A 70,540-nucleotide genomic window follows, 5' to 3' on the forward strand; every position below is an offset into this window, starting at 1 on the left:
AGTGAATGTTACTATAGCATTGACTGGCATGCCCCGTATACCCTTGAGCACACTGTTAAATGACTCGGCCATGTTGCTAGTCTGAAACTCGAACCGCCAGCCACCTTCGTCGTAGGCCCTTGTCCATTTGTGTGGTTCCCTCAGCAATCCAGCAATCCAGTTCTTACCTTCAGCATTTGTTGCATCTTGTAGTTCCTTCAACTTATCCTCGAAAAACGAAACCTCCAACTGACGACATACCTCCTCAAAAAGGGGGAAGTTAGCCTTGCTATGATCCTTTCGAAGAAGATTTTCTGCTAGATGTCGAGTGCACCATCTGTGGTGCATGGGTGCGTAGCCAGTAATCTGCTCTTGCACTGCATTAAGAATACCTTGGTGTCTGTCAGATATGACACCAACCTCGCGCCCAGGGCCTACGACATGGATGCGTACAAGCCGCAAGAACCAAGACCAACTATCTCTGTTCTCCCTCTCCACCAAAGCAAATGCCAAAGGAACCAGTGAGTTGTCTGCGTCGCATGATATGGCAACCAACAATGTGCCCTTATACTTCCCAAGAAGAAAAGTACCATCAATAGAGAGCACGGGACGACAATGCCTGAAAGCCTCTACGCACTGCGAGAAACACCAGAAAGCACGATAAAATATCTCTTTGTCGTTCCTCCATTCATTAGGTTTGGGGATGTACTCGTAATGCATGCCTGGGTTTTTTGCTTTCATTGCATTGAACAATGCTGGTAACTTCTCGTAACCCTCCTCCCAATCCCCGTATATCATCTTCCATGCTCGCTGCTTTGCCCTCCATGCTTTCCCATATTTGATCCTGTAACCAAACAGCTCCGAAGTCATGGTCATAATTGACTTCACCTTCAAGTTTGGCTGACCCTTCAATATCCCCAATATCCTTTTCGCAATCAGGGTAGATGTCAACTGACGATGCTTAGAGCTCAGCTCTGTCTGGGCACAAGTGTGTGGACCTACAATTTTGGTGATCTTAAACTTTCCGGTGTCCTTCTGCCTTCGGGCACATACCCTCCAATTACATTCTGGCACCTCGCACACAACAGTGTAACGACGCTGTGCATACGAATGTCTCACCTTGAACGGCCTCTTCCGGTTCACAGAATATTCCTGTAGCCATCGTCTCAGTGTAGGCAGATCCTTGAAAAGTAAGCCAACCTTAATCTCAATGTTGTCGGCGTTATCCGGAGCCTCTAGCAGTTCATCGTCACGTCCTTCAGCATACGCACGGGTGGAATGACTTAAACTGCTAAATTCATGTACTGCAGGGTCTCGCTCCGGACACAAACGTCTTATGAGTTCAATTTCTTGCTCGGTCATTTCTTGAACCGGACGGTCATCATCAGAATCTACGGCCCGTGCAGCCTCATATGGCTCCTCCTCATCCTCAATCTGAACATCAACACTATTGGATGCCCTGCATATGTTGTCCATATTATATGACACAGGCACATCAATCTGAACATCAGCATTATTGATATGTGGAGATCCTGCATCGGGTCGGAGCAAGAAAAACCACATTAAAAAGTCTAATCAAACGAAATAATGATGGATACGAACAATGTGTCGAAGACACTTACTAGGATGATCGTCAACTGGATCCTGGGTCAATGGGATCTCTTGGGGGGGTACCACCGCATTAGAAGCCCCACAAAACGCCGGGAATAGGACGAGAAATCCCATACTCGTGCGGACCCGATTGAGCATCGGGCACAACAACGACTTCTTCATGAAGCTCTACCAAAGGAGCTTCAATACGAGATGCATTTGGCATTTGTGGAGACAACCCGACTGGACCTCCGCAATGACTAACAGGTAACTTTTGAACAACCACATCCAAACATGGTGGAACCATCGTCTTCACAATTCTTAAATATATCACCCAATCATCTTCTGAGGTAATGGAGATCAACCGTCGGACAACTGTTCCATATGTAATATGGGACAACAAACCCTGAATTGATATTCTAGGGTCGTTTATGTCGCAACTAATCTCCTCACAAGCTCGAGCCAAAAGCTGGTCAAAAGTTGGTCTTTCAACGAACAACATGGTCACGATCTTCATACCATCAAAAGTAACACTCCCATAAGCATCTATCTCCACCCTTCCTCCATGGTATAGTGTTACTAGGCTGTCCATCTATTTCAAAAATGGATTACTAACTCAATAATGGCTACATACTTAAGCCTACTAACTTACTAAGTAATAAATATATATTAACTAAAAACTATACAATAAATATTAAATAAACACATCAAACGAAATTACATAATCTATAAATAATGTACGAAAACTATGTATACCTGAGAACGCGTACGACTCCAGCTAACGGTGGAGAAGGTCAAGTCGGACGAACACCTACGTACAAAAAAACTTATTGTCAGTAAAAAATTTGGCAGCACCTCCCCTGTAAAGTGATGTTTATAGAACCTGCGAATAAACGACAACACGATGGTTGCCAACACAGAAAACATGTAATACCAATGCGCTAAACAAAATGGTAACTATATAATCACTAAGAATTTACTAAACACTAACAATATGCTAACAATTTACTAAACACGAACAAGAGCTAACAATTTACTAAACAATTTACAAGTAAATGGCTAGCTAGTATACTAAATACTAAACTAAATAAATACTAACTAAATGCTAAACACTAATGTAACCACTAACCCTAAACACTAAACCCTAAAATGCTAAAAGCTAAATAATAACTAACCACTAACGAACAACTAAACACTAAATAACTAGGTAATACCAACTAAATACAAAAATATTAAGTAATAATTATAAAAAATTATTACCTTGTGAGCTGGAAGGCCGGAGGGAGAGCGGCAGGCGGAGGAGAGCAGGCGGCGGCCGGAGTCGAGCGAGCTCGGCGGCGAGCTCGGCGGGAGAGGCGGGCGCCGGGCGAGCGGCGAGCTCGGCGGCGAGCTCGGCGGGCTGCGGGCGGGCGGCGCGCTCGCCGGGCGCGCTCGGCGGGCTGCGGGCGGGCGGCGAGCTCGGCGGCGGCGAGCTGGCGGCGAGCTCGGCGGCGGCGGCGGTATGAGCGACGGCGGGCGTAGGAAAATGAAGACGCGAGCGAAACAGAGAAGAAACGAAGAGGAAAGGCGTTTCGGTTAAGTTTCCTAGCTCGGCGCCAAGATCTGTGGCGCCGAGCTAGGTGTGCCACGCGGGCTGCCACGTCACGAAGCTCGGCGCCATAGGCTGTGGCGCCGAGCTGTGTTAGCTCGGCGCCACGGCCTATGGCGCCGAGCAAAGGGTCCAAAACTGCATTTAAAATTTTTTTAGGTCTAAACGTAAATTTACTTCGGTTTAGGGGCTAAAATACAAAAAATTCGGACGAAGATGGCGGTCCCACGCTAGGGATGACAATGAGAAATTCTTTGTCGAGGAATAGCTCTTCGTCCCTGTCCCGTGATGAAAAAAAAATTCACGAAAATTCCCACAAACACTTGTGGGGGATCTCGTCCCCATTTAAATTATGGAAAAAACATTATTAGATGTAAGAAATTATGATGTATACATTAAAATAAAATATTTGTAGTAAGTAATCTTGTGAAAATGTCATTATTTATTTTTATAATTAACTATTACATAGAAATATCGTCACGTACTCACGTGCAAGTTGAACAGGTCCCGTGGGGAATGGAGAATGCTTCCCCATCTCCATCTTCGTTTACTCGTTGGGCAAATTTTTTCTTCATTTACACCCCGTTGGGAAGAAACTTTTCCATCATCATCGCTTAGGGTTAGTTTTGAAACCACACTTTTGTCAAGGGATTTTTATTTTTTTCAAAAAAAATTAGTTTATTTTTCCTTAAAAATATTTTTTTTAAAAAAAATAGTTTCCAGACTAGCACTTAATAGAAAGAAATTATGGGAGAAGTCGGAGATCGGAGCCCCCATCTCTATCCCACGCCGATTGCGATCGATTCGGGGCAAGCGGGACGCATGTATCAGCACGAATGGAGTGCTAGAACTGTAGGAGTGCGACACGTAAGATGTCGCTTTTATAGTGAGCCGCCTGGTCAGCATGTGAATTTAGTTAGAGGCGATAACTGTTGTTGATGTACGAGTCCCGCATCCGTCCTCTTCTCCTCCGCCTAAACTCCTGCCAAGTCCCACAGGAATTCAATGAGCTTACAAGGCTGGCCAAACGCCGGCAGCAGCGCATTCATGGACCCGAAACCGAAAGCTAAGAGGAGGTATATCCACATGCCTAGGGATTTTCTCTCCATGCGCTCTGGTCGCGGAGTCAGGCCCGCTCGGGCCACTGTACAAAGTGCTGGTCCTGACATTAGAGGTCCGAGAAAAGACTTATAATGGAGACTTTTTATAATAATGATTATGATGCACATATATATTGTTAATAAATATTTATGTATATTTGAAAATGTTGTTCAGAGTAAATACAGAGTAACTAAAATATAGTCTAACATCTCGTAAAAAAATGCGGCCTATATATGTGTCTATATGACTCAAAAGAAGGTTACTTCAAACAACGATTAAATGGATGTAATGCGTTGTCAGATCAATCTATCAGGTCATGTTAGTTTCGTTTTCACCGTGTAGGGCAAAATGAAAGCGTCGTCGTACCTAATATCGTGTGTTGGCTACCAAGAGGAGAGAGCACGACTGCCTGACTGTCTGCGACTGAGAGCCTAGGCAGCTGAGACTACGAAGTACTACTACTAGAATATAGAAATCAAGATTGATAGGCTACGTCTATTTCTTCTTGCTTGTTGTTGTTGTGTTGTTGACTTATAATTATATCTTTAAAAGTTCTGTAGAGCCCGCACGCATACATATACAATATATGTTATATGTATATATATATACATACTGTTATTTAGTACCTAGAGTGAGGTCCCATTAACATGGAGCCCTGGTCAGGGGCACTGCTCGACCCCCGCCAAGGCTCGTTGATTGTACACTCATGGCCCCAAAAGAGGAGGTGCCCGTGATTGAAGGTGTGTTTAGTTTGGTTGGAAGCCAACGGGATAGAGCGGCACTGAAAGGGAAATGTGCCCTTGGGCCATTTCTAAGTATTTTGGTGATTGAGTGTCAACACAAGTGCTTAAATGTGAATCAATGCCCATGGATGAACAAAGTGCAAATCTAGAGCAAAGGTATGTTTCTAAGTCTTAGTACATTGGTTTTGTGTACTAATATACTTGTCTAAGTATTAGAAACAGGAAGAAGAAGAGAAGAAGAAAGTTGGCTGTGTACAGCCAACAGACTGTTTCGGTCTGGAGCACCGGACTGTCCGGTGGTGCACCGGACAGTGTCCGGTGTGCCAGGCTGCCTCGGCCGAAGAGGCCGCTCTCGGGAATTTGCTGACGGCGTACGGCTAAAATTCACCGGACTGTCCGGTGTGCACCGGACTGTCCGGTGAGCCAACGGTCGGCCGGGCCAACGGTCGGCCGCGCGATCTGCGCGGGACACGTGGCCGAGCCAACGGTCGGAAGGGGGCACCGGACTGTCCGGTGTGCACCGGACATGTCCGGTGTGCACCGGACATGTCCGGTGCGCCAACGGCTCCCAGATCTGCAACGGTCGGCTTCGCCATTTAAGGAAAGGAATCGGGCACCGGACACTGTCCGGTGTGCACCGGACTGTCCGGTGCGCCCGACGACAGAAGGCAAAGATGGCCTTCCAGATTTATTCTCAACGGCTCCTAGCTGCCTTGGGGCTATAAAAGGGACCCCTAGGCGCATGGAGGAGCACACCAAGCAACTCTTGAGCATTCTTGATCATCCACACTCAGTCTTTGCGCATCCGTTTGTTATTCTAAGTGATTCGAGCTCCGTTCTTGTGAGAAACTGTGAGATAGTCTTTGAGCTCGAATCTTGGCTGTGTGTGTGCGCATTTCGCTGTGGATTTGTGTGTGTTGCTTCCCTCCCTTACTCCGTGTTTCTTTGTGAATCTTAAGTGTAAGGGCGAGAGACTCCAATTTGTGGAGATTCCTCGCGAGTGGGATAAAGATAAGCAAGGCAAAACACCGTGGTATTCAAGTGGGTCTTTGGACCGCTTGAGAGGGGTTGATTGCAACCCTCGTCCGTTGGGACGCCACAACGTGGAGTAGGCAAGTTTTGTACTTGGCCGAACCACGGGATAAATCACCGTGTCTTCTCTGTGTTGAATTCTCTGTGATTGTCGTATTGTGCAAGATCTCCTCTTTAGCCACTTAGCAATTATTGTGCTAACCCTTAACAAGTTTTTGTGGCTATAAGTTAAGTTTTTACAGGATCACCTATTCACCCCCCCCTCTAGGTGCTCTCAATTGGTATCAGAGCCGTTCTCTTCACAAAGGGACTTACCGCCCGAAGAGATGGATCCTAAGGGGAAGGGAATCGTGATCAACGACAAAGAGAAGGAATCCTTCGTCAACGAGCCGAAGGACGACAAGCCTACCGACTCCGGCTCGGGGCATAGACGGAAGGAAGGGAAGAAGAAGAAGACAAGGCGCATCAAGGAGATCATCTACTACGACGATAGTGATGAGTCTACTTCTTCCCAAAAGGATGATGACAACGACTACAAAAAGACGGTCAATTCGAACTTTTCATTTGATTATTCTCGTATTCAACATAGTTCGAATTCGCATTTGCTTTCCATTCCTCTTGGCAAACCTCCACACTTCGATGGGGAGGACTACGGATTTTGGAGTCACAAAATGCGTAGTCACTTATTCTCTCTCCATCCAAGCATATGGGAGATTGTGGAGAATGGAATGAAATTTGATAGCTCGGATAGCCCTATGCTTATAAATGAACAAATTCATAGAAATGCACAAGCTACTACTGTTCTCTTAGCATCTTTGTGCAGGGAAGAGTACAATAAGGTGAGCGGCTTGGACAATGCCAAGCAGATATGGGACACCCTCAAGATCTCTCACGAGGGGAACAACATCACCATGCTCACCAAGATGGAGTTGGTGGAGGGCGAGCTTGGACGATTCGCCATGATAAGGGGAGAGGAGCCAACTCAAACTTACAACCGGCTCAAGACCCTTATCAACAAAATAAGGAGCTACGGAAGCACGCGTTGGACGGATCACGACGTCGTCCGCCTAATGCTCAGGTCCTTTACCGTTCTTGATCCTCATCTCGTGAACAATATTCGTGAGAATCCTAGGTACACGATGATGACACCCGAGGAAGTACTTGGAAAATTCGTGAGCGGGCGGATGATGATCAAGGAGGCAAGATACGTCGACGACGCGTTGAACGGTCCACTCCACGAGCCTCAACCCATTGCTCTAAAGGCAACGAGGATCAAGGAGTCGCTACCTAGCAAGGTGGCGCAAGTTGAGGCGGCCGGGCTCAATGATGAAGAGATGGCTCTCATCATCAAGAGATTCAAGACGACGCTAAAGGGTCGCAAGGGGCAGCCAAGCAAGACCAAGACAAAGGGGAAGCGCTCATGCTTCAAATGTGGTAAGGTTGGTCATTTTATTGCTAACTGTCCCGAAAATGATAGTGACCAGGAGCAAGGGAAAAATGGGAAGAGAGAGAACAAGAAGGTTTACAAGAAGGCCAAAGGCGAAGCACACCTTGGAAAGGAGTGGGATTCGGATTGCTCTTCGTCCGACTCCGACGACGAAGGACTCGCCGCCACTGCCTTCAACAAATCGGCTCTCTTCCCCAACGAGCATCACACTTGCCTCATGGCAAGGGAAAAGAAGGTAATCACTCGTAATGCTAATACTTATGATTCTTCTAGTGATGATGAATCTAGTGAGGATGAAATTGATTACTCTAGTTTATTCAAGGGATTGGATAGAACTAAGATAGCTAAGATTAATGAGTTGATTGATGCCTTAAATGAAAAGGATAGAATCTTAGAGAAACAAGAAGACCTTTTATATGAAGAACATGATAAATTTGTTAGTGCACAAAATTCACTTGCTCTAGAAGTTAAAAGAAATGGAATACTTTCTTGTGAACTTTCTACTTGTAATGAAACCATTTCTTCTTTAAAAGGTGAAATTAATGTTTTAACTGCTAAACTAGAAGTAGCAAGTAACTCTTGTGTTGAACATATTACAATTTGCACTAGGTGTAAGGATTTTGATGTTAATGCTTGTAGTGAACACTTAGTTTCAATTTCAAAACTAAATGATGAAGTGGCTAGTCTTAATGCTCAACTTAAGACTAGCAAGAGTGAAGTTGATAAAATAAAATTTGCAAGGGATGCCTACACGGTTGGTAGACACCCCTCAATTAAGGATGGTCTTGGCTTCAAGAGAGAGGCCAAGAACTTAACAAGCCATAAGGCTCCCATCTTCGTCAAGGAGAAAGGGAAGGCCCCTATGGCTAGTAGTGCTAAAAGGAACCATGCTTTCTTGTACCATGATAGGAGACATGCTAGAAATGCTTATAATGATTCTGATTCACATGTTTATGATTCTCATGCCATGTTTGCTTCTAGTTCTTCCTATAAGCATGATAGAGATATGTGTAGGAGAAATGTTGTGCATATGCCTAGGAGAAATTTTGCTCATGTTCCTAGAAAAGTTGTGAACAAACCTTCTACCATTTATTATGCTTGCAATGCTCCCTTTGCTATTTGTAGAAAGGGTAAGAAGGTAATTGCTAGGAAATTAGGGGCAAAATGCAAGGGTGACAAAACTTGCATTTGGGTCCCTAAGGAAATTTGCACTAACCTTGTAGGACCCAACAAGAGTTGGGTACCTAAGTCCCAAGCCTAAATTTGCCTTGCAGGTTTATGCATCCGGGGGTTCAAGCTGGATTATCGACAGCGGATGCACAAACCATATGACGGGGGAGAAGAAGATGTTCACCTCCTACGTCAAGAATAAGGATTCCCAAGATTCAATTATATTCGGCGATGGGAATCAAGGCAAGGTAAAAGGGTTAGGTAAAATTGCAATTTCTAATGAGCATTCTATCTCTAATGTATTTTTAGTAGAGAGTCTTGGATATAATTTGCTATCTGTTAGTCAATTATGTCATATGGGGTATAACTGTCTATTTACAAATGTAGATGTGTCTGTCTTTAGAAGAAGTGATGGTTCACTAGCTTTTAAGGGTGTATTAGACGACAAACTTTATTTAGTTGATTTTGCAAAAGAAGAGGCCGGTCTAGATGCATGCTTAATAGCTAAGACTAGCATGGGCTGGCTGTGGCATCGCCGCTTAGCACATGTGGGGATGAAGAACCTTCACAAGCTTCTAAAGGGAGAACACGTGATAGGTTTGACTAACGTACATTTCGAAAAAGATAGACCTTGTGCAGCTTGTCAAGCAGGTAAACAAGTGGGAGGAGCGCATCACAGCAAGAATGTGATGACCACTTCAAGACCCCTGGAGCTGCTGCATATGGACCTCTTCGGACCCGTCGCCTATCTGAGCATAGGAGGGAGTAAGTATGGTTTAGTTATTGTTGATGACTTTTTCCGCTTCACTTGGGTGTTCTTTTTGCAGGATAAGTCTGAAACCCAAGGGACCCTCAAGCGCTTCCTCAGGAGAGCTCAAAATGAGTTTGAGCTCAAGGTGAAGAAGATAAGGAGCGACAATGGGTCCGAGTTCAAGAACCTTCAAGTGAAGGAGTTCCTTGAGGAGGAAGGGATCAAGCACGAGTTCTCCGCTCCCTACACACCACAGCAAAATGGTGTAGTAGAGAGGAATAACAGGACGCTAATCGATATGACGAGGACGATGCTTGGAGAATTCAAGACCCCCGAGTGTTTCTGGTCGGAAGCCGTGAACACGGCTTGCCACGCCATCAACAGGGTCTACCTACATCGCCTCCTCAAGAAGACTTCGTATGAGCTACTAACCGGTAACAAACCCAATGTATCTTACTTTCGTGTATTTGGGAGCAAGTGCTACATTCTAGTGAAGAAGGGTAGAAATTCTAAGTTTGCTCCCAAAGCTGTAGAAGGGTTTTTGTTAGGTTATGACTCAAATACAAAGGCGTATAGAGTCTTCAACAAATCATCGGGTTTGGTTGAAGTCTCTAGCGACGTTGTATTTGATGAGACTAATGGCTCTCCAAGAGAGCAAGTTGTTGATTGTGATGATGTAGATGAAGAAGATGTTCCGACGGCCGCTATACGAACCATGGCGATTGGAGAAGTACGGCCACAGGAACAAGATGAACGAGATCAACCTTCTTCCTCAACTATGGTGCATCCCCCAACCGAAGATGACAAACAGGTACCTCAAGTGGAGGCGCTTGATCAAGGGGGAGCACAAGATGATCAAGTGATGGAGGAAGAAGCGCAACCGGCACCTCCAACCCAAGTTCGAGCGATGATTCAAAGGGATCATCCCGTCGACCAAATTCTGGGTGATATTACCAAGGGAGTAACTACTCGATCTCGATTAGTTAATTTTTGTGAGCATTACTCCTTTGTCTCTTCTATTGAGCCTTTCAGGGCAGAGGAGGCCTTGCTAGATCCGGATTGGGTATTGGCCATGCAGGAGGAGCTCAACAACTTCAAGCGCAATGAAGTTTGGACACTGGTGCCTCGTCCGAAGCAAAATGTTGTGGGAACCAAGTGGGTGTTCCGCAACAAACAGGACGAGCACGGGGTGGTGACGAGGAACAAGGCTCGACTTGTGGCAAAAGGTTATGCCCAAGTCGCAGGTTTGGACTTTGAGGAGACTTTCGCTCCTGTGGCCAGGCTAGAGTCCATTCGTATCTTGCTAGCATATGCCGCTCACCATTCTTTCAGGTTGTACCAAATGGATGTGAAGAGTGCTTTCCTCAACGGGCCAATCAAGGAGGAGGTGTACGTGGAGCAACCCCCTGGCTTCGAGGATGAACGGTACCCCGACCACGTGTGTAAGCTCTCTAAGGCGCTCTATGGACTTAAGCAAGCCCCAAGAGCATGGTATGAATGCCTTAGAGACTTTTTAATTGCTAATGCTTTCAAGGTTGGGAAAGCCGATCCAACTCTTTTTACTAAGACATGTGATGGTGATTTGTTTGTGTGCCAAATTTATGTCGATGACATAATATTTGGTTCTACTAACCAAAAGTCTTGTGAAGAGTTTAGCAGGGTGATGACGCAGAAATTCGAGATGTCGATGATGGGCGAGTTGAACTACTTCCTTGGGTTCCAAGTGAAGCAACTCAAGGACGGCACCTTCATCTCCCAAACAAAGTACACGCAAGATCTGCTAAAGCGGTTTGGGATGAAGGACGCCAAGCCCGCAAAGACTCCGATGGGGACCGACGGACACATCGACCTCAACAAAGGAGGTAAGTCCGTTGATCAAAAAGCATACCGGTCAATGATAGGTTCTTTGCTTTACTTATGTGCTAGTAGACCGGATATTATGCTTAGCGTATGCATGTGTGCTAGATTTCAATCCGATCCTAAGGAGTGTCACTTAGTGGCGGTAAAGCGAATTCTTAGATATTTGGTCGCTACGCCTTGCTTCGGGCTCTGGTATCCAAAGGGGTCTACCTTTGACTTAGTTGGATACTAAGACTCCGACTATGCTGGATGTAAGGTCGATAGGAAGAGTACATCGGGGACGTGCCAATTCTTAGGAAGGTCCCTGGTGTCATGGAACTCTAAGAAACAAACCTCCGTTGCCCTATCCACCGCTGAGGCCGAGTACGTTGCCGCAGGTCAGTGTTGCGCGCAACTACTTTGGATGAGGCAAACCCTCCGGGACTTTGGCTACAATCTGAGCAAAGTCCCACTCCTATGTGACAATGAGAGTGCTATCCGCATGGCGGAGAATCCTGTTGAGCACAGCCGCACAAAGCACATAGACATCCGGCATCACTTTTTGAGAGACCACCAGCAAAAGGGAGATATCGAAGTGTTTCATGTTAGCACCGAGAACCAGCTAGCCGATATCTTCACTAAGCCTCTAGATGAAAAGACCTTTTGCAGGTTGCGTAGTGAGCTAAATGTCTTAGATTCGTGGAACCTGGATTGAATTGTAGCATACATGTACTTATGCTTTTGATCATGTTCCTTTTTGCATTTTATTGCTTATTATGGTGCTCAAGTTGTACAAACACTCCCTGGACCTCACAAGTCCGTTGCAAAGTGATGCACATGTTTAGGGGGAGATGTGTTACAACTTGACCCTTTGAGACTAACCATGTGCTTGAGTTTGATGATTTAGTCTCGAAGGAGGATTGAAAGGGAAAAGGTGGACTTGGACCATGAAAGACTTCCACTGCACTCCGATGAGAGGGTAACTTATTCCAAGTTCATCTCATGAAATCTTATTGCCATTTGCTCTTAATTGAAGACTTTGGTGAGGCAATGGGGTTAAAAAGAGCCAAGATTGATCCCGTTTTGGTGCTTGATGCCAAAGGGGGAGAAAATAAAGGCCAACGCGATAAATGGATCAGCTACCACTTGAGAGATTTTGAAAATAGTAGAATAGAGTTTTGTTTTGTCAAATGCTTTTATTGTCTCTCTTGTCAAAAGTTGGCTTCTTGTGGGGAGAAGTGTTGATTATGGGAAATAGGGGGAGTTTTTGAAATCTTTGATCAATCTCTTTTGGAATGACTCTCTTTATGCCTCAACATGTGTTTGACTTAGAGATAGAGATTTGAGTTCGATTTGCAAAAACAAACCAAGTGGTGGCAAAGGATGATCCATATATGCCAAAATTGAATCAAAATCAATTTGAGTTTTATTTGAAGTGATTTTGCACTTGTTCTAGTTGCTTTATATTGTGTTGGCATAAATCACCAAAAAGGGGGAGATTGAAAGGGAAATGTGCCCTTGGGCCATTTCTAAGTATTTTGGTGATTGAGTGTCAACACAAGTGCTTAAATGTGAATCAATGCCCATGGATGAACAAAGTGCAAATCTAGAGCAAAGGTATGTTTCTAAGTCTTAGTACATTGGTTTTGTGTACTAATATACTTGTCTAAGTATTAGAAACAGGAAGAAGAAGAGAAGAAGAAAGTTGGCTGTGTACAGCCAACAGGCTGTTTCGGTCTGGAGCACCGGACTGTCCGGTGGTGCACCGGACAGTGTCCGGTGTGCCAGGCTGCCTCGGCCGAAGAGGTCGCTCTCGGGAATTTGCTGACGGCGTACGGCTAAAATTCACCGGACTGTCCGGTGTGCACCGGACTGTCCGGTGAGCCAACGGTCGGCCGGGCCAACGGTCGGCCGCGCGATCTGCGCGGGACACGTGGCCGAGCCAACGGTCGGAAGGGGGCACCGGACTGTCCGGTGTGCACCGGACATGTCCGGTGCGCCAACGGCTCCCAGATCTGCAACGGTCGGCTTCGCCATTTAAGGAAAGGAATCGGGCACCGGACACTGTCCGGTGTGCACCGGACTGTCCGGTGCGCCCGACGACAGAAGGCAAAGATGGCCTTCCAGATTTATTCTCAACGGCTCCTAGCTGCCTTGGGGCTATAAAAGGGACCCCTAGGCGCATGGAGGAGCACACCAAGCAACTCTTGAGCATTCTTGATCATCCACACTCAGTCTTTGCGCATCCGTTTGTTATTCTAAGTGATTCGAGCTCCGTTCTTGTGAGAAACTGTGAGATAGTCTTTGAGCTCGAATCTTGGCTGTGTGTGTGCGCATTTCGCTGTGGATTTGTGTGTGTTGCTTCCCTCCCTTACTCCGTGTTTCTTTGTGAATCTTAAGTGTAAGGGCGAGAGACTCCAATTTGTGGAGATTCCTCGCGAGTGGGATAAAGATAAGCAAGGCAAAACACCGTGGTATTCAAGTGGGTCTTTGGACCGCTTGAGAGGGGTTGATTGCAACCCTCGTCCGTTGGGACGCCACAACGTGGAGTAGGCAAGTTTTGTACTTGGCCGAACCACGGGATAAATCACCGTGTCTTCTCTGTGTTGAATTCTCTGTGATTGTCGTATTGTGCAAGATCTCCTCTTTAGCCACTTAGCAATTATTGTGCTAACCCTTAACAAGTTTTTGTGGCTATAAGTTAAGTTTTTACAGGATCACCTATTCACCCCCCCTCTAGGTGCTCTCAGGCACCATACCAGTTTATAAAAATTAAGCCATTTCATTTTGTATTTGGTAAGCAGAATGGAGCTGTTTCATCATTTTTTATTTGGTTGAAGAGTATAATAGAGTGAAACCGCTCCGTTCATTGTTTGGTTGGAGAGCCATATGACTGTGGAGTGGAGGAGAGGGAGAAGAACGCTTACGTCCATGAGAGCGCTCGTATCCGTTCGTTTTGTTGAAACAAGAGTATCCCAAATATTTATCATATATAGACTCTAGAAACCACTCTGCTCTTCTTCTCTATTGAAACCAAACATCAAGAAAATAAAAATAGAGCCGCCACATTTCTCTCCGCTCTTCAACGAACACACCATTAGAAAGTGTGTAGAACGAGTCCGCTCGGGTCATTCTCGTGATCTCGTTTTCCATACATGTGAGCCCGCGAAACCCCGGGTCAACCGGCGCATGAAAAACGTTACCCACCCTTGACGTGATGACAAACGTAGCACGGGTAGCCTCCTGCCCGTCGTAGTCCTCCTCACTCCGGACGCCGGTAAAAATACTTTCGGTCGGCAAAACTTCAACGTGCGTGCCGCAGCCAGCGAACAAAGCTGTCAAACATTGGTTGGCAGGAAGCATGCATGCATGCTGCTGACTTCGCTTACCACGTGTGAATGACTCGGCTCGGGCTAGTACGGGGTAGGCCTGGCTTCTTCATCGGTTTCGTGAAATTTAAATGAAACAAGGTAAAAGAAAAAAAGAAAAAAAGACAGAGGCAGCGTCGAGCGAGCCGGCCAAGCCCTTTGTGTCAATGTGTGCTCGGACTCGGAAACCAATGAGTAAATTTGGGCAAAGCACGTGATTGGAATGCTAAACAGCGGAGCGCGCGGTTTCTGCAGAGTACAGCAGTGAACTAGGGAGTGGTTGGTGGCTTCCGTCAATACATCAGCCACTCGGACTCGGACTCGGACCTCTGCAGCGTTCCGCGTCCAGCTGCAAGACTGCCACGGAGCCGGAACGGCAAGTCGATGCGCAGCGTTAGACTATCTCCGACATGTGTTTGGAATGCAGGAAATTTCGAGTAATCGTACATGAATTTTATAAGAAAAAAAACGCAGGGAACGAGAGAAAAAAAATACCCCGTTAAAAAAGGAGCTCTAAACTTCACTCCATAGGATGGATCGACTCTACCAGGACATGCAAGAGGAGATGCATAATTCGTTTTTATCTCGTGTGTGCCACTGTAGAAACGCAAAAAGCTTTCAATGGGCGATGACTAACACACGATGCCTTCTGTGTGCCCGGGCCGTCAAGACCTAAAAATATGTATCCTCTCTCCTTAGAGTAAGTTTAATAATAGAGATTATTATTGTCACTAACTCTTTACCATATTATCTATAGCCAACAATAAACACACTCATATAATAAAACTGACTTTAAAGTTGGCTCTTAGATGAATCTCATGTCTCTTTCTCTTTCATCCTTTTATCTTAAAGCACGTGTATCACCTAACTCTTGCATAAGATTCAACTCCCTCTACTTTTTTATATCTCTCTCTTCCACATAAGCAAAAATGTCATATAAGCATGCTTATAGCCCATTATTGTAATTGCTCTTAATGCATCGTGCACGGTCGATCATCGATCGTGTCGATGCCTTTTTGCCTACAAGCATGCCTAGATACATCTCCCGGTTGGATACACCATCTTTTTGCATTGCCACATATCAATGTAGCAACACACATTCGGGTCCTTTGCCTCACCGCGTTGAGATCAGTCTAAACAATGTAGTCTATAGTATACAAATAGTTAAATATGAAATAGCAGGTGAGATAAGTAAGGCTTCTGGATATAGACTTATGCTTTCAACTGTTCTGCTACATCCTGTCACCGTTCGTAAGTGTCTACAAATTTGTAGAGCCTACTGACTTCAAATTTATCAAGAATAATTTTATTTTTATGAAGGGAGTCAAATATTCTAGATCTACAAAATAAAAGATGAACCTAAAGACTAGATTTAATGTTTTAGTGAAACTCCTAAAAAAGATACTCCACCATTTGAAGCTGCGTGAAGTTGCTAAAAATTAGCCACACACTACTATTTCTTACGTAACTTACCGATTCATTCTTTTCTTCTTCCCGGTCACCACATCTGCCCTAGCCATGGCCACCTGTCATGCCCCACCCTCGAACGTCCATGCCTCTTGTTGGCACTGATCTAGACGTTAATCACTGGAACAAATCACATATCGGTGCTTTCCGTAGATACGTGAACGGTCCGCGACACAGGACTGGACGGTCCGCAACCTAGGCGCAGGCGCGGATCCTCCTCTACACGCTTTCGAACCATCCGCGACCTGAGACCGGACTGTCGCGATGGCACATATGGTCTTCTTCTCCACGAAGAACCCTAAAACTCGCCCCGAGAAAGATCTCGTCGAGGGGGTCAGGTCCAAGACGTTGCTCCGGGTCGGCAGGCAGTCCGGTGCGGCTCAGATCGGCGTAGAGTTGAAGAGAAATTGTCGTGAAATACTAAACTAGATCTAAACCTAAGGCTAGATTACTCCTACTACTAGGAATTGAAAGAACGATCCAAATAAGGTAAAATCGATAATTACATTTGATTAGATCAATTGTGGGGGTTCAATTGGTCGTACCCATTCATCCTTATAAAGGGTGGAGGTCTTGATCCGTTACGAGTCAGTTCTTGAGTAATTCCGAAGGTTTTGCTAACTAATCCCGCTAGAAATCTGGAACCCTAACTGATTCTACACATGTGTGATCGTCCGCTCATCACCGCGGACTATCCGACTCTAAGGGCGAACTGTCCACAGGGCACTTTTGCTGTTGAACACCTCTCTTCTTCTATCTTCCTCATCCTCACTCGAGGTCTCGAGTTGGCCATGGTCACGTCTGGATGATCCCTAGAGACGCCATGGAAGAAGCCGTTTTTTGGAGGGAGAAAGAGACATATGGTGATAAATACGACCTATTAGACTATCTTTAGCAAACTTACTATCTTACTTTTTATTTCAAACTTCACCCTATCTTATATAACTATATGCACGATCTGCTGAGCAGTGGCGGACCTAGGATTTTTATATAGGGTGTGCCGCAACAAAATTTCCATGTAGAATTCTATTTAATGTACATATAATTTCATAGTAAATTTGGTAAACAATTTGATATATAGATATAAAGTTTGACACTCAACAAATAAGCATGAAAATTGCATACATTAAGCATAAAAATTGCATACATTAAGCATAAAAATTGCAATAATACTACTTATCTGGCATGCGCTTCCTCAACGCCATAAAAGTTTCAATTATATCTTCTTCATTCACTTCGAAGAAAATATCCCTCTCGATGTATGTAACAAGACAATCATCCAAAAGACTATCACACATCTTGTTTCTCAATTTAGTCTTCACCAAACTCATTGCAGAAAATGCCCTTTCAACACTTGCTGTCGCCACCGGCAAAAGCAATACCAATTTGAGAAGCAAATAAACCATATCAAACACCTTATGTCTCTTTGTTTCAACAAGCTTAACCGAGAGGTCCACAAGATTAGTTATGTCTTTGAATCTATCATCTTCTCTTATGCCATCAATATAATTGTCAAGTTGCAAGTCAAGTTTTAACAAGTTAGTGCTTGACATGTCATTAGGATAAAAATCAGCTAGCTTTCGTACCTTGTGTGCATCAAAAGAAGCAAAAGAGTTGGAAGGATCCAAGGCTGACATACAAGAAAGCAGCTCCATATTAGCCTCACTAAACCGACTATCAAGCTCTAGGCTAATTTGATCAATGACCCCAATATATACTTCTCTTCTGAAGTGGTCATCATTAGTTTGGTTATGAACAAATCGTGATGATCTTCCATAAGGCTTATAATTTCCATCCATAGCAGGAACTTGGATATCATGTTTGTTGCAAAATGAAGTGATTCTTTGAAGGAATTGATCCCAACCATCAAGCCTTAATTGTTGCATTCTTCTCTTTGCCACATTAACAAGTGAAATTGCATTGATAATATCTTGTTCCCTTCTTTGCAAACACACTGATAAATCATTTGTATATCCAAGAATAACAAACATTAAGTGTGCATCAAAAACAAAGTCAAATGACTCAAATGCTCCAAGCATAGAATGTATTCTTGTCCAATCACTTCTAATTGTAGTATCCTCTCCAAGAATCATGAGAACATCTCGGATTACAGGATACATAGTAATTATGTTGCATATAGTTTTGTAATAAGAGCCCCATCGAGTCTCACCAGGCCTAGGCAACCCCATCTCTTGATTCAATCCTCTCCCAGTTCCAAGGTCACCACATTCAAGTGATTTCATGAGATTCTCAAGTCTAGCATCTCGAAGCATACCATGACGCTTACAAGAAACTCCAACAATATTCAATAAGAGAGTTACTTGATCAAAAAACCACACACAATCATTATTTCCCTTGGCAACAACAACAAGAACTAGTTGGAGCTGATGTGCAAAACAATGGATATAATAAGCAGAAGGTGACTCTTGCATGATCAATGTTTTCAATCCTTTAATATCACCTCTCATGTTGCTAGCCCCATCATAACCTTGTCCACGAATTTGTGTCAAAGTCAAGCCATGACTAACAAGTAAAGCTTCAATTGCATCCTTAAGTGATAAAGAGCTAGTATCATCTACATGAACAACTCCAATAAAGTGCTCACATGGCCTTCCCAATGCATCAACATAACGCAAGCAAAGAGCTAGTTGTTCTTTGTGTGATATGTCACTAGACTCATCTGCTAAAATTGCAAATGGCTCTTCCCCAAGCTCTTCAATTATTTTCTTTCTAGTTTCTATAGCGCAACACTGAATAATCTGCTTTTGTATCTTTGGGCTAGTCAAAGTGCAATTACCTGGAGCGTTGTTAAGAACATACTTGTTGACCTCTTCACTATTTACAGCAAGAAATTTCAAGATTTCAATAAAGTTTCCTCTGTTGCTAGACTCTTCACCTTCATCATGTCCACGAAATGACAATCCTTGATGCAAAAGAAACTTCAAACATCGAGGTGAATATGTCAACCTTATCTTATAAAGATTGCGATCATCATCACTCCACTTCTCAATTTTGTTATCAATTGCTGCATTAGGATTTATAAAGCCAAGATATTTCTCTTCGGCTATCTTATGTGACATAGAACCCACATGTTTTAGAAGTGCTTCAGACCCTTTATTCCAATTATTCCAACCATCTGAAGTAAATGCAGAAGTACCTTTGCCCTTATTTGCTTTACTTTTGAATAAGTAGCACATAAAGCAAAATGCAGCATCTTTCTTGACACTATATTCAATCCAAGGAAAATTTTGAAACCACACAAAATTAAAATGGCGATCTCTATCTCCAATTTTCCTATTTGGGAATTCATGTGCATATGGTTGAAATGGACCTCTAAGAATATATGCTCTTCGAATTGCATCATGATCATTAGCATGGTAACTTGCAATAGGTTGTCTTTCACCTGGATCATGTGGAAGACGACTGACATCATAAAGTGTTGGCGGTGGCGGTGCAGATGGCATTGGATTCACAATTTCTTCATTTATTCTTTCTTTCTCTTGTTCTTGAGGTGTCGACGCTTGAGTAACATCCGGAGATAATGAAGAAGCAATAAACTTCTGTTTTTTTGCAGCATGATTACGAAAAAGAGAGGCAATATCTCCTTGCTTCTTCATATTTTATCACTACAAAAATAATGGCAGTGAATCAACAATCAATAAAACAAAAATTAACAGCAACAGAGCGCAACCAATCGCAGCCAATCACAGGAGGAGCAGAGCAGGCGTCCAAAAAACAGTGTTAGTTTCTTTAATCTCTAAAGATCTAAACGTGAAACTACTAGAAAAAGGCTAAATTGAAAATTCTGGACGTCATGTCCCTATCATACAGAACACAACCAATCCAAAAGCAGAGCAGGCAACCACTCACCAGCAGCAATCGAAGAGCAGAGCAGGCACCCGCTCGGCCGCTCGCCACAGCACTACAGCCGCGCGCTCGTCAGGAACAGGAAGCCAGGTGCTCGTCAGGAACAGAAAGCCAGGCCACCTGCAGACAGCCGTCCAACCGCGCAACGCGCGCTCGCCAGCCAGGTTGAGGTCGCCAGTCGCCAGTCGCCAGGAACAGCCGCACTCGTGATTCTGGGAACTGGAAGCTGAAGGATCGGGAAGTTGAAACGGCCTTCAGCGCTCGGCAGATGAACGGGTGGGGTCTCCGATGGGCCTGGCTTAGGGTGTGCCAGGGCCCACCCGGACCCCCCTGTGGGTCCGCCCCTGCTGCTGAGTATATCCTAACAAGAACAAAACAGTTTACTTCAACTTAAATATTCATGTAAGGATCTAGAGGTACGATCTAGAGGTACTGTGTACTCTAAATAGTTTTTATAGTGAATCCTAGAGCATCTTCAACAAAAAGCCCTATGTTTAAGTCATAAAAATTAAAACATGACCTGAGTAGGGACACCAAAATAATTGTAGCTCTAACAGTTAAGTCCAATATCATGTTATTAAAAAATAGGCCATGCTATTTAAAAAATAAAGCTAGAAAGTGTACAAAATGGGATCAAGTTCTAGCATATGTGGTCTTATATTTATGACTCGAGAGTCTGAGTTCTATAATTGTTAATATTAATAAATTTTGATGAGTCTATTTGACGTTAGTCCTATATTTTAAAATACAATCTTGTTCAGGACTCATGTTAAAGATGCTCGTAGACTACAATTGTTCTACGACAAATTCCAACTAAATTCACTCTTAGTTTGTCTCCAGCAGTTATTTTATGTCGTCTTCTGTTTTATCCTTTATTTTAAACTTCGATGTGTATGCAGACGCAAATCTCTATTGTACTCGATTACTGAGGATAGCAAAGTGCGCTATCTCCACGGCATGAGCAGTCAAATTAAAAAGGCTTGAATGCATGTAGTCTTGTTGGGCTAGGTCATACTCGGCACCAAAATCCGACCGAGCACGGAAACGGGCCAAGCCAGGCCTAATCCCAAAGTCGACAGGAGCGATCAGGCCTCGACTCTAAAACTAGTTCAGGCCTTTGAATCGCGTCAAATCTTGTCGGGCGCGACTGAGTTCTCGATATGCTCTAACGTACTGGACACTTGTACATTTGACTCGACAGGTGAGAGGAGAGGGCCTGTTTGGTTCAGCTTTTTTCTGACCAGCTTTTCCGAGAATCTAGCTGTGGGGAAAATCTGGCTGTGTTGAGAATCTGAGTATCATTAAGATTACGTTTGAAGGAAGATAAAGTTGTCCATAGGGCTCAGGATCTATAAAGTGACGGATAACTACTATTACGATGACTCAACCGATTATATATTTATGTTGATTTTGAATGGTTTTTACCCAAACGAATTTTATAGAAGCTGACTGAAAAGCTGAGTGTTTGGCCGTTTGCAGCAACTTTTGGTGGCCAGAAGCTACGAAAAGCCGAAACAAACGGGGACATAGCAGCGCAAATGCTCAAGTCCCAACAAAGAAAACACGGTACACTGCGCCATTTGATCTCCAGCTAGCACAAAGAAAAGTATGCATTCAGTCTTGAATGAAGCAAGGGCGCACAACACATTGTTACATACATAAAAAAAAAGAGACCTTTTTGTTTACACAATTCCCATTTGATCTAGTCTAGACAAAAAAAAAAGGTACCGAATTCACCTGCCGCCTGCTGCACATCATTTGTCAGCGTCTACTAGAGGTCAGCACGGGCCCGCCGAGAGATCCTCGCGAGAGGTGCGACGCACGCATCGTCCGGCGGTCGTCGTGGTATATATGTAGTAGGTGTGGCTGATCGGCAGGCGCAGTCAGAGTAAGGGAGGGAGAATACACCCACATCTCTCTGTAGGAGCGGAGTAGGCATCAGTCACTTGAGCTCTTGCTTGCAGAGAGGGCAAGAGGAGATGATCCTGAGCCACCTGTCCACGCACTTGAGGTGGAACACGTGCGTGCACGGCAGCTGCCGAACCTCCTCCTTCTCCCCGTACTGCGCAAGGCAGATGCAGCACTCCTACAGTTGCAGTTTCAGACATGGGTTTTACAAGACTGCTATGCTAGCTGCGTGATTTCAAGCAGTTCAGATCACAGTTTCAACATGACAGCGATCATGGTATCAAAAAAAGCACAGTTTGGACTTGTTATATTTAGTGTACCATCCAAAAAAAGGTAGCACGTTCTAGTTTCGTACTCGCACGTTTCCACTTTCGCGCTACCCCTATTCCGGCCTGCGGTACTTGAGTCCACCAATCATTTGTTCTTTGCCGAATTTCTTCCTGGCCTCCCTTTTTTCTAACTGTTTTTTTAATATTTTCTGCTAATATAATTGATGCGGTAGTTTAATAGTTGCTGTGATCATTAATTTGTGCGTGCAGCGTGTCTGTGCATAACTGCATACGCAACAGAAACGGATTCAAGTTACTCGCCTGGTCATCGCGCTCCCGGTCCCTTGCCACGTCGGGCTCCTTGAACCGCCACCGCGGCAGCGCGGCGAGCTGCTCGTCGGAGGCGCCGCGGCCGACGGAGGCCGAGTTCATGTTGTAGCCGAGCGCGTAGCCGACCGCGGGCACGAAGCAGCAGAGCAGGAGGAAGAGGAGGAACGGGAGCGAGTAGACGACGGCGTTCCAGGCCAGCAGGCTGACGCAGAGCGCGTACAGCCTCGGCGCGCGCTGGAACGACCCCAGCCGCGCGTCGAACACCCACACGTTGCCCATCACGAACCACATCGCGAAGAAGAGCTCCAGGAACGCCCGCGCCTTGTTCATCAGATACGACCTGTTCCTGCATGATCGATCATCCACCCGACAAATTAAGGAGGCTGTCCGTTCCGCCTTCCGGTATCGATCTAGTTTCACCGTCGACGCAAGCAGCGACTCAAACTGTACTCGTACCCCGGAGCGTCATTGGCGCCGTGCATCTCGAGGTCGCCCCGGCCGCCGCCGGCGGAGGAGGAGGAGGAGGAATGGCGGTGCCGCCAGTATAGGAGGGGTAGGCTGAGCACGTTGCCGACGTTGTAGGCCGCGACCCACAGCCGGAGCGGCCACGCGGGTCGCTCCGCGGCGGATGTTGCGACGACGGCGGTGGTCAGGACCACCTGCGCGACGATCACGCCGAGCTCGAGCGCGAGCCAGCCGGGCGAGTTGAACGGGTTGGAGCCCAGGTCAGACCTCGGGCCGTTCTGGTACTGGTACACCCGGCGCAGGAAGACGAACCACCGCGCCCTCGACATCCGCGCCACCGCGCGCATCGTGAGCGCGGACATCCGGCCGCCGGGCTCCGGAACCGCGGCTGGAGACGACGAAGAGGAGGAGGAGGAGGAAGGCGGCCGCATCGCTGAGACGCAATGCCGGACGTGGGGGGAGGGCGGTGCGGCGCGGCGCGGCGAGGCGCATTGGCATGGCGCGATTGTTTTCTTCGGGAAGGATAAATGGTGGGGAGGGACCGAGAGCGCGGCGCGGGTTGGGTTCGAGATGGTGACCAATAATCTAACGGCTTTGCTTTGGCGCCAAGAGTAGAGTGGGGGGAGAGGTGCGTGAAGCTGGAGGATACAAACGGTTGGCCTAACCGTCTCCTTCTCGCCACCATGCTTCCTTCCTCCTGGCTCCTTGCGCTCAGGCTTCAGGCTTGGCTTGTGTTTGGTTTTGTTTAGGCGGGAAGCAACAAGGGCGGCGGCCCTGGTCATGTCCAGCAGATGGCATGCATGGCTTTCTTTTCTTACACATTCAGATTACCAATGTTTAGTTGGTGATCGTTTTTCTCTTCAACTTTCAGATTACCAATCATATTACTGGATGGACGAGACAGATTTATTTATTCAGGCACTTGAAAACTGAAGTGCCATATTGGGTCCTCAGTTGGTAAAGTCCCATGCATCCTATTGTTCAATGGAGCTGACGAAGCACATATCGCACACCCACCACGAGAAATGATCCCTGGAGCTTTCAGTGAGGAACCAGAGCGCTTGTTTATAGGTTGCACGTCTCTGTAGATATAGGTACGCAACTAGCACACGGGCTCATTCTGGTCTGTCCTTTTGGTTGGGAGTTGGGACACGACGCTAGTTAATCTAGTTTGAATTGATGAATCGTCAGGTTTCACGAGAATCTGGTCAAAGTATTTGCGCACCAAAGTGTTTCTGTAGTACGTGTACGTGTACGAACATAAGTTTGGTATATCGCAGGTTTGTATTTGCACTCCTGCCTGCCTGACCCGTGTGCTTGTGCAGGTATTCCTTTTGGTGCTCTGCGGCTGCGTTTTTCGTCGTGCTGCACGGGCCAGGGCCATTCCAAGTATACAACAGTTCACCTGCTAGTCTTTTACGCTAAGGCAAAGAGGTCTGTATATGTTTTGGTAACAAACGACCGGGTCAACAGCTGCGGGACCCACAACTGCGTTGGGTCAGAGCCCAACTAATCCACCGAGGTAGTGTTTGGATGGATGGATGAGGAAAGATAAAGAGAGATGAGGTGGGATCATTCTAACTTAACACATGTTTGGTTTGGAGACCCAGAGTCAGAATCAAGGAATATTTTTAAAAAATAGTGGATAAGATTATCCCTCAAAAAATAAAGAACAGGGTCAAACTAGGGTTAGTCTAGAACGAAGCACCCCACCCGTGAGTCGTGATCCAGCAGTCCAGCCCATGCAAATGTTGGGCGTTTGATTTCCTACTGTATACGACGATAGGGTCCGAACAGCTTGGCTTGCACACGATCGGCCGGGCTCGGCCCAGCAACGACCACCCCTGGCACTGGCAGCGGTGCCAAATGGGCCATTGGGCCGGTGGTTCTAACTTTCTTCACTGCTCCAGGTTTTTCTTGGTCTTGATCTTCCAAAAAAACAAAAAAAAATTGCATTTTCGTAGCGACATGTCGGCAAGTTGCTGGCCGACAGTCAGATGTCCATTTCTAGGCCGGTGAGAAAAAAAGATAGAAGAAAACGGCTGGAATCTTTTGCATGCTCATTGGCGCGTCTCCCCTCGCTGCACAGTACAGTACACCTGTGAGATGTGGAAACACGAAAACCTTCTTACCTGATGCCCTGACAGGAAGACGGACAACACAGCCGCAAATCTCCCCCGCTTTGAAATGGCGAGCCAAACAGCCAATATGCATGGTCCCGGAGACGTTGACCGTTCCGTGAGGCAGCAGCCTTGAAGAAGGCAAAAAAAAAAAAAAAAAAACGGAATCCTAGTCACGTTAGACAGTGGAACATACCATACAGCTGAAGCTTGGAAGGGGAGTAGATAGCGCGTGAGAATATTTCTACGTACCTGGCTTCGGAAGCTGGGGCTACATATGTAGATCTGACATGCAAACGACATTTTTATTTTTAGTGTAATTAATCTTACCGACGGGCCGGTCTCCGCGTACTGTACCACGTACGTTTAGTTTAACGCAAATTAAAGGAAAAAAGGAGCGTTTGCTAAAAGGTAAGAGCCCAGCTATCACCGCGCTCGCTGTAAGCAAAACCAAGCTGGCCAGCTAGTGCCGCGAAACGTTTGTAGAAAGGGAAAAAAAAGCACGTCGAATCTTTCAACGCTGATTGGGTACGGTGATGGAGAGACGGCACGACGAGACCGGCGACGGTAACACGAGCGGGGTCCATGAAATCAATCTATGCGATAGCCACGGCATGCATGCATGTCAGCATGTGTATATATGTGAACGCATGCATGCTGTGGGATATATTACTTCCGTGTTCGATCGGGTACAGTCAGCTAGCCCCGCCGCGTCACGGTCGACGAAATTGCGCCTAACGTAACGTACGTGACATCCAAAAAAGTCAATGATATATATGGATCCTCGATCGTGTGGACCCCCCTGAGGCTGAGCACGCACGATCTGTAATCCGATGCGATTATTATCGGAGGATTAATTAATCCCCGGCCCCGCTAGCTTTTCTTTGATGCAGATCCCATCTGACGCCGATCCATCGAAGCGCGACGAGCACAATCGTCGTATGGATGTCGTCCTTCCATGTCACAGGTCGCTTAATCAGTTTCGCGCGAATTTGGCAAACCCACCCCCGCGCGGTACGGCTTTGGAGGCTCGTGCCGACACTCCCCGTTCCCCGAGGTCATGCAGCAGGGGCTGCGGCCCGACGACGCTCGTTCTATGTATGTAGAGACCTCCCTAGCTGCTGCCTGCGTACGTAGTACAACGACATCGTCGTGAGACCTCTCCACGCCACCTGGTGACCTGGGTTCACCACTACACAGGCGGTTCCAGGAACCGCTTGTGGTGCACCGCCTGTGATGTAAAACAACATCACAGGCGGTCAATCAAAAACCGCTTGTGAAAAACACAGATTATAGGCGGTCCAGTTCAACGGAACCGCCTGTGATAGACACACATCACATGCGGTCCAGTTCAAAGGAACCGACTGCATACACTATAAATCACATACGGTTTTCATTATACAGATTCATATATACAGAATTTTCAAACAGGTATAATACACAGAATTTTCAAACAGGTATAAACAGATTCATATATACAGATTATACACAGATTCACACAGATTGCATAATACACAGATTGTACACAGATTCATCCACATACACAGATTTACACATATTACAAGTTCCATAACAGGTATAATACACAGATTACAAGTTCCATAACAGGGATAATACACAGATTCATCCACATATCAAGTTCCATCGTCATACACAGAATTATACAACTAAACATCTCAAAGTTCCATAGACAACTAAACATCTAAAGTTCCTAACTAAAGACCTAAACACTGTGTGATATTGTGTACAAACTTAGTTCTGGGAATTTTTGCAAATTTCCATTTACATTGTAGAATAGCCCTTGTTGATGAAGAACTTCACGGCGCATAAAGTAAAGCAAGTCTCTTACAACCTTAGCAACGCCGACGGAAACCATATCTCTTTCTAACCATTCAGCATTGATCTTGGATTTAGGAACCTGCAATCAAAGCAAAAAGCAATCGGTGCTAAGAGTAATGTGATGAGCAACAATATAACATAAAAATTGCAACATAGACAATGATAGCGAACTTACATCCTCACGATTGACCATGTAATGGAAGGTGACACGACACCATTCGCATACATAATAACCGCACAAGACAGTACCCGGAGGTTGTTTGTCACCATATGGAAATAATGATATTGACAAATTAGGCTTGTCCTCTGGATGTTCGCCGCCAAGATCTTTCCAATAAAAACGGTATGCACTGCATATAAGAATAGCATTATGAGATTAAGAATACATTTGTTAAGTTGTAATAAGTACAAGTGTGCAATAATAATCATACTTCTCTAAAATCTTCAAGAAGTCATTATACGTAGTCTTTTCCATTCTCAGTGAGTCGAAGACCACGACTTTACCATCCTTTGGCCAGATCATGATACAAATGTAGTGGTCACTATATAGACATAGACGAAAACACATGTTAATATCACGATTGCCATAATTTATAGTTCAAAATTAAACCATGTCGATAACTTACTTAAAGTGGTGCGGAGCTATTATTAAGTCCTTGCCATGTTGTACATGATTATACATGGCTCGTCCAATGTATGCCGCCATTACCTTCATTTTCTTTCTCTGATTCTGTTTGACAGCTTTCTCAAATTCAGCATCGTTCAAGTCTTTATATTCTTCTCCATGCCTCCGAGCAACTACTTTGTAGCGAGCTTGGGATATCATCAACGGGTCAAGAAACCCTGTCTTAAGTTGTTTCTTCTTATCATCCATGTATTGCATCCTACGTGTAATAGTGTTAATCGTTAGACTCTCGTTTATGTGTGCGTGTACAAAACTAACAAATATGAAAGTTTAGAGGTACTTACAAGCAAAAGAGGGTTAAGTAGTTGGTTTCCATCCTTTGTCGGTGGTACAACGACCAGAGATCGTCAAAGAATAAATGCCGCACAGGATCTATATGATCATTGCTCCAAAATGCATCTTCTGGCACAACAAATGTGAATTCCTCGAGTTTGTATTTGTTGCTAGCCACCATGTACCACTCATGCATTCTAATCTCCGGAGTCGACAACTTAGAAAGTTGCACCGTCGTTAAGAACAGCCTCCCATTCACAAATTTAGGAGGAACATCCTCCTTCTTGTATACCGAGATATTGGTTTTAAGACGTAATGATTCTCGAGTATGAATCATTCCATCTTCTTCCCATACTTCGAAATTGTCTATTTGGGTCGACCGTGTGCCTACTCCATGAGATGTTGATTCCGCTTTTGATTGATTTGTCATAACTCTCTGCAAATTATGCAGGTAGCGTGCCACTGATTCTGACGGTTTCTTGACATCGTCAGTGGCGATTCGCTTATGAATTTTCTTTGAAATAGTTGGCCCTTCAACATTGGTGCCAACCTTTTGGTTCCTTTTTGATGTTGACGTCGACATTCTGAGGAACAATTTTGTCTACGCCCCCCTCGTCGAGTTCCTTCGCAAGAGGCGATATGATTGTTTCAACGATTTTTTTGGAGGTCGGTGTCATATTTTCCTGCACCATGGGGTGTGGAATGATCGAACTATCTTTTTGTTGCATTGGTGTTGAATTCGGCTCATCACCCAACTTGATGTCGCGTCGATGCCGAAGGACCAACTCGTTCATTGCCTCCTGCAAAGTTATGATCCCCTCAACTGGAAAATCTATCTCCCAATCTTCACAACCACCGTCTGTGATTTCTAGAACTTGGACCACAACATAGTGTGGCGGGACAGGATTATCCTTGTAGTTAACAAGTCCTGGTTTTACCAAACCAGTAGCAGCTTGCTTTGTTTTTGTCCCAGATCGATTGATTGGAATATGAAGAAAGCAAGGCTTGTCCTCAACAATATCGTCTACAGGGTACTTGGTCAAGTCTTGCACAGATCCAACGCTGCTAGGGACTATAGGTGGACTCATGTGGCTTGGCTTGAGTTCAAATGATATGCATTCTGTTTTCTTCATTTTGTTCATCACGTCATTAATAGTCTTTTGTACCCTTTCATCAATAGTCTCTTCAAGGGTCCTTTTCGACTTCTCGTGTTTCCTATATGACGACGCATACTCTGGAAACGCCTCTCTCCAGGAAATCTTAGAAGAGATTCCCCGAGCCCATCCAGTGTGTTCAAGATTGCCTAGTGCTGCAGTTAGTATGTCATTCTCCCTCCGAGGCTTAAATTCTCCTTTTTTTCTCTTATCTGCATATTCTTGAATTTTTGTCGAAACTTCGCCTACCAATTCTAGATGCAAAAGTTTGCCGTCCTCACTCAAACCTGCCCGACCTAAGATCCAACGAATAGCTCTCTCATCGATATCTTTTAATATTGGGTCCAAAGTGCCGTTAGTTATAGCTTCCTCGATTATCCTATTCCACTGCACAACTTTATGGTGATATCCGCTTGACCCCAGGCGATGGGAGTGTTTGTTCATCTTCGCTCTCTGAGAATTAGTTTCGCCCAGTTCTTTGGCCTTCAGTTCGGTCTTCTGATGAACAAATTCCTCCCACTGAGCTTGAGTGTTTTTCCCCATTTTCTTGGGCGGAGGAACCTTATTCTTCTTAACAAATTCCCTATTCATCTCGGCCTTCCACCCACGAAACATCTTGGCCATAGCAGAGAGCATCGACTTCCTTACTGCATCCTCTGTGTCTTTTGGGAACTTGAATGACTCAGACAACTTAGCCCATAGCTTGTTGCGGGTGTCTTCATCTAAATCCTTCCATTTTTGAAGTGTGATTGGCACTATATCTCTAACAGTAGACCCGCAGGAATTTCAAAACTTTGTAACCACGTCAAGTGGTTCTTCAGGAAACCCCTCTGCATTTAGTTTTGTTACGTACATAACTGCACCTTCTTTCATCTGATTTGGACCTCGTCGCCCTCGTTTCCGCTTATGTGAAACGGATGATTCAGGCATCGGAGCATCCTTCGTGTTTCGTGTAGAAGATGCATCCTCTTTCTTCTCTTCATTTGAAATCTATATAGTGAAAAAATTAATGGCCTTTCATATATGAACATTATTTTAGAATATAGTCGGCATATTTCTATTTACCTCTTCATCGTTGGGAATATAGTCGGCATCAAGCTCATCTGATGTTTTTTCTTCCTTGGAGGTATAGGAGTACAAGGATTGTCGTCACTAGAACTATCCTCCCCGCTCCCTTCACCGGAGCTGCTCGTTGTCTGCCATTCAAGTTTGGTCGCGTCTTCATCAACTTTGTTAGACGCACCGGTGCAGACCACATCCATACTAGGCTGCTCGTTGTCTGCCATTCAAGCTGGTTCCATCGATAAAGGGATATACTGTTAGTGTGATATATCACTTCTTCTGTAGTGTATCCCTCCATGATTGAACCCTCTGGGTGAGCGCGATTTCGCACATAACCTTTTAATACTCCCAGGTATCGCTCCAACTGAAACATATGATGTAAATATAGTGGCCCTAATATTTTTATCTGATCCACGAGATGTATGATTAGGTGTACTTGCATATCAAAAAATGATGCAGGAAAACACATTTCAAGCTTGCACATAGTCTCGATGATGTATGCCTTTAGATAGTCCAAGTCTTCTAAAGCTATTACTTTTTGTGAAACCGCATTGAAAAAGTAACACAAGCGTGTGATGACAACTTTGACATGCTCTGTTTCGAGGGCTCTTACCGCAATTGGGAGGAACACCGTCATCATCACATGGCAGTCATGAGAGTTGTAGCCAAATAGAGACAAGTCCTTCATCCTGACTAGTCTGCTGATATTGGATGAGAAACCTGTGGGCACTTTGACCCCATGCAAACATTTGCAAATCTTTGTTCTCTCCTCAACTGACAAGTTGTAGCTAGCTGGGGGGAGGTAAGGCTTCCCTTTGCCACTATCCACTGGATGAAGTTCCGGTCTGATTTGAAGATCTACTAGATCATTGCGTGATTTGAGTCCGTCTTTTGTCTTACTCGGCATGCCCAGCAAGGTTCCAATGATGTTGTCAAAAACATTTTTTGTTACATGCATCAAATCAATGCTGTGGCAAATTTCCATATCCTTCCAGTAGGGGAGGTACTTGAAAAAAATTGATTGCTTCTTGAAAGTTGTGTAAGTTGAAGGGTCAGTTCTCTTTCTCTTTTCTCCTTTGTTTTTTCCCTTTCCGAATACAACATGAATGTTCTTTACAATTTCAAAAACAAGTTTCCCACTATAAGGCTTTGGTGCACCTTCACTTTCCAGTTGATTGTTAAATTCCGCTTTCATCTTTCGATACTTATGTTGCTTCATCAAGAACCGTCTGTGTCCCATGAACACCAACTTCTTGGATGATTTAAGGTACATAGAAGCAGTTCCATCGACGCACACTACACAACCATTCTTTCCTTTAGTCTTTTGCCCTGATAGTGTGGCGCCACCGGGAGAATCATGGATGGTAACAAATATAATTGCTCTTAAGTTGAAATACTCATGGCAATACTCATCCCATATTCTAACTCCTTCATTCCAGAGCTTTGTCATATCTTCCATAAGAGGTTCTAGGAACACATCAATATCAACACCAGCTGATTTCGGACCTTGAATAAGAATAGTCAACATAATGTACTTTCTTTTGTGACACAGCTATGATGGAAGGTTGTACATCGTTAAAGTCACGGGCCAGGTGCTATGTACACTTCTTTTTTCACCAAATGGATTCATTCCGTCTGTACCCAAAGCAAATCTTACATTTCTGGTTTCTTTGGCAAACTCAGGATACATAAGATCGAAAATTTTCCATTGTGATGCATCAGCAGGGTGTCGAATCTGTTTGTTATTCTGCTTGCGATTTTCAGCATGCCAACGCATAAGCTCAGCCTCACTAGGATTTGAGAACAAACGTTTTAAGCGATCAATTACTGGAAGATACCACATCACCAAAGCTGGGTTCTTTGACTTCCTTTTCCCATCCATGTCATCAAAAGTGTCATCGTCACTTTCAGGTCCAATAGTGGATTTCTTGTTTTTATTTTTCTTCGGGAATTTTTTTACACAGTCTTGATTGTAGCTCTTCTTGTATCGACTGACATTGCAAACTGGGCATCTTGATGCGTTCTCAAAATCGCCACGATACAAAATACAATGGTTCGGACATGCATGAATTTTTTGCACACACAGAGCTATGGGAGATATAAGCTTCTTCGCTTTATAAGTGCTTGTTGGTAGTTTGTTGGGTTTTGGTAGTAATTGAGACAGAAAATTCAAAAGATCTGTGAAGCTAGTATCAGACCATCCGGCGCTAGCCTTCAACTTCAGAAGTTCTAGAACTGTACGCAGTGTAGTAAACTCTTTGTCACAACCCTTTGATTCATCATATAAAGGTTCTTTTGAAGCACTTTCCAGTCCCTCCATTTTAGATAGCCCTTTCTGCGATCCCACAGAACTCAACATTTCTGGTTCCATATGGCGCAACATCTCTTCGCAATCAAATTCTTCAAAATCTTGATTAGCATCCACATTATCCACTTTACCATCAACTTTAAGATCTAAAATTTCGACAACTCTCTCGTCATTACCAGGCACTTCACACGGATCCAACTCACCATGTTCTGACCATATCGTGTAATTGTTTGTAAACCCTCTTTTTAGCAGATGTGATTGGATTACTCCTGTATCTCTCCAAGCTATCTTATTATCACAGTCGATGCACGGACATAATATCTCCTTGCTCTTTCGCAAATTCGCGTGCTTTTTGGCCGCTTCAATAAAGCTTCTCAATTTTCGAATATATGACGGATGTGGTCTTGGCACATTGTACATCCAACCTCGGTCCATTACCTATCCTTATATTGATTAACATCAATAAAATCATTAATTAATTGAATTCATCCATAAAACATGAAACGAATTGATATGTATGAAAATAAAACAAACATTGCAATAATAGATACCTTGAGGTGAGACAATTGTGTTTTTAAACAATCTTTAAACTAGATCAACTATTATAAGTCCAAATCTTGAATTCCAAAGCTTTTCTTCAAATCCGTTCTATATTACAAAATTAAGGCAAAAAATCGCATCAAAATGAGAAAGAAAACAAATGGAGATCATATATATGCATAAACTATTGAAATCAATCAATAAACTAAAAAACAAAACCTTCTCCCTGTAGATCTCAAAAAAACCGCCGCCACTATTGAAATTAGGGTTCTGCGAGTTAGGGTTTTGGAACCCGTCGGGGGGCTAGCCCTTTTATAGTGTACACACATCACAGGCGGTTATTTAGCCAAACCGCCTGTGATAGACAATATCACAGGCGGTTTTTGTTGTCGACCGCCTGTGAAGTTAATTTATCACAGGCGGTCGGAATTAACAACCGCCTGTGATGTTGTCTATCACAGGCGGTTTGGCTAAATATCCGCCTGTGATGCTTTACAATATAAAAAGCTGAGCGCCGCCAGGAACCCTAACTCTTCCCGCCCGAGCAAGAACCCGAGCGCCGCCAGGCTGCCGCCGTGTCCCCGTCCCCGAGCACGAACCCGAGCGCCGCCGTCCTAGTCCCCGAGCTCGAGCGCCGCCGTCCCCGTCCCCGAGCCCGAGCGCCGCCGTCCCCGAGCGCCCGAGCAACGCCGTCCCCTTCACCGAGTCCGAGCGCCGCCGTCCCCTTCACCGAGCTCGAGCCCCGCCGTCCTCGTCCCCGAGCCCGAGCGCCGCCGTCCCCGAGCGCCCGAGCAACGCCGTCCCCGAGACCGAGCCCGAGCGCCGTCGTCCCCTTCACCGAGCCCGAGCGCCCGCCGTCCCCGAGCCCGAGCTCGAGCCCCGCCGTCCTCGTCCTCGAGCCCAAGGGCCGCCGTCACGGTCCCCGAGCCCGAAGCGCCGCCGTCCCCAAGCTCTTAAACTTCTTCCTCTCGTAGTAAGGTCAAAGTTCAGGTTCATTTCTTCTAAGTTCATAGTTCGAATTTCCTATATGTGTTTGAATCATATATGTGTTTGAATCATATATGTTAATTGATGGCGGATTACTTGTGTTTGAATCATATATGTGTTTGAATACACAGCTGGATATATATGTGTTTGAATCATAGCTTAGGTTAATCAAATGGTTAGGTTAATCGAATGCTTAGGTTAATCAATGGTTCAAACACATTAAGGTGTTAATCAATGGCTATCCCTGATTATCAGTTCTTAGATTAATTACTGTTGTTGTTTTCACTTACATATTTTGTTTGGTTGTCAATATGCTTATTGCTTATTGCTTGGTTGTCAATTACTTGTTTGGCTATCCCTGAATTTTGTGTTCCTCCATCGATTGGGATCTATTTTTATCACTTCTGATTAAATGTTTTTTCACTTACATATTCAGCTATAAGAAAATCATGGAAGTACATAGCCATGACAATGTTATTATCTCCCTATGTTATAAGACTTGTTCTTATCTCCCTTCTTAGTTTTTTGACTACCTATCTTTGCTTCCCAACCCTATGTTATAAGACTTGTTCTTATCTCCCATCTTTGACTTGTTCATAGCCATGACAATGTTATTTGGACCCCTCTTTTTGCCCTATAAGCCACATCCTTGTTTTCCCTTTGATCCCTGCCTTTGTTGCGATCTCAATTTTGATTGTGAGACTTGGCCATTTTCAGTTTTAGAGATGGAAAAAGAGCCACTTGACATGGTTGAGAGCTCAGTTCGAGTCATCGAGACACATGTTGACATCATTCGCAGTCTAGTGACTGATGAGGTTGTGGATACTAGTGAACCGGAATCAGTGTACACACTTAAGACCACTTTGTTTCAAATTGGAGATGTATGCGACATGCTTGAGAAGTGTGCTCTGTCCATCAAAAAGTATGCTGACTCCAAGAGGGCTAAAATTATTCAAGATGAAGCCCTGCAATATGCTGAAGATGATGAAGCTGCAGATGATTTGGAGGAACTCCCAAGCCCAGATCTCCTTACTGAAGCCGACATATTGGAAAAATATTTTGGAATTGAGTATGATAGCAACCAGTCAAGGGGTTGTTGAGGTTTAGTCCTAAACAACACGATATGAGTATCGTAGGTTTCACTCTTAGAGATAATGTATTTTGTATGAACCTCTTAGAGAGTGTCAAGTCAATGAACTATCTTCGAGTACTATTGGGAAGTGGATCTCTTTGATGTATTTTTTTCTAGTGATATCGATGGTGCCGAGTAGCACCAAATTTGGACTTGTGTCCATATCTATAGATGCTAGTAGTTGAGCACTAGCGCCTACAATCTTGACTACCTCATCCCTATTCTCTGTTTGGGACTTATATGGAGAATGGCATCAGCGGAATGCCTGAATCGGGTCAGGAAGCAAGCTCGCAAATAGAAGTACACTTTCCAATGCAGTTAGACAGAGAAGGCATGGCTGTGATGTTATAATGCTGAAGGACCCCAAGAAGAGATTAAGTCCTGTAGTCTACCACCTCCCGTTATTTGTGGGCTTCACCGATGGCTGGAAACATTTGGTGATAGCAAACGACCTTCGGGCTAAAGACGTCTGCGAGCTTGTTAAGGGGCCAGACGATGGTGAGCCAGTGTACTATGTCTGGATGTGTGGTCACAAAATTTAAAGCTGCCCCAGCAACATGTGTGTGCTTCTCTTAGGTGGGGTGCTAAGTGATCTTAGTAGCCGACATAAGAGAAGAGAAGCGCACAGATGAAGCCGGGGCGGCTTTAAATTTTGTGACCACACATCCGGACAGAGTACACCGGCTCACCATCGTCTGGCCCCTTAACAAGCTCGCAGACGTCCCCAGCCCGAAGGTCGTTTGATGTCACCAAATGTTTCCCGCCCTCGGTGAAGCCCACAAATAACGAGAGGTGGTAGACTATAGGGCATAATCTCTTCTTGGGGTTCTTCAGCATTATAACATCACAGCCATGCCTTCTCTGTCTAACTGCATTGGAAAGTGCCCTTCTATCTGTGAGCTTGCTTCCCGACCCGATCCTGCCCCGGAGGGGGGTTTGGGCTCGATTTCTTTTGAATCACCTTTAGCTGTATAGATTACATCAGTGACGGAACAATGATAGGTGTGCATGTACCTAAACATGAGGGTAAACTATGTGGGAGAGGGAGAATGGGCAAGAAAACTTTTCGCGTTGAGGATTACAAGCTAGTACATTGTGCTCATGGTAGTGTACTACAACATCTCACGATAGCCGAGCCTTACATAGAGGAACACCTAGATGAGCTTCGTAAAGAAAATCAGAACCGCACAGAGGACTGGATCATGAGGGAGCACAAACATCGTTTCAGCGAATGGTTAATGGACAAAAACATCCCATTCGGAGACTCTTTGGAAGAGAAAACAATGAAGAATTTGGCTTCTGGGCCATCGTGTTTTGTGACATCATGGCAAGCATATGACATCAATGGGTACACATTCTACACTAAATCAAAAGACATGAAAAGTGTTGCACAAAATAGCGGTGTTCGTATCGATGCTTTTGACCTACATGGACAGAAGACCACATATTTTGAATTCATAGAGAAAATATGGGAACTTGATTATGGCCCAAGCATGAAAATACCCTTATTTAAGTGCCAATGGGTACAACATCCCGTGGGGGTGATAGTGGATAACTACGGACTCACACTAGTAGACTTAAAGAAAGTAGAATATAAAGATGACCCGTGGGTTCTCGCCGAATGTGTTGCACAAGTGTTCTATGTACTCGATCCAGCAGATGAGAAGATGCATGTAGTTATTTATGGAAAGCAAAAAATTGTTGGAGTTGAGAATGTGGGAGACCAAGATGAGGAATACAATAAGTATGAAGAGATGTTCGTCTTTAACGGTCCAGAGAGAATCAAGCGTGTGGAAAAGAAAATTGATAAGAACTTAAAGCCATACATGCGGAAAAATGGTAGTTCATGAAAAATTGTATGAATCAAATTGTATTTGTTATCATGTATGATCGACTATGAATTGTGGTTGCCAATTAATTTAAAATCTCTCTAGTTATCTATGTGTGCTATTATAATTCATTTAAATTGTATTTGCATATTATTGTTAAAAATTAAATATTAATTCATTTAAATTGTATTTGCATATTTCTGTTAAAAATTAAAATTATTTTCATATTTAAATTGTATTTTCATATTTTTACAATCACAGGCGGTTTTGTCTTAGGGTCCGCTTGTGAAAAGGATAGAGCACCATAGGCGGTCCTAAACAAAAACCGCATGTGATACTATTACATCACAGGCGTACTGAACCGCCTGGGACATCACAGACGGTTTTCTAACAGAACCGCCTGTGATGTAAAAAGCCTACCGCTTGTATAGAGCCAAATTGTACTAATGACGTAACACAAGTCAAATGCACAATCTTTATAAAATTAGATGGAAGGAAGAGAAGGGAGTTTAGTAGGTTATGTAAAATTAGTACGTGTGAGTCTCCTGCCTTCCAAAAGGTCCTCCAGCTGGTAAGCACATACAAGATCCTACCACCACCACCACCATTATATTTGACGGTAATGATATAATAATATCGTCGACGCTATTATTCACATAATCACGTTAGCTGGTTCCCTACCCAATGTACTTTTCAGTTTTTTCAGAGAGGTAATAATGACTCGGTTGACATGACGACTGGGGCTTGGGGACGTACTATCTGATTGTGTCAACTTTTATGGCCATAATACACACACACACAAAAGTCATGTCAGTCCGGGAAACATAAAAAACGAGGAGAAACAGCCAAAAATAAAGGAAGGGACCCAGCAGCCACTGAGGTGCCGACCCCTGCAAGAAAAGAAAATCCTTTCAGCAAAAAAAAAAAAAAACATGAAACGGGACAGAGGAGAGGCGAGCATGCAAAACATCAAACACGACAGAGGAGATCAGGTGAGCATGCAAAACATCAAACACGACAGAGGAGATCAGGTGAGCATGCAAAACATCAAACACGACAGAGGAGATCAGGTGAGCATGCAAAACATCAAACACGGCAGAGGAGAGGTGAGCATGCACAAGCACAAACAGTAAACGAAGATTAATTGTGCAGCAGACGACAAGAAGCAGTCATGCAAGTGCGCGCATGATGCGCCTTTCGTTCGTCTTTTCTGCCATGTGTGTGTCCGGCGGCCATGTTGGTATGGTAGCTGCCTGACTGCCTCCTCCTCTTATCAATTGCCATTGCTGGCCTCACTGATACTGATACTACTGTGTTATTGGATGTCGTGGCAATGAGCTAGCATGTACGGCACCTTGCTTAATCCGCATATTATTATTCCCCAATGATCTCGACAAAGTCAGATAGAAATTCCTCCTCCTCCTCAAGCTCTGCTGATCGACCAAACTTTGACTTGAATCCATGGACGATATAAGAACTAATAAGAAGGGCGGGCGACCTAACAAAACTTCCTCTGAGAAAAAAAAACGAATAAAATCATCCCAACAGACGTACTACACATACGGCTGTACTATCAGTGTAGTAGCTTGCTGCCGCTAGCTAGCTAGGATGCTAAGAACTAGCCGCCATTAACTGTTACCGATTATTAGCCCGTATCTAATCAATGTGCCGTGCGTGCATGAGATCGAACAGCGAGAAATTAAGATTAGATGAGGGGAAGATGATCCATAGTGCATGCTTGAGGCTAGGTCATCTTCATCTTTTTTTTTCTAAAAAAATAAACAGCTGCAACAACACCAACAAATTAATAATTAAGGTGTTCCTGCTGATGAGAAAATAAAAAGGGCAAGCTATATAGCCTGAATAAAATTAGGTGGAGTGGGGGGGGGGGGGGATTAATTAGTGCACGGTCTGGTTATTGGCAGCTTTGCATGCATGGGTTGAGGAAAGCGAGCGAGCGAGCGATCGAGGCGCCTTTTCCGTTGTGGGCGTGGGGCGTGACCGCGTGAGCTAGTATAGCTAGCGAACGGCTCAATCATGCAGGGTTACTCAGGCAAGGCAAGTGCACATCACGCCATCGATCTTTTCGTGACGGCGACGGCCTCTGACTCGCTAGCTCGCCCGGCCACCTCCGTCCTCCTTGTCGTCGTCGTCGTCGTCGGTGTGGTAGCCGTAGCGGAAGTAGCTAGCTAGCATGCACCTCGCGCGCTTGCTTGCGCACCAACCCTTCTCTCTCTCTCTCTCGGTACGTCGTAGTAGCGCGCGGCTGCATGCGCTCGTCCGTTCTTTCGTTCGTGCGTGCGTAATCTGATGTGTGATGCGTCGCTTTGGAATATGGCATATATATAACTTGAAAGAGGAGCCACCATGATGGCTCCCCCCACTGCACCGTACGTACCACGCTCTCCGGCCCACACCCCGGCCCCTCCTGCAGGCTCGAAGAAGCTTCTCACTACTCCATCCCAGCTGAGGCCGGCCTCCCTTTTTCCGATCAATTGATCTGCTGCGTGCGTAACGTCGCTTCTCCCCTTTCTAGCTAGCAAGCAACAAGCTAAGGAGAGGGAGGCCAGGCATGCTTAATATGCCACAAGCAGGATTATCAGAGCCCTCATGCAGCCATGCAGGCAGGACACAGGAGAGAATCCGGCTAGGATCCTTTTTATGAACTTTGCCCAGCGCAGACGATGGATGGAGACACGCACTAGCTAGTCGATCGTCGATCGCGGCGCGTAATTATATTAATTAAACCGTCGGTTATTATTGATTAGTGGGGGGGGGGGGGGGGGGGTCGTGATTCTTCGATCGTCTACATCATGTCATGCATGCACGCACTCATGCGAGTACGTACGTACTACCCTGCCTGCTGTGTAGCCTGTAGTGCGAATTGCGGAGAGTTGATAGCAGCTTGCAATCGTCGACCGGCTACGTGTGTCTGTAGTGCCCGAGCGAGAATCAACGTCAGATACCAGACTACTTACCAGTACAACATGCATGCTGGACGACGTACGTACGTACGTAGCAGTTCGTTGTGCTTGTCCGGCTACCAGCTCTCGCGGTACTCATCAAACTGGAGTTTCCTTGAAGAAATGAACAGGGTACAAAAGGAAGGTATAGCTTAGCAGCTAGATGGGGGGGGGGGGGGGGGGGGGGGGGTATAGGACAGAACATACGCACACAAGTTTGTGTTGTGTAGAACATGTATACATACATGTAACTGTCACCCTTTTCCTGGCCTGCGCTTTTCCCCCCTTCTTGTTGCTAGCTTGTGGGTGAAAGAGGCCGGCCGGCTTGTCTTTAACCACAGCTAGCTGTTGCGGCTAGCTACCTCGAGTACGTGCTGAAAGGGAAACCCTAGCGGCTCGCGTTGGTGCCATACACATATGGCGAGCGAGCCAGGTAACTTTGGTCAGCAGGAGAATTGCATTGGGGACGAAGCTTTGTTCCAGACGGTCGGTCGTTGCAATTGCAAGCGCGCGCGGGAAGCACCAGACGATCCACTAGCTCGATCGGCAGATTCTTTATACACATGCCTTGAGTTCCACTCATGCATGCGCTGATGCGCAATTGATATATCTGGCAATAATGCTGAACATCATTTTTCTTTCTTTCTTTCTTTCTTGCGAAACAGATGCCAAATGTGCAGTACAGTATGTAGTAAACAACTATTATTGGTGAGTGATTTCGCACTTGAGCACGCATCGATCGATCTGTACTCAAGTCAAAATAATCCAAACATCCCAAGGAACAGGTCACCTGTCTTCTAGGTTACTGAACGCAGGCAGATGCATGGGGGCTCCAATGTCCCTGAACTGCTGCATGCATGCGCAGTTGCAGCTGAGAAAGAGCACGATCGAGCGCACGACCGTTACTGTAGGAGCTAGCTAATTAGCTAGGTCCCCGGACTGAAATCTAGCTAATAGATGGGGTGGGGGTAGAAGAAGAAGAATAATAACCGATCCAAGTAGTACGACATGAGCAAGGCCGGAGACGCCAGCCAAGCAGCGAGAGGCTGATAGATCACCAAACGCCCCATCACGCGCGCGCCCGTGCTTGCTTGCCATACATCGGGGTCGGGGTGTGGTCTCCGTGCTACGCTAACCCTGCAATGCTTTCTCCGACGCACGCGAGCTAGCTACACCACATCGTAGTCGACGATCACTTGCGCGCGGTTGCAGACCTCTTCTCTTGTCGTCCTTGGCAACTCATCTGTGTGTGTGTGTGTGTCATGGCATCCTACTAGCTAGCCTTACACACTGGTGGTGGTTGCCACTGCCATCATGATTTGGCACTAGTAGCCTTCAAGTCACACTAACTAACGAGGGAAGGAGCACGTACTGATGACCCCCCCTGTACACTGTACTGAACCACGATTAATTAATTAAACAAAGCAGCTAGCAGCTACAACAGTATTGTGAGGAACAAGTACCCGTCTTCTCATAAGAAAAAACAACTCTGCATGCACGACAGGTTCAGTTTCCTGCACTCACCGATTAAACTGAAAAAAAAAGGTTGGCACCACACACGGGTTCAGCCAGAGCTCCACACCATGCATGCAAGCTAGCTTTTGGCGTCCGTTTTTCTGGCGTGCGGACGGAGCCTGATGCGCGCGGCTCGATCTGTTCTGTTGTCCCTCGCTTTTGGTGTACTGAACGCTGAATGATTGAACATCTGTATCGCACTTTCGTCCCTTAATTTCTAAAAATCTAGCCGCCGTCGTCGTACGTACGATTACTACTGTCAGCTAGCAGGTGCGCGTGCGTCGTAGCTAGCATATATGGCCTGGAGAGCTGCCGCTTGTTTCGCCGCCGCGATATGGAGTATCTGTCTGGGACCCCCCCCCCCCCCCCCCCCCCCCTCCATTCATCCGTCTCTTTAATTCAGGTTAACCTTTCTCTCTCTCGCGCGCGCGGCTGGTGATGAGACGCAACGCAAGCGGTTACTACGTGATTTCCACCTACTAACTAGCTTTCATGCGAGCTAGAGGTAACTTTCAGCCTTTTCGCAGTGTTTCTAGAACCAGTATAACGTAAGTTACACCGTTTTGATGTGCCAGCTGTTCCGTACGTACATTTACAACAAGGACCGATCGAGTCAGGGTGCGATCAGACAAAGTGAGTAGGAGTTTAATCATATCGTCTTTTGGTTTGGTTTGGGGTCAAAGGAAACTCTAGAGATCTAATAAATCGTCTTTTGGTTTGGGAATTTCTCAATTTTTGTCAAAATCATCCCCAAACTTTATGTTCATGAACAATACACCGAAACAAGTTTGTACAAGTCTTCCTCAAAGGTCCTAGAATGTTTCTATCTACCTTGATTGGTCTTATTTTTTTTTTCAAAAAAAAAAGAAACCCATCAATACTCAAAAAATAGGGTTCAGGAAGGAAAAACACGACTTGCTGGAAACAAACACAAGAACTTTACCATTAATTTTAGAGGATTAGTTGCTTCATTTGTGTTGGAAGTCAAATTGAGCAGCGCGGACAGTCCGGCGCTGAGGCCGGACGGTCCGCGGTCCGGACAGTCCGCGGTGGTGGCGCGGACGGTCCGCGCGCGCAGAGTCAGTTAGGGTTCCTAGTTTCTCACGAGATTTGTTACCTAAAACCGCGGGATTAACTCGGGAAACAGTTGGAAACGGATCCAGACCTCCCCCTTTATATAGATGAAGGGCTACGGCCGATTGAACCCCAAACAATCGATCAAATCAAGTCTATTACTCGTTTTTACCTTATGCATTAGGAGTAGTTCTAGTCTAGTTCTAGTTTAGCCCTAGTTTAGTATTCCAATCCTCAAATTCTCCGCCTCTCCTCGACTCTACGTCGATTAGAGGAGTCTAGGTCGGCCTGCCCGAGCCTAGACAACTCCTAGGATCTCTCCTCCCCGACGGGGTCCCTCCCGGGAGCGAGATCCAGGCGCTGTCGGCGATCTTCCGCCGCCCCTGCGCACGCGCGGACCGTCCGGCCTATAGGCGCGGACCGTCCGGCCGTCAGGCAGGGAACCCGTGCTCCTGCACCAGGTCGCGGACCGTCCGGCCCCTGGCCGCGGACCGTCCGCGCCTGACCAGAGAGCACCGCCACCGGTTCTTGTTGAGTGTTTGGCGCTCCAAAAAGGCGCCAAACACTCAACAAGAACCGGTGGCGGTGCTCTCTGGTCAGGCGCGGACGGTCCGCGGCCAGGGGCCGGACGGTCCGCGACCTGGTGCAGGAGCACGGGTTCCCTGCCTGACGGCCGGACGGTCCGCGCCTACAGGCCGGACGGTCCGCGCGTGCGCAGGGGGTGGCGAAGGTCGCCGACGGCGCCTGGATCTCGCTCCCGGGAGGGACCCCGTCGGGGAGGAGAGATCCTAGGTGTTGTCTAGGCTCGGGCAGGCCGACCTAGACTCCTCTAATCGACGTAGAGCCGAAGAGAGACGGAGAATTTGGGGATTGGAAGGTTAAACTAGGGCTAAACTAGAACTAGACTAGAACTACTCCTAATGCATAAGGTAAAAACGAGTAATAGACTTGATTTGATCGATTGTTGGGGGTTCAATCGGCCGTAGCCCTTCATCTATATAAAGGGGGAGGTCTGGATCCGTTTCCAACTGTTTCCCGAGTTAATCCCGCGGTTTTAGGTAACAAATCTCGCGAGAAACTAGGAACCCTAACTGACTCTGCGCGCGCGCGGACCGTCCGCGCCACCACCGCGGACTGTCCGGACCGCGGACCGTCCGGCCTCAGCGCCGGACTGTCCGCGCTGCTCAATTTGACTTCCAACAATTTGTTTCTAAAACAAGGTCAATCCTCTTCGTCAAGTTATATAAATGAAGGACTACACGGACAGAGGGACCAAAAGTTTCATATGACCTCTCTCACGACTCTGGAGATAAAACTAAAAAAACCTAAAACTAGAGGGATCAGCTAGTTAAGATAGTCTCCCCTCTTATTTATATCACTATTACATAATCCCTAAACCCGCCCTTAGATATTTTGTTGAGGTACTTAATCCAAGATGCAAAATGATCCAACTTGAGATCCAAGCACGCGACAACCACACAAGATTGTAAGAAAAATGGTCCTTAGTCTATTTATGTTTGCTTTTGATGTTTTGATAGTCAGTATGACCATTCGGACTAACGATGTTTGCTAGTATACAAGAAATAGTTCAAATGGATGAAAGATGGACTTCACTTAGGCGAAGCGATGCCTCAAATAATCAATACCTCAAGCAACGCATTGGAAAGCCATATTGAAGACCAACAAAATATGTTGAAATTCTAAGACGCTAAGAAGTAGAAGAAGGACACCAAGACACAAGCAAAATTGAAGTTGTCGCAGACAAGACAAAGATATTGATGGATTGTAAATGTCTTGTAATTTTGGATATACTCAAATTGACACGATCTCAGTTCACAATTGTAGATCATTTCAATAACTTTCGAAAAAGTCTAATAACATTAAATTGGAGTTTATAGCTAAAAGTTATGTCCAAAATATGAAAGTGTGACATGCTAAAAAATAGAAATACATAGTCAGATGCTAATGGTCTGATGCTGCCTGTTATTGTACAATGTCCCTTAAACTAAACTAGACAGATGCATTGGATGGTCCGACGCTTCAAACTTATATTAATTGTTGATACCCATAACTAAACTGAATAGAGACACTAGATAGTCTAACTCTTTACATCGTATGGTCCATGTTGCATCTCAAGATCAAACACTCACTCAACAATATTGAACAGGGTTATGCTAATGGGCTAATGCTCCTAGAACTGTTTGTAACGACTAGTTTTTGGGTTTAGGGCTATTACTTATTCCCTGCATTCAGACAAGAAGGTTGTGCTACAGCTTAGAAAAATGTGTGGAGAGTTTATGCTCATCCATTTGTGCTCTAGACACCAAACATGCTTAGAGAGATATTAGGTGATTAGTTTAGGTATTTTGTAAAGTTCTTAGCCAAGTTAGACAAAAACTTATGTGGTTGCTCTAGTTTAGGCCTAGTATTTAGTGAGGTTTACATACCATTGATACCAATTATCACTTAGTGCTTGTATGAAACTTTGTTATACTCAGAGAGGCATCTAGCCTTACAAGACTACACTGATCGTGTTTGCGTTGTGGTCGTCACTATGTAATAGAAGGAATGAGGTCAATGGTGGTTTGGCTGAAAGCTTGATAGTGAAGATGGCAGAGAGCGGTTTAGAAGAGGCCATCTCGAAGATCCACTAGCAAGTGAAGAAGGCACATGGACTATGTATGGAGTTTTCCAACCGGGTGCTTGGCCCTTGCAAGGGGCTCCAACATGGACTAGGGGGAGTGTGAGCTTCTTAATACCTCGATAAAAATATAAATCATTGATGAAAGTTTACATCTCTATCTCAATTAAGTTTTGTACTTTACTTATTGCTTACCTAGGTTATGTGCTTACTTTTCTAATTTAGCTTGCTAGGCTAGCGATAAGGTTGGAACGTAGTAGCGCATAACTATTTTGTGTTATAGATAGCAACACACCTAGCAAAACCATAGTTTCACATCTAGATATATTACTTTCTTGTATAGAAATTGACTAAGGCCCCGTTTGTTTGGTTGGAATTGAATTTCATTCTAATAATAATAATTTAGACACAAACTAATTATATATATTGTTATATGTAATATATTTGTATATTATCCTAAACCATATGAGAGAGATAGTTATACACTACACTTATGCTATAGAGAAACAAGTAAAAAAGTGTGCTATAAGTTGTACATTAGAAAAATAGCATGTAAATCTATAGAATCAATTTCCATCTCTCATCCCATGAATTTGAGATAGTCTGATATATAAACTTTGGAAAGTTGTGGAATGACACATTTTAAAAAAATAGTATACTCCATTAGTTAGATTCTAATTCCTCAAAATGAAGGGAAACAAACGGGGCCTAAGTGAAAATTACAGACCTTAGTTTAAGAAGTAGATTTTAAGTTCTCTAGTTCACCGCCTCTTATAGGTCACGATCCCTCAAGTGGTATCAGATCCGATTGGCTCAATTTAGAATTTTGGCTTCGCCGTTGTTGAGATGACACTATTTAGAGTCATTGGGATGGATACCTCTAGGTTTCCACACTTTGATGATACTGACATTCTCTATTGGAGCGCTAGAATGACTTGCTACCTAGAAACAATTAATCTAGGTGTTTGGAGAGTCACTCACGATAGGATAAAAAGAAACTCATCTTAATGCAAGAGCTAAAGTTGTTTATTTGATTTTTAGCATGGTCACTTTTAACAAAGTGTTCACCATAACAAAATCAAATAAAATTTAGTTAAAATTGCATGCCCTCCATGATGACACAAGCAATATCCGTGAAAAAATATTGTTAGGTAAACAAAGTTTAATTCTTTCAAAATGAATGAAGATAAGATTGTTAGAGGTATGAATTCATGATTAAATTTAATTATCAATGAGCTCAATCCTATAGGTTCACAAAGCTAGGCTATGTGGACATTGTGAGGAAATTCATCTTCATACTATCACATACCAAATACGCAAGCATTATCACCATCCTTTCATTCTTCTTCATGATGGTGAGGGTAGTGTGCTTCTTGAACCTTCCCCTTATACTTAAGTCTTGAACTATTGTAGTTTTTCCTCCTCGTCATCTTCCTTCTCTTTTTTTTGTTTCTATCTTGTACTTCCTTTTGAGCTAATTATTCCTTAGCAATTTCGCCACCTAGAGCATTTCTTTCTTGAGTGTTGACAGCTTGGTAGGACCAGCTATCTTGACACCCCTTTGCTGATTTTTCAATCTCCAATCCTAGTGGAGTCAGTCTAGTTTGTTTTATTAAATTCTTTCCTTTCTTTTGATCATTTTGTTAGAGGTTGGTTACCTTCTCCAACTTTAGTTTCGCTCTTAAGAATTTCTCGTTTCCTTGTTCTAGAACTTCCCTTCCAAATCCCAAAGTCAAATAAGCACATACCTAGAGCACCTTCAACAGACATTAGTACCTTAGAAATATCTCTGCAAGTTATCTTGAATCTCACATAATCGTGCTTAAATCTAGCCCTTTCATCAATTTTCATAAATTCTTCACCACCACTTCTTTAGGCCGCCGCTAGTCCCATTTCTCCACACACATCTCCTCACAGTATTCCCGCTTAAATTTGAGTACGTTATAGCTTTTTAGTGAATTTTTGCTATTTTAGTTAATAGATATAGATTTTGTGCGTGTATTTTATGTTTGTACATTTTTTACCAAGTAGAAATTTGAAAACATCGAGTAAAACATTACTGTTGTGGTTCTTACTAGGAGTGGAGCAGAACTGTTTTACCATGTTAGTCAGTTCTGATTTGGAGCACTAATACTCAATGATGGTAATATTGTGATGAATGGTTCCAAATCCAAAGATTTAGCGCTAAGACCATCTCCAACCATCCCATATATTTCTCCAATAGTTATGTAAATAACTTCTTAAATATGAATTTAAGGAGTTTTCAAGAAAAATACTTCTCCAATAGATATATAAAGCAGCTCCCTAAACTTAAAAACTCCCTACAAATTCTAATTTCATTCCTACATTTACCAACCTCATTGGGACGCACTAAATCAACGTTGGTGCTAAGTCCATCGCGAAAAGCATACTCCAGCCACCGTTTTGTGCCGTCCCACCGCCCCACTGACCATAAACCCATCTCCAGCTTCTAGACGCCTTGACACCGCCACCGCAAAACAATCTCTTGCACCGAGGCACCGTCAGAACATATCATGTGTTGCCTTCACGTTGTCGCCGCGAGGACCTTCGTGCACAGAGTGTGTCTGTCGCAGCGAGCTCCATTGAAAATAAAAACAAACCCACTTATTTTTTTGTTGATGTAGACAACTTTAAAAATTAGCAACCAATAAACAGAGAACTGTTGGAACACAAACAATTTTGTACTCTTTAAAATGTTTTAGCAACTTTATAAATCTATAATCTAGGGTGCTAAATTCACATAACTATTGGAGATGCTCTTATATTATATTCTATCACATCTTACTAAAAAAAGATACTCTCTCCCACGCATAGGACGTCTCCAACTATTCCTCTTATTCAACTCCCCATACATTTTCATCAATTTTCAAAGTATTTTTTTAAAATATAAATTATTTGTACTATCATAATACACATTATTATCTGATTACGGAGATTAGAGTTCCCCACACGTATGGGGGCTTTTCTCTCTCCATTCATATGGGGTAAGGCATGAGGAAAAGAAAACTATTGGAGTGCTCAGCATCTAAAGTACACTGAATGGTGGTAAACCGTTGGAGCTAGCCTAAAAGGTTGGTGCTTGTGGGCTGCTGCCAGCCTGCCACCGCCATCCGAAGGTTCGGTACGATGTAGAAACAGGAGAAACTCAGCAGCAATAGCAAGCCAATCAAAGAGACTAATTAAGAATCGTTCAAGTGCCATATGGGTTTATTGACCACAGCGCAAGATCAGGGACTAGGGAGATTTGATCCAAATACTAGTCGTATTCCTGGTGTAGTCTACTGCGTCTTAAACAACTGTAAAAAAAATCCGGTGCCGCGGATACCGAACCGACAGCGTTTGTTGCCGCGGATACCAGGACGGCCGGAGGACCGACGCTGTGCGCGGGTCGGGGCCGGCGGCCGACGCCACAGCAGAGCACAGCTGATACTGTCGGCGGCTGCTGCTGCACAGCATCGGCATCGGGATCGGGGAGACAGCGATGCGGGGTACTGTAGGGAAAAACAACACTGTTTTTACACGGCTGAAGACGACCTCGACCGACCGACCGGCCGATTCCGCTCGACCAGGATGGGACGCGGCAGTCGGCAACCCCGAGAACGGGAATGCATCGCTCGCTGGGCACGAGTGGCTGGTGGTGGTGTGACTGAACTGTGGTGTGTGTGGGTAGTGGCGAGAAGATGATGGTGTTGCGGTTTTCCTAGCTCCCTGACGAGGGAGTTTAATGATGGTACCGTGACACATAAACCGTGTGCCGCGAGGGCAAAAATCTTGCTCATATCCCCCAACCAAACCCAGCTTTTTCCTCTGTCTTTTCCGTCCCCTGTCGCCGTGGCCCACAGGCCACAGCGCGCGACCACCCTGCTGCTCTGCTCTGCTCTGCTCTCTGTTCTGTTTGCTGAGAGCTCCATTGCTGTGCGAGTCTGTCTCGGTGTCTCTCTCAGTCTCTCCTGCCTCCCCGCGCGCACAGCGCCATTGGCATTTTTTCAATCCCACCTTCTCCCACAGACCGGAGTATCTTAAGCTCCAATCCACTGCAGTTTTGTAACTGCAACCGCTCTCTCTCTGCTCGGCTTGCTTCGAACCCACTTGATCGCTGCGTCGTCTCCCGGGCCGGCCCTCAGCGAGCTCTCCCGTACGTGCGCAGTTCTCGGCACGCTACCCCTTATATACCCCCCGGCCGCTCTCGCTCTAGATGCACAGGCAGTGACACGCGCGCATACCGACGGACTAGGTAGCTGCTCATCAGCTATCCAGATCGTTGCTCCTCCCCTCGCCATCGGCCGCGCCCGTGTCGGGCGGCGGGAATGGGACGCCACGCGGGCTCCGGCGGCGGCGTGCAGCAGAAGCTGCGCAAGGGCCTCTGGTCGCCCGAGGAAGACGAGAAGCTCTACAACCACATCATCCACTACGGCGTCGGGTGCTGGAGCTCCGTGCCCAAGCTCTCAGGCACGCGCCTCTAGCTATACACGTCCATGCTGCGCGTCTTGCTACTGCTGCTTCTTCTGTCTCGCTGACCGTCGCCCGCCATTGATGATACAGGGCTGCAGAGGTGCGGCAAGAGCTGCCGCCTTCGGTGGATCAACTACCTGCGCCCCGACCTGAAGCGGGGCAGCTTCTCGCAGCAGGAGGAGGACGCCATCGTCGGCCTCCATGAGATCCTGGGCAACAGGTACGCTACACACACAACACAATGCGTTTCGGATTGGTTTCCTTACCCACCAGGCAGCAGCCAGCGCAACGTTTGCTCGGCGACCGGCACGTACTCTGCTAACGGGCGGCGGCGTCGATGTGTTTTTTTTTCGGACGCAGATGGTCGCAGATCGCGTCGCACTTGCCGGGCCGAACGGACAACGAGATCAAGAACTTCTGGAACAGCTGCCTCAAGAAGAAGCTGCGCCAGCGCGGCATCGACCCCAGCACCCACAAGCCCATCTCCGCCGACGCGGCGGCATTGGAGCAGCCGGCGTCGCGAGACCGCAAGCCGTCGTTGGCCACAGCCGCCGCTGGTGGCGGCCTCGATGTGAAGCAGCATCAGCAGCAGCAGCAGGTGTTCGACCCGTTCCCGCTGACCGACAGCTTCGGCGGCGGCTTCGACGACGCGGCCGGCGCCGCATTGTACGGCCACATGGGCGGCGGCGGCAAGCAGCAGGACGCGGCCGCGTTCGTGGACTACAGCAGCGTGCTGGACGTGTCGGAGAACCTGGGCTACGGCGAGAGCTCCAGCAACAGCAGCAACAACTGGAACTGCGCGCCGGAGGTGAACAACAACAACAATGCGCTGGACGGCGGCGACGCGCCGCTGCACTGGGCCTCCGAGAGCAAGGCCGCGCCCTTCGCCGGCTACGGCGCCGAGGAGCAGTCGCTGCTGGAGCACAAGCTCCTTCCGCATTTCGACTTCGACATCGGCCGGGCCGCCGTGGTCGGCGACTTCAGCCTCGACTTCTTCTGAAGGGTTCTTCAGCCCTGCGGGTATAATCATCGATCGCCGTGCCCGTGTATGTACTGTATCAAAGCCAATTCATACGGAACAGTCGGGAGCTTAGAGACCGCGCTTTGTTAATTCTCCTCTAGTCGTCCTTACTCAGCAGCTCTCCTCCTTTAACAATGTTTTGGGCTTCTTCGTTTTCATGTTTTCTGTCTGTATGTCTAAAATAAAGGCATATACATATATATACACAAATGTAAACACATTACGGTAGCTATATATATTAATTAAGGCTTTCTTTTAAAGAATACGCCTCTTACTTTCTATACTCAGTTCACTGACAATCGGCTATACTAGTTCTGCCGAAGAAGAAAACAGAAGGTCCTCACTAATTGCTCAGGCAGGTCGCCATCATGTTCTCAACTTTCCTTGATTTGTGTCTTACGAAAGCAATGAGGAAGAAAGCTACGCCGCTGGAATCGGACACGCCGGTCAATTTCAACTATTCATCTACTAGTACAGATGCTTTATTTATCAGTTTTCCCCGAGCAACAGTTTTGTGGGGTTTTTAATGCTGATGCGTTAGCTAGCTTGTGATCTAGTTTTCCTTCTAAGGTCTAATTTAAAAATTTAAATCCCCTCCAAAAAAATCCCAGAGAGGGCATACATGCATGCAACACGCCACTGCGCCGGACGAACAATCTACCTTTCAAAAGGAACCAGTCTAGTAGTAGAAATCTGGTTCAGATTTCAAGAATATCAGTAAAATTACTTCAGATATCCTCCAAGGCCACGTTTTTTTTTGTGTGTGGACAACAGTTCCGTGGTGGTGCTAATTAATGCTTCTCTGGACAACAACAATTTCGTGCTAGCGTTATTAATTAATGCTACGGTTAGCGTCCAGTTCTAATTTCCCCTCTAACACACCGCTTTTGCGAAAAAGGTCCTAATAATGCACTCACCACTGCTACGACATTATGTATTAGTTCAGCCGTGTTGGGAGAGAAAACAGAGGAGTGCAATTAAAGAAAGACGTGGGGAAAAAAAACTTCGCGGACCCGTCGGCCCGGGCACCTTTATATTATTTCGCATGCACGGCCAAACAAAAAAAAATCACGAGACTAGATGGACATGGACTAGGAGGTGGATGCACGGACGTTGGTGTAGTCCTGTCTTATTTAAATGGAAGAAAAAAATTCTATTGGGTACTAAAAGAAAGTTAGGTTTTTCTCTTTTTTCTTGGAGGAGATTTGCTTACATGTACACACTAGGGGCGAATTTTTTTGTTTTTAACCTATTTTCTCACAAAAATTTACATTTAGACCGCTAAATGACTTATTTTTGGATTTGGACCCGCGCCGAACTCTAACGTAGCGGTGGAGGCTAGGGCTAGCGTGGTGCCGACGTGGCATCATAGCTCGGCGCCACAGATCTTGACATCGAGCTAGAAAGTTTTATAAATCGTCCATTCTGCTAAACGAGAGGTGCACCCTCCTTATTTCTGAACTTCCCCTCCATTCAAATCTTCTTTAAAAGCGACCGGATTTGAGTTGGAATACTATGTATACCAAGGTATGGTGTCTGTCGGAGAGGAAATCTCCGGCCGGGTGGCAGAATGCACCCGCCCTAAATCCTAAGCTGAGGAGGGGTCTAAGTGTTTTGCTTGTCTGGTAAGCAATGAACGAACACAAGAACACACAAGGTTTAGAGTAGTTCGGGCCGCCGGAGCGTAATACCCTACTCCACTGTGTGATGTATTGAGCTTGAGAGCTTGTATGAACTTGTGAGCCTGAGCTACGTCTAAGTGTGTCTGAGCCTTGTAACGTTGTGTGCCTCCCCTTTTATAGCTCAAGGGGGGTACGTACAAGGGTGCTGAGCCCCGACATGCGGGCTCAGGGACGTAACGGATGTAATGCTTGGAACAACTAATGCTGGTCATGTGCAATCTTCTTGTGTCCTGATATCCGCGGTCTGCGTAGTATCGGTGTGCACCAGAAGCTTCCCTGGTTACGTACGAGTGATGATGAGCACAGCGTATGCCGCAGCACGGGCGTACTATCCGCCACCGGAGTGGACGGGCACGCCGCCTGCAGGATGGTCTGGACGTCGCCCGTCAGCAGAGTGGACAGGGCACATTTAATGCTGAGGCGGCACATCGCTTGTCAGCGGAGTAGACAGGACGCATTTAATGCTGAGGCGGCACGTCACCTGACAGTTTGACAGGCGACGCGCCTCACCCGCAATAAATGTGCGCGGCCCAGAGGCCTTACGTCCGGCTCCGCCAGTTGGCTTACGTCACAGGCAGCTGGCCACGTGGCAGCATCGGGTCTCCGGACACCATCGGACAGTCCGGTGAATTTTAGACGTGCGCCGCCGACGAATTCCCGAGAGCGGCCAGTTGACCAGACTCCAGCCTAGCGCACCGGACACTGTCCGGTGCACCCAGACTATGCAGAGTCTTAGCTGTTCCAGCCAAGTCTTTTTCCTTTTGTGTTTTCTCTGATTCTAGCACTTAAACAAATATGTTAGTACACAAAAACCAATGTACTAAGTCTAGAATCATACCTTTGTGTTGATTTTCACTTCATCCACCATTTGGCACTTATTAATACTTAAGGCATTTGTGTTGGACACTTAATCACCAAAATCCTTAGAAATGGCCCAAGGGCACATTTCCCTTTCAGAGAGTTCGTGCTCTTCGTCTCCAACCTCCCCAGCGGTCTGGCGCTACCGATTTCATCTTTCTTCGTGCTGCTGCTGGAGGAGCTCGGCCTCCAACCTCAACACTTCATGCTCTGCTTCATCCTTCAAGCGGCCATCATCGCATACCTCTGTAAGATGTCCGTGGGGACGACGCTTCTTCCCGCTTCTTCGTCCAGCATTCGGAGGAAAGGATGTTCACCAACCTTGTGGAGGTGGAAAGCGGGCTGAGCTACGGCTCCATCTTTCGCGCCTCCATCTCTTTGCCTTTGATGGCTTTGGGGCCGCCTCCAATGGTGACCGCTGGCCTGACTGCTGAAGACGCCGCCCGGGAGGTCGTACAAGATGTCGCGGAGATGGCGGCCGCGCGCTTCCAGCGCGACCCTACTGATGTCGAGTAGGTCATTCCTGTAGACATAAGGCTAGGGTCCCGTTTGAAGGCGGATGTAATAACTTTGCTTTTGTATGGTACTTTTGAGTACTACTTATCGTGCAGTATTAGCACTCATCTGCATTTTATTTGTCCCTATTGTGTGTGGCGCTGCCGACTCCTCCCTGGTACCTGGCCCCCTAGGATGTAGGCTCGACGTGTCGAGGCTGGATACCAGCATACCTAAAAGAGCTGGCAATGGCCCCCAGGAGGTAGCCTCGACTGGGACCTGGACCTGAACACAACTTCGGCTAGGGAGCGTTAGTAGCACACCCATAGGGCCCATCGCGTGATACTAGCCATCCTTTGACACAGGCACGAGACCTGCAGGATTTAGTCTGGGAAGCCAAGTTGTGTGTCTGGACCCCCTGGACCGCGGTTCTAGATACTAGGACACCCGTCGCAGAGTGGTGGAGCGTGAAGGCTTAGGTACGGGACCAGGCTAAGCGGCTACACGGCTCCGGACCACCCCAGGAGACAAGCGTCCATTCTCTAGAACCGAACCCCAGGTTACCGGACGCACAAGACTATAGCTCCAAATACTAGGGTACTCATAACAGAGTGGTGGAGTGTGCAGGCCTAGGGTACAGAACCGGGCTAAGCGACTACACAGCTCTGAACCACCCCATAGAACGAGCTCCCGTTCTCCAGAGCCGGCCCCCAGGCTGCCAGACCCTCCTTCTTTCGTAGAGGGGACCTAAACTGCAAGCCTGACCATTCAATCCGGATGTCATTATGTCGGCAGGGATGGGAACCGTATGCGCGGGTTAGATAAAAATAATATCCGGACACTACGGGATAAAACCATGGTGCTGGGGGATAAAGTCATCATAAAAGCACATCTGGGGGGGTAAATATCCTTTTTATAACTTGACATGCATGGGTGCAGACCAACCGACCGGGCTTATGAGGGCGGACCTCATCGGGCTGGCGTGCACGTATGCACAACCTAGTTACAAAAAGGGAGAAAAACTCAACCCCTCAGACTTGCTGCTACGGATAGAACTTACGGAGATGCTCCATGCTCCAGGGGATGGGTAGAGGTACTCCAGCTGTAGCAAGGTGTTTTTCCCCTGGGTCAGCATATTTCCGTCACCTTGAAGGGTCCTTCCCAGCTGGGGGAGAGATTGTGGATCCCTTCTTGGTTCTGTACTCGCCATAGGACTAGGTCCCGACTCGGAGCTCCCTACTATGCACGGACCGTTGGTGGTAACGCCTGAGCGCCTGGTCGCAATGTGCATTTCGGGTCACCGCCTGCCATCTGTGTTTGTTGGTGAAGTCCACGTCCTTACGTCGTGGCTATTCCTGCGTAGACTCGTTAAAATACTGGACCCGTGGGGAGTCCAGAAGGGTTTCCGGGGGAAGGCAGGCTTTGGCCCCGTAGACCAGGGAGTACGAGGTCCACCCGGTGGCCCGTCTAGTTGTCGTCACCGGAGTCGGAGTCTCAAGTGAGAACATCCTTCAGGACCCCCTCGGGTGACTGATACCCGAGGTCCCGTTCAGCCGCGGCCACCTCATCGTCGTCAACTCTTTCCTTGCCGTGACGGCGGCGAAGTGGGGAGCCGTCCTTGGAAGACTGCTCGCGCTGCTCGCCGACGCGCTTGGTGAGCTCGATGATCTCGCGACATTCTGCGGTGCTGTGGCGACCGTTGGGGTGTACAGGGCATGAGCCGCTGTTACCCTTCTGCGGTCGTGGGCGCTTGTTACGCTCGTTCCGGCCCCTGGTCGCAGTTGCGACGACCAGAGCGGCAGAATGCGGCTTCTCGTGGCCGCGGTTCTTCTTCTTTTTCTTTTTGCCATCATGGGTGACGGCACCTGAGCCGCCCGTCTGGGCGACTCTAGTTTGTGGCGCCGAGTGCCATGCACAGCCCTCGGCGGCTTTGGCGCACTTGTCGGCCAGAGCGAAGAGTGTGGTGATAGTTTCCACGTCGTCCATGGCTAACTTCTCCAACATTTTTTCATCACGCACCCCCTGGAGGAAAGCAGTGATGATGGAAGCATCGGTGATACGAGGTATGGTGCCCCATACCTTGGTGAAGCGTGAGATAAACGCCCGGAGAGTTTCCCCGGGCTCCTGCCTTACTGCGTGAAGGTGGGCCTCCACGCCGTGTTGTTGATAAGCGCTGGCGAAGTTCGTTGTGAACCACGCATAGAGCTCCTCCCAGGAGTAGATCGATCTTGGGACAAGATTCATGAGCCAGGTCCGGGCAGGCCCAGACAAGGCGACATGAAAATATGTTGCCATCACGGTGGTGTTTCCGCCTGCTACCGTGATAGCGGTGACGTACACCTGCAGGAATTCTGACGAGTTTGACATCCCGTCGTACTTTTCCGGCAGGTGCGGCCAGAACCTGGATGGCCAAGTCGCGACGCAGAGATGATCCGCGAGTGCGGTGCAGCCCACGCCGGCCAAAGGGACACCTTCCTGGAACCGGGCGCCCACTGGGGTTTGCGGTGCTGCAGCAACAAAGTCTTGATCGAGGTTGCGACCCTCGATGTTTAGCTGGCGCTCTCGTGCCCTCTCTAGAGAGACTCGAGCGTCTTCGCGACCCTCGAAGTTTTGTCGGTGCTACCGCGCCCTCTCCAGAGAGACCCGAGCATCCTCTCCCGCACGTCTGCGGTTGAGCTCTGCCCGGAGGTCGTAGGTCTGTGCACCCCTCACCGAAGGTGAGCGCACAGACGCCGTCACCTCATGTTGGCACCGGGATGACCGCGACCTAGACCTGGTCGAGCCGGAGTGCGCCATGCCGAGCAGTCGGTCGACGTCGTCACGCCACTGCTTCATGGCCCCCGGGGGCCGTGGAGCTTGGAGGGTGGCACAACAACTCCCTAGCCACAGACAACGCCCCCGGAGCTGCCCTCGACGGAGTCCGGGATGTCTGCGCAGTTGTATGCTGCTGCGCATTGTGCATAGCAGCAGTGCCTGACACTGGGCGGTTGGGAACCCGTGGCGTGGAAGAAGCAGCTTCCTCCTCTACCAGGAAATCCTCCGAAGTCTCGGCGCAGTGCTCAACGATTTGCACCATCATGCTGAGCAAGAAAACAAGCAAAAACCTAAAGCCTAGCCCCTACCTGGCGCGCCAAATGTCGGAGAGGAAATCTCCGGCCGGGTGGCGGAATGCACCCGTCCTAAATCCTAAGATGAGGAGGGGCCTAAGCGTTTTGCTTGTCTGGTAAGCAATGAACGAACACAAGAACACACAAGGGTTTAGAGTGGTTCGGGCCGCCGGAGCGTAATACCCTACTCCACTGTGTGATGTATTGAGCTTGAGAGCTTGTATAAACTTGTGAGCCTGAGCTGCGTCTAAGTGTGTCTGAGCCGTGTAACGTTGTGTGTCTCCCCTTTTATAGCTCAAAGGGGGGTACGTACAAGGGTGTTGAGCCCCGACATGCGGGCCCAGGGACATAATGGATGTAATACTTAGAACAACTAATGCTGGTCCCCAGTGCAATCTTCTTGCGCCCTGATATCCGCGGTCTGCGTAGTATCGGCGTGCACCGGAAGCTTCCTTGGTTACGTATGAGTGATGATGAGCACAGCGTATGCCGCAGCACGGGCGTACTGTCCGCCACCGGAGTGGACGGGCACGCCGCCTGCAGGATGGTCTGGACGCCGCCCGTCAGTAGAGCGGACAGGGCACATTTAATGCTGAGGCGGCACATCGCTTGTCAGCGGAGTAGACAGGGCGCATTTAATGCTAAGGCGGCACATCACCTGCCAATTTGACAGGCGGCGCGCCTCACCCGCAATAAATGCGCGTGGTCCAGAGGCCTTACGTTCGGCTCTGCCCGTTGGCTTACGTCATAGGTAGCTAGCCACGTGGCAGCATCGGGTCTCCGCCTGAGCGGGGAGCAGAGGCGTATGCAATATGGTCCGGACACGTGTCGGCTCTGGACCCCTACTTGGCCTTGATTAAGGTCCGGGTACTCCTTCTCCTAGAATCCTGGGACCTTGTTGTGAGTGACCTGGGCCCCACACAGGGAGGTCCGGGACCCACCCCGGGGGTCCAGTCTGTACTCGCGGAGGTCCTAGACCCTGCCCGGAGGTTCGGGCTGTGTATCGAGGGGTCCGACACTTTCTCGTGGGGTCCGGACCCACTGTTGACACCATGAAGTATATTGTCTCCTCCAGCCACGTGTCGACCCCGGTGCTGCCTACATGGCGGGATCAGGCGTTGTTTACCACGTGGCTAAAGGCAACCGCATGGACTCCGCGCGTTCACACTGTAGTAAGGGGTACCCCTGATTTAGGGTACCGATAGTGTCTCACTGATTCATTTTATATATTGAGTTGTATTTTTTTGATTATTAGTTTTGATTGTTGCTCCTAGGATATATAGTATAGTTCATATGATAACTACAATTTATTTAAAAGATTGTGAAATATGATTATACAGTTTATTAGGTACTTGTGTTAATATATAATCGTTTCTTAGATGAAAGATATGTACTGGGAGGCGTTGTGGCAGAAGAGAGGTCGTCCTCGGGAGTTATATCGGGATGTATATAATAAGGATGCTCCTGTTCCTCCTGATCTTCCTATGCCTAACTGTGACTATAGCAGACCGACTTGGGTATGTCAATCCAAACATCCATACACGACTGCTCGATGCTTTTACCTTTGCTCGGTGCTCCTCCTGATCTTCTTGTGGAGGGGCCGGTGTGGTGGTTGGGGTGGCGATGGTTGCCGGCGAGGTCGCGTGGGACGGCGAGGCAGCGCGTGATGGTGAGGCCGCACGGGCCGGTGGGGTGGCGACGGGCGGCGAGGTGGAGGCCGACGGTGAGGCGGACGACCGATGCGGCGCGGCGGGGAGAAAACTTTAAGACAGAGAAGGAAGAGAGAGCGTGCGGCAAGAGATATTTTCTCCGAGCTTGGTGCCAAGATCTATGGCGCCGAGCTCGGGCCACATCGACACCACGCCAGCCATTTTGAGCCAGCGCGGCACGGAGCTGGGCGCCTGGATCTGTGGCACCGAGGCGTGTTAGCTCGGCGCCACAACCTATGGCACCGAGTATCGGGTCCAAAACTTGAAATAAGTCATCCAGTGGTCTAAATGTAAGTTTTCGTCGAAATAATGGTCAAAAAGCAAAAAAAATCAGACACTAGGGCTAGTTTAGGAACTTAATTTTACAAAGTGATTTATATTTTCAAATAAAAATTAGTTCATTTTCCCTGAAAAAATTAAAATCATTTAGAGAAACGGTGTTATTAAACTAGCCCTTAAATAGGTTCTACTTCCGCAACAATTTTTTTCGTTGGATCCATATTTTCAGCATCGCTTGAGCTTGAACCATTGATCGGGTGAACTGCGTACATATTTTTTAAAATTAATATATAATCGAATTAGAAACAAGATAAGAATGTTCCTCACCTGATTTTTTTTTATGAATTTAGTATGGGACCGCTAAGAAACATGCCATTTTACAAAGAGGATCTACATCATCTTGCAACAAGTTGCAAGGTTTTGAACTAGATTGTAACGAGGTGATGCAAAAGATTACACCATGTGTCAGCTATCTTCTTCTCTTTCTTAGGCAGTCTGGCTCTCCACTGTAGTGCTTCTTCCCTTGCATGATAGGGGAAAAAAAGTTGGCGTAGGGACAAGACTTCATTGCGGAAGATGGCTGCGTTTCTTCTTTTTTTTTTCTTCCAAAGTTGCTAACAGCATAAGGCAATGAACATACCGAGTTGTTGAAGGCGAGGACGGAACCGGTCTTCGTATCGTTGTGCAGTACTTCGATACGCTGTCCTAGCTGTGGGTGGACATGGACACCGAGCGCGACCTGAAGACCAAAGTTCGGTGGCAGAAATAGAATAGGGTGGAAGCGTTGTCCCCAAAGCTTGCAGCGTTTGTGATCACCTGGTGTAACGGAAGGAAGGACCTTAACATATTCCAGTGTTCGCGAGGGAGGTTTCCCGTGCAGGGTTGCCAGACGGCCACCGGATATTGATGAGTCTTAGGATGCATGTAGAACTAATTAACATTAGCATATAGTAGTCCGTGTTAATGTTATGATCCTGTGGATGAGAGGAATCGACGGCAACGGTGGTGGCGCGAGAGGGAGGTTGACGATAGCGACACTGACGACTTGAGTGAGGAGGAAGGGGCAGCGGGGACGCGAGAGAGGAGGAAGCCGGGGGGCATGGTCACGAAGGAGAGAGACGAATCGTTGATTTTGATGATGTGTTAAGTGTAAATATAATTTATTTGGTGGATTCAGTGAAAGTTATGAGTGTGGGGATGGATAGATTTTGAAAAGTTCGAACGGGTGTATTATATAATGGTACAATAGAAAGGAATTGAATCAAATATTTACCATGATTGATCCCAAGTTGACGGATGCTCATATCGGGAAGAGCCGGCATGGCATGGTGTAGCTTCGTCTGCCATCGATTGGAGATAAATTGAACCTGCTATATTCATTTCGAAAAATTGATTAGTTTAATTAAAAAATTAATCTGGTAGAGACTAGCTTTGGAGATGAATAGTGTCCTAGACGCAAGAGACCACACATGGAGACGAGGATGGATTTTGGTGCCCAAGATTCACAGTGTGCCACTAAAGAAACTATAATTGGAGAATTATCTTAGGATCCGTTTGGTTTAGCTTTTTCTGACCAACTTTTGTGAGAATTTGGCTGTGTGGAGAATCTGTCTGTGGAGAGAATCCAAGTATTATGAGGATTACATACGGAGAAAAATAAAGATGTCCATAAGATCCAGGAACTAGAAAGTGACAGATTCTTACTATTACAACAACTAGATCGATTATGTGTTTATGTTGATTTTAGATGGTTTTTACCAAATCGATTTTTATAAAAACTGGCTGAAAAGCTAGGCGTTTAGCCGTCTATAGTAGCTTTTGGTGACCAGAAGATAGAAAAGTCTGAAACGAACAGGACCTTAGTGTCACATAGAACTTAAATGGGTAGCAAATCGGTGGGCCATGGGGTCATGACATTGCACACAACACGAGTCACGTTTGTCGGACGGGCGGAGTTTATGGTGATGCTGTTGCTTCCTTGACGTACGTCAGAATCTAGACGCAGGTAGCGACACAAACACCGTTGCTAATTTGGAAGCTAAAAAATCGAAGGTGTAGAGAGGCTAAAACCTACTTTTTATTTAAAATTGAATAAGAAAAAGATTTTATCCACTCTAATCTTCACCAATTTTCAGGCTTTCCAAACTAGTTCTGAACGTAGTTATGCGGACGGCCATGAACATCAAGGGGACATCCATAAAAGCCGTCTGGGGCCGCCGCATAGGATCTTCAGCAAGCAGTGGAGTACGTACTCCTGCTACTCCGGCTCAAGTCGCGCGTCGGAGATTACAGTCATCGACCCCACGCCGACGGTGTCCTTGCCGGACGCACAGCAGATACTAGAACATGACAGGAACAAGGCCTCCGGACGTCATTTGTACGCTTAGTACATGCATGTCAGTGTGTCACTGACCACAAGACATAGGAGTAGCAAGATCAGCTTTTGCAGTTGAAGGCATCATTCAGAGACCAGCGTAGACAGTCATTAACATGAAATGATGAAATAAGCAAGCCAAGCAGCCGAGCCAGCTGATCTGTCTTGCGCTGGCAGTCCCACTCAGTAACGATCAATCGAGTGAGGGCGGGGGGTAGCCGGTGGCCGGTGGGGGCACATTCCGGCGAGAGATCGAGACAACACGAAGAGTCAATAGTCTGGGGCGACAGTTCGACGAAGAAGAGCCGAAGATGGATGTCAGGCCGCGCGCGAGGGGGTCTCAGCCTGCTCTGCTGTCTCTGCTCTTGTCGCGGCCGCGGTGATCGAAACGGCAAGGGCCTCGGCCTCGCGCGGGGGCAGGCCCTGTCGCGCATTGGCCCCGGCCGCTCTGCTCAGCCGCCGTACGGCGCGGCGCGTTGGCGCGACATGAATGCAAGTGCGAACGTGTTGGCGCGTCATGGGTGCAAATGCATGGTCCTGAAGCTGCCTATGCATTAGTTGGCATACAGATGAATGGTATATGCCCACGTTGGAGCGCACGTACTGATGTCCTCTCTGAAGTCGAACAGATATTGTGATTTGTGAAAGCAAAGGAAAACCTTTTCCGTGATCAGGTATACGGATAAAGCACGCATCATTAGTACGTAAACACACACATCGCTTAATAAACTGAGCTTGTTAGTTTATTGCTGAAAAGCGCAGCTTAGTAAACTATGAAATGTGCGCTATGTGCGGAAACGTAGAGGCGGTCCAGGCGGAGACTTTTGTTCAATTGTCGAAAAATGAAATATGCATGCTGCAACTGCAATGCAACGTGTATAAAATCTATACAGAACTAACACCATGGTTTACTAATAGATATAATAACATAGGAGCAGTGTATCCATATGAACCTGCAATTTAGCCCTAAAGAATATATATGGGTTCAGTTTGTCTATCTATATAGTAATGTGCACTTGTTTTGTTGCTCCCACGACCGAAAATTCTTGTTCCTGTGTCTAAGAATGGTTCCAGTCTAAACCAAGTGAGCCTGCTTCTTCTCTCCTCATGTCACACCATTCAGCCTCGTCCACACATCATCAATTTGCTCTCGGCCAATGCTCTTGGTTGAACTTCAACCAACTAGAATGTTTCAGTTTTTGAGAACAGAGCCGCTTTATTAAAGAGTAGACTAAATACTCCGTATTTCAAGTTTCTGAGAATGAAGAATGAACCCGCCGTTTTAGTTAAAGTGGAGAGTCATATGATTGTGGATGGTATGATTGTGGATGGGAGGAGAGATTTTGACAAAGCGGGAGCATTGAGGAAGTTAGGAACCGCTGCGTTCCTCTTTAGTTAGAAAGAGATCCAAAAAATTGAAAACCAAGCATCTCCTTAGCCGATGGTGTCACTCCTGCTTTGACGAGTAAAGAGATGCTTTTTAGGTTCCGTGTAATGGATACCACACTATAAATAGATATGCCCATAACCCGACTGCGAAACAGGATATTTACAGCCTCTCACAAAAAAATGCTATTGGTTGAAGAACAACTAGAATATTTCAGTTTTTGAGAACGAAGAATGGAGCCGCTTTGGTGAACGAAAAATTAGTTCATTTTCAATCCAGGTTCCCAAAGTAGAGTAAAGAGATGCTTTTTAGAGTAGAAAGATGTTATTCCTACAGTCCAACTTACGAGGGCGCGCGTAAGAGATGGGAATGGCCCCGTGACGTTCCCTTCCGGGTTCTCGCGATGAGTTGAGTTCGCTCGCCGTCGTCCCATCCCCTGGTGATAATCGCACGCGTGTGCCTCTGAAGTTTCCAGGTTGTAATTACTCTGCTTAGACAAGCAGAATTTGTAGTTTATACTTTAAGAGATTAAGACTCGTTGACAGTCGCAAGAGCCAACATGCATATGGATTACTACAAACACAAACCAAACGAGCCCAACATAATTACTCAACTCCGAGCCAGAGCCAAACCTACACGACGATAACAGTGTATATATAGACTAGAACCCAAATTCTACTTGCGCGCAGCTTCTAATGCTACATATATAAGGAGCACAGCAATATGCACGCATGAGCATGACTAGGTACAAGCGATCGAGGTCGAGGCTACCGAAGTCGTACACAACATATATAGAGACTGCAGAGACCTGTGCACGACACACGATTCTGGACCCCTCAAATCCGAGTCCTCAACTGAGGTACACACGCTCAGTGAGCATGGTGGTGTCCCGGTAGCTTCTCCTTGATCTTCTCCATGAAACCCTTCTTCTCGTGCGTCCCCGCTGCATGCGTCCCCGTCGTCGTCGTCGTCACGTGCCCAGCCTTCTGCTCCTCGTGCTTGTGGGTGCCCGGGAGCTTCTCCTTTATCTTCTCCTTGATGCTCTTCTTCCGGCGCCCACCTTGCTCGTCATCCTCTGAGGACTGTCGTCGTTACATCCCACCAGTTAGAACGCCACCAACAGTGTGAGCGTAGGGCAACACCGCAACACGATGTAGTACGTTATCTTACCGAGCTGGAGCTGCCGGAGCGCCTCAGCTTCTCTCCGAGGGTCGTGTGCTCCTCCCCGGTCGGCTGGAGCTGCGAGGCCATGCCAAACGTGTGCTCCTCCCCGTGGGTCGGCTGGAGCTGCGAGGCCATACCAAACGTGTGCTCCTCCCCGGTCGGCTGGAGGTGGACCATGCCCTCCTCGTACGACGCAAGCGCCGTCTCGGCTGGTGCGACGCCACCGCTGGAGTACGCCACCACACCGGTCGGAGCGGTGACGCCGCCGCCGCCACCGCTCCCCGTGCCATCGTGCGGATACTTGGCGTCGGCACCGTACTCGACAGGCGCCGCCACGTGCCCCGCGGCGCTGTCGCCAGCGCTGTAGGGGGGAGCGATGGCGCCGAAACCGGACGCCGGCTCCCTCGGGAGCGGGTTGCCGTACTGGTCCACCGGCGGCACGGGGTTCCCGTACTGGTCGACGCGCGGGTACGGGTGTCCATACTCGCCCTGGTACTCCGCCATTATTGCCCCCCTTGTTTCTTGCTGAGCGACGATGTCCTGTTGGCTCTTGCTGAGCGTCTGCGTGCCGGTGACTGTTGTCTGGTAGCTGTAGCGGAATGGAGGCGAAATGCGCCCGTGTCTATATAGTACCGGGAACGGGGGCGATAGAGACGGCATGCGCAAGACAGGACGAGGACACGCGCGCACATGCAGCCACATAGGGCCGCGACGTATGACGAGAGGAAGGCGCGTGTCACGGGCGTGCCACGTTGGTTTTCTCTGAACGTTCCAGGCGAATGAATGAACGGGAGTAGTAGGAGTACGTACGTTATCTTCTTCACATGGTCGTCCGGGGTAGCAAATTTCTGGTTTCAGTCTCATATATATTTTTAACAATGAATGAATCTATATACCAAAATTAAAGTCTGAATTCTGAATAAATATGGAGGATATTTGATTTTTGAATTATTGCCTTTTCAGATTTCTAAATAGCAGGCTTTCTTTTTTTTGAAAGGAAGGGGCAAAAAGGCTTGCCGCTCCGTTCTATATTAGATGAGGAAGTAAACAAAGGGAAACAACAGATTCGAAGCAACTGAAGTGAAGAAGAAACAAGGAAAAACAAGAGCACAAGAAAGAAATCAAAAAAGGAAAAAACAGGGCAAAAACAAAAAACAACCACTAGGAAAAAACCTAACAAGGCCTCAGCTACTAGCATTGCCCATGATAGCCATAGTAACTTGGTCTACACCCCTATGCTGGCCTTGAAAGATTCTGAAATTTCTTTCCAGCCATAGATTCCACCAGAATTGAATTAGCAGACCGTCGAAGTCCCTTCTTCTCTGTCTGCTGCAAAGACTACGCAGATCCGTCCACCAATCATACAAGGAAGTGCCACTAGGGAGCCCAGTCAGGAAAGGAAGGTTGGCCCAAGACAAAACTTTGTTCCACACCTCTCTACTAAAGGGGCAATCCTTGCATAAGTGCAGAATTGTTTCCGGGGCTGAGTTGCAGAGACAGCATATTGGGTTACAAGGCCAACCTCTTTTTTGGAGGTTATCAGCAGTCAGTATTCTCTTATGAAGTAGCGTCCAAGCAAAAAAACGGCACTTCGGTTCCACTTTAGCCTTCCAAATGGGGCAGAGGTTCATTCTGCTGAAATTGGATGCGAATTGTATTTTGTATGCACTGCTAGCACTGTACTGCCCATCTGTCGTCCATCTCCAAGAAATGTTGTCCTCTGTCCCGTTGAGCTCTTGCATGCTACCAATGGCCTGCCAAAGGGAGGCGAACTCACTAAACTCCCCCTCACCCGTGAATGGGGAGCATAATCGAATCCAAGTGTTGTTAGTGAGCGCTTTGGCGACCGTGATGTTCTTTCTCTTTGCCTTCTTGAACAGTGAGGGCGCAATATTCTTAGGGGCTTGGCCTTGGATCCAACTAGAATTCCAGAATGCCGCTATCTTTCCATTGCCTACCGTAACAGTTGTGGAGGCATTGAAGAGGTCTTCATCAAATTTGTCACACGGAAGTCTCATGGCGGTCCACGCCCTGTCTTTGCACTTCCATCGTAGCCACAACCATCTTAGTCTTAGTCCCCTCGCAAAACGATCAAGATCCAGAATTCCAAGACCCCCTTTCTATATTTGGCTATTGCTTCATTATGTATCTGGGAATATCATTTTCTCTCAAAACCTGGAGAAAAAGAGTAAAAACAGAAATTAAAATGGAGTGTCAGACTTCATTTTCCTACTTGTTGGCAGACCCCGTGAAATCGTTGACTCAATATCGACCACATTAATTTTCCATAAAGAATTGGTTACCGTATCCTTTTTCTCTTGGATACTCTTGATAAGCTGCTCTTCCTTGTTGTCACCCTCTTCAATATTTTTTATTCCTTCTTGTAGCTGTATCAAATAAATTGCACCTTATAGTAAGAGGATATGTCACTGAAGAATCGGTCCATCGGATTTACCTGCAGCAGCATTAACCGGCCTGTATCGACAGGGAATATTAGTTGTTGGCTGGCACATACTTACACACCTGTTTTCTGAGTGTAGATCGATTGGGAGTTTAGTATAAAGATTTGTCTTTCTTATTAAGAAGCTCTTTTTGGTTAGTCATTGAGCTTGCTCTTAAGAAGCTAACTATGGAAATAGAAAAAGATAAAAAACAAAAATTATTTGATTTTATTTATTTGGTATAGTTGCTAGTTTACCAATTACATTAGCTTTTGGAAGAATCTTTAGGAGTGTTCTTAATCGAGCAATGAGCATGCCTTGTGTGCTCTGCTAGTCCGCTAGCCGCACTTGGTCTTAACCACGACGGGGCTCCGGACGCGATGGGCCTTGCTCACGTCCGACGCGTACGCGGCCGCATCCGACCACACAACACTGCCGAACACGTAGTCATTATTAGCCGCCGGGGCGTTGACGTCCACGTCCATCTTCACCGTGAACTCCTTCTCCTCTCCGACCCCGAAGTACAATTCGCTCGGCACTACGGTGACCTTGATCCCCGCGGGCTCCGTGACTTTAACCCTGTACTTGCCGGGCGCGCCGACGTTCTTGAGGCGGCGCTTCACCGTGGCGCTGCCGGACAGGCACGGCACGGCGATGGATGGGTAGTTCAGGTCCTCGGGGCGGCCGTACGGGCCCTTGCTACACTTGCACGGCTCGCCGGCGGCGTCGAACAGTGGGAGCAGGAGGCCGACGAGAGGCTGGGAGAGGTTGCCCAGGAGCGGGAGGAGGTCGACCGGGAGGCTCGGAAGCGGGTTCTGCGTGGGCTTCAGTGAGCAGAGGAAGTTGGTGTAGTCGAGCAGCGTGGTGTCGTACACCAGCCCCGGGTCCAGCGCCTTGACGGGGTCCACGTGCCCAGACCCGTAGCCGAACGGCGTGGCGACGGCGCCGGTCTCGTCTTGGATCGGGTTGCCGTCGTTGGCCGTGGTGTTCGCTGCAGTGCAACAACGCATACAAAACACGATCATGCATGCGCTACTGTATTGTAATTTGTAGCAAAAAATGCACGGACCCAGAGAACATGTGTATATATATAGTAGATATGGCTTCGATAATGTTCGTGGTGTAGTGTAGGTAGCTCACCGGTGGTCATGATTGCCGACTTGATCATGGCGGGGCTCCAAGCTGGGTACTTCGTCTTGAGGAGGCCGACGATGCCAGCGACGTGGGGGCACGACATGGAGGTGCCGGACATTATGTTGTAGGGGACACGGCGGTCATCGAACGGGAGCTCCGTTGGCGAGACCGCGCCGCTGTACGCGGCGATCACGCTGACACCCGGTGCGGTGATGTCTGGCTGCGATCGAAGAGCAAGTCAGCGACGACACCACTATTTAGTAGTTACTCATTCACAGCACAGGATGGGACAATCTGGGGGTGCTGAACGGTGTGAGCTAAACCTTGAGGATCTGAGGAGTAATGGCGTTTGGTCCCCGGGACGAGAACGCTGCAATCTTCGGCGCAGGTTTCACGCCAAAGCTCGCGTCTGTCGCATTGATGTAGCCCAACGGATCGCTACGCGGAAGTGGAGATGGTGATGAGACCAGTAGTGCAGAGAAGAGCCGCGTACGTGATGAGCAGATCTTGGGGCAGCAGCTTGCAGCTTTGCTTACTTGGTAGACTGGAGGTAGTTGAAGAGCCGGACGCACTGCGAATAGGAGCAGTGAGCCGCCGCGAGGACGTGCGCGTCGGCGACCACGGTGTCCCCGGTGCTGGCGTCGTTGCAGAGGACCATGCCGACGCCGCCCGCCTGTTTGACCACGAACCCCTTCTCCGCTCTGGCGTTCACCCCTCTGACGCAGACGACGATCTTGCCCTTCACCTTGGCAGGGTCCAGAGAGCTGGGCAAGCACAGCGACCTGCAGGCAGGCAGGCAGGCAGGCACAAGGAGGACGTTCAGTTCGTACGGGACACGTCGATCCGAACAACAAACAGCAGGCTGTGAATCAGATGCGCACGAGTTTCCGGTTGGCTGGTTCGCGGCGTTGGCCTTCCCCCCGCTGATAATCGGATACGGCTGGCCAATGGGCAGAGTGCTGTCTGCGAGGCTTTGTCCCTTCATGCGGGACGCCGCCATACGTGATCGATCGATGAGCAAAAAATCTAGCGATGGCTCAACCCACTAGCCGTACCGTACGTACCTGGATGGTGTCTCCATTGAAGCTGACATTAGCTGGGAAATCCCTGTCCATGGTGCTCGCGCCGACCGTCAGGATCCACGGGGCAAGGTTGGTAGCGGTGCTCGGCTGCGGGCCGGAGTTGCCGGCCGCGCAGACGACGGTGACCCCGCTCTGCACCGCGAAGAAGGCGCCGAGGGCGGTCAGGTCCGTGAGGTAGTCGGCGGGCGGCGCGCCGAGGGAGAGGGAGAGCACGTGCACGCCGTCGGCCACCGCCGCGACGATGGCGGCGAGGATGTCGACGCCGGAGCAGCCCGGCCCGTAGCACGCCTTGTACGCGGCCACGCGCGCGCCGGGCGAGCCGCCCGCCGCCACGCCCCTGCCGTGGTGGCCCAGCACGCTGGCGCCCGGGACGAGCGAGCCGCCCGCGGTGGACAGCGTGTGCGAGCCGTGCCCCACGTAGTCCCGCGGCGACGACAGGTCCGCCTGGCTCGGCGGCGGCGTCCCCCCGTCGCCCAGCGCGCCCGACGCCTTCATGCCTTCGCTGAAGAACCTCGCGCCGATCAGCTTCCTGTGCGTGCGTGTACGTAGTACGAACCATCGTCAGTCAGTTTGGCCCCGGCCTGCGGGAGAACGGGGATCCCGATTCCTGTGCTGTGCTGCCTAGTTATTTGCCTTTCTCGCAGGCAAATACCCGGCCTGCCCTACCTGTTGCATTGGAAGGTTGTGTCGTTGCCTTTCTCGCAGGGGCCGCACCAACCCAATGGGGCGTTTGGCATGGTATCGTTTTGGAAGCTCAGGGATTCCGGCCATACGCCTTCCTCAGTACATGCATAGAACCAATATCACAAGAAGCTCCATATGAAGTACTAGTGCTCCGTATACTTGTTAAAAAAAATCAAAATCTATTAATCGACTCACAACTACTTTACCTGTGTCGATGGCCCCGATGATGGTGTCCACTCCCAGCCTGGCGGACGCCCAGGCGGGAGTTATCTGGCCATTGCTAGCGAGCCCGAGGAAGTCCCACGAGTGCGTGGTGAGAGGCTTGTACAGGGTGTCCGGGACCACGGCTATCACGCCGGGGAGCTCTGAACGACGACCAAAGCAAAAGAGAAAGAGACGCATCATTCAGCGCGATGCACATCCGAGTATTCGCTCGCTCGCAGAACATGATCAGACAGACAAAACATACGTCGGAGGAGCGGCAGGAAGCCCTGGTCGATCTGCACGGCGATCCCGCTGATGGCCCGCAGGTCGTAGGGCAGAATCGTCAAGCTGCATGCAATTCATGCCGCGCCGTAGCAAATAAAGCACGCGTTTCTTTTCTCCGCAAATTAATGGAATAATGGATCGGTAGCAGAGTGAGTTAATAACAATGCAGTAGTGCTGGTATCTGATGATCTTACTCGCTGGTGATTGTAGCGAGCAGCGCATTAGGGAAGGCCGGGAAAGGACTGAAGAAGATCACATACAACTGCACACACAGGCATGTAGTACAATTGAATGAAAGGTAGAAATCAGATTAAAATGGAGACGCCAGATGCATAAGAATGATGCGTTGCCTTCTTGTCAGCCGACGCCGGCGTCGTCTGCAGAGCGAAGAGCAGCACCAAGGCGAGCAGGGAGACGGCTTTGCCTGCCCCCATCGCGCTCCACCTGTTTCTGACTGACTGACTACTAGGTGCAGTGCAGGCGGATACATGCTGCCGTTGCACAGCCAATTTATGTGGTCAAATGCCATGTTGCTCCTTGAAGAACTCCACGTGCCACAACGTGCGCGCAATAATCACACTCACACACACACGATTGGCGCGCGGCCTGCACTTGGGGTGCATGTTATTATCTCCCAGGATCATGGCAAAGACGTTGACCTCGCGTCTGAAGGGGAACAGGAGGGTTCAGGGCCCTACTGTCGATTTCACTGGAAGCAACCGATCAAGTTTTAAAAAAAATGCGTAGCCAAGCAATGACAAAAAGGAAAATTTAGGAAACAAAGGAAATCGGCTCTGTTGTACAACTTGCTCTAGCCATGTGTCCATGACACTATTAGACGAAAATACTTCTCCTTGGCGCTGCAACTAATACTGAAGCCAAGACATCCCTTTAAAATTCCCCTTCAGATCCATTGCTGCAGTAATGACATCGGAGATGTTATGCGAGAAAGGGAATATAAGCAACTCCCTCGCCACTCGGGCTAATACAACATCTTCGCAGCCACACGCCTCAGTTATATCCCTCACAACCCATCGCTTCACGCTCCCTGAGCCAACCCGCATTGGAATTACCCTCGGTGGATCGCTCGACGAAGTCCTCCGCGAATCTAGCCACTGCGTCGTG

General features: G+C 47.2%; 5 protein-coding genes across 5 annotated transcripts; 1 reads left to right on the top strand and 4 right to left on the bottom strand.

Annotated features, from left to right (window-relative positions):
- Window positions 1-17,104: 17,104 nt before the first annotated feature.
- On the bottom strand, window positions 17,105-21,209 carry LOC103651286 (zinc finger MYM-type protein 1-like). Its single transcript, XM_008676910.2, has 2 exons — window positions 19,946-21,209; window positions 17,105-19,701 (listed from the first exon to the last, which is right to left on the bottom strand). The coding sequence occupies exon 2, from the start codon at window positions 19,690-19,692 to the stop codon at window positions 17,248-17,250; it is 2,445 nt and encodes an 814-aa protein (XP_008675132.1). The 5' UTR covers window positions 19,693-19,701; window positions 19,946-21,209; the 3' UTR covers window positions 17,105-17,247.
- A 325-nt stretch (window positions 21,210-21,534) lies between these two features.
- LOC103651287 (E3 ubiquitin-protein ligase At4g11680) lies at window positions 21,535-23,646 on the bottom strand. The gene is made up of 3 exons (XM_008676912.3): window positions 22,906-23,646; window positions 22,441-22,795; window positions 21,535-22,028 (listed from the first exon to the last, which is right to left on the bottom strand). Exons 1-3 carry the CDS (start codon window positions 23,343-23,345, stop codon window positions 21,885-21,887), a joined length of 939 nt encoding a protein of 312 aa, XP_008675134.2. The 5' UTR covers window positions 23,346-23,646; the 3' UTR covers window positions 21,535-21,884.
- A 25,485-nt stretch (window positions 23,647-49,131) lies between these two features.
- LOC100282608 (myb-related protein Hv33) lies at window positions 49,132-50,749 on the top strand. The gene is made up of 3 exons (NM_001155516.3): window positions 49,132-49,506; window positions 49,600-49,729; window positions 49,870-50,749. The coding sequence occupies exons 1-3, from the start codon at window positions 49,365-49,367 to the stop codon at window positions 50,507-50,509; spliced, it is 912 nt and encodes a 303-aa protein (NP_001148988.1). The 5' UTR covers window positions 49,132-49,364; the 3' UTR covers window positions 50,510-50,749.
- A 12,222-nt stretch (window positions 50,750-62,971) lies between these two features.
- Window positions 62,972-64,178, bottom strand: LOC100279027 (Dehydrin Xero 1). Its single transcript, NM_001152093.1, has 2 exons — window positions 63,592-64,178; window positions 62,972-63,503 (listed from the first exon to the last, which is right to left on the bottom strand). The coding sequence occupies exons 1-2, from the start codon at window positions 64,087-64,089 to the stop codon at window positions 63,291-63,293; spliced, it is 711 nt and encodes a 236-aa protein (NP_001145565.1). The 5' UTR covers window positions 64,090-64,178; the 3' UTR covers window positions 62,972-63,290.
- Window positions 64,179-66,273: 2,095 nt separating this feature from the next.
- Window positions 66,274-69,883, bottom strand: LOC100382750 (uncharacterized). Its single transcript, NM_001361679.1, has 11 exons — window positions 69,766-69,883; window positions 69,610-69,677; window positions 69,396-69,478; window positions 69,133-69,291; window positions 68,909-69,017; window positions 68,225-68,771; window positions 68,042-68,139; window positions 67,697-67,942; window positions 67,484-67,598; window positions 67,167-67,380; window positions 66,274-67,017 (listed from the first exon to the last, which is right to left on the bottom strand). Exons 1-11 carry the CDS (start codon window positions 69,847-69,849, stop codon window positions 66,365-66,367), a joined length of 2,376 nt encoding a protein of 791 aa, NP_001348608.1. The 5' UTR covers window positions 69,850-69,883; the 3' UTR covers window positions 66,274-66,364.
- Between the last annotated feature and the right edge of the window lie 657 nt (window positions 69,884-70,540).

This window comes from Zea mays, chromosome 3, assembly GCF_902167145.1.
Source record: "Zea mays cultivar B73 chromosome 3, Zm-B73-REFERENCE-NAM-5.0, whole genome shotgun sequence".
NCBI classification, from domain to species: domain Eukaryota; kingdom Viridiplantae; phylum Streptophyta; class Magnoliopsida; order Poales; family Poaceae; genus Zea; species Zea mays.

What these genes read in the sequence shown, in the direction of transcription:
- LOC103651286 (XM_008676910.2), bottom strand. Translation starts at nt 19,692, where the DNA reads ATGAAGAAGCAAGGAGATATTGCCTCTCTTTTTCGTAATCATGCTGCA.
- LOC103651287 (XM_008676912.3), bottom strand. Translation starts at nt 23,345, where the DNA reads ATGCGGCCGCCTTCCTCCTCCTCCTCCTCTTCGTCGTCTCCAGCCGCG. An exon ending in GGCGCCAATGACGCTCCGGG is followed by an intron (nt 22,796 to 22,905) that starts GTACGAGTACAG and finishes TCGATCATGCAG; the next exon opens with GAACAGGTCGTATCTGATGA. An exon ending in ACCGGGAGCGCGATGACCAG is followed by an intron (nt 22,029 to 22,440) that starts GCGAGTAACTTG and finishes CTGCAACTGTAG; the next exon opens with GAGTGCTGCATCTGCCTTGC.
- LOC100282608 (NM_001155516.3), top strand. Translation starts at nt 49,365, where the DNA reads ATGGGACGCCACGCGGGCTCCGGCGGCGGCGTGCAGCAGAAGCTGCGC. An exon ending in CTCCGTGCCCAAGCTCTCAG is followed by an intron (nt 49,507 to 49,599) that starts GCACGCGCCTCT and finishes TTGATGATACAG; the next exon opens with GGCTGCAGAGGTGCGGCAAG. An exon ending in CATGAGATCCTGGGCAACAG is followed by an intron (nt 49,730 to 49,869) that starts GTACGCTACACA and finishes TTTCGGACGCAG; the next exon opens with ATGGTCGCAGATCGCGTCGC.
- LOC100279027 (NM_001152093.1), bottom strand. Translation starts at nt 64,089, where the DNA reads ATGGCGGAGTACCAGGGCGAGTATGGACACCCGTACCCGCGCGTCGAC. An exon ending in GCTCCGGCAGCTCCAGCTCG is followed by an intron (nt 63,504 to 63,591) that starts GTAAGATAACGT and finishes TAACGACGACAG; the next exon opens with TCCTCAGAGGATGACGAGCA.
- LOC100382750 (NM_001361679.1), bottom strand. Translation starts at nt 69,849, where the DNA reads ATGGGGGCAGGCAAAGCCGTCTCCCTGCTCGCCTTGGTGCTGCTCTTC. An exon ending in CTTCCTGCCGCTCCTCCGAC is followed by an intron (nt 69,292 to 69,395) that starts GTATGTTTTGTC and finishes GTCGTCGTTCAG; the next exon opens with AGCTCCCCGGCGTGATAGCC. An exon ending in AACTACCTCCAGTCTACCAA is followed by an intron (nt 67,599 to 67,696) that starts GTAAGCAAAGCT and finishes ACTTCCGCGTAG; the next exon opens with CGATCCGTTGGGCTACATCA.